The sequence below is a fragment of the Lipophrys pholis genome (genome assembly GCF_963383615.2).
Source record: "Lipophrys pholis genome assembly, chromosome: 10".
Taxonomy (NCBI): Eukaryota; Metazoa; Chordata; class Actinopteri; order Blenniiformes; family Blenniidae; genus Lipophrys; species Lipophrys pholis.
The window spans coordinates 27,236,014-27,297,131 of NC_137640.1; the positions used below are offsets into that span (position 1 = coordinate 27,236,014).

The 61,118-nt window shown below is 41.6% G+C and overlaps 1 protein-coding gene across 2 annotated transcripts; it reads left to right on the forward strand.

Moving 5' to 3' along the window:
* The first annotated feature begins 668 nt into the window (after window positions 1–668).
* Window positions 669–38,170, forward strand: tprg1 (tumor protein p63 regulated 1). 2 transcript variants are annotated; one of them, XM_080473765.1, is made up of 6 exons: window positions 669–813; window positions 898–1,154; window positions 6,543–6,634; window positions 14,308–14,484; window positions 30,986–31,139; window positions 37,480–38,170. In XM_080473765.1, exons 2-6 carry the CDS (start codon window positions 915–917, stop codon window positions 37,672–37,674), a joined length of 858 nt encoding a protein of 285 aa, XP_080329891.1. In that variant the 5' UTR covers window positions 669–813; window positions 898–914; the 3' UTR covers window positions 37,675–38,170. The 2 variants fall into 2 exon arrangements, with proteins under 2 accessions (XP_080329891.1, XP_080329892.1); XM_080473766.1 differs by having other exon boundaries at window positions 14,377–14,484.
* The last annotated feature ends 22,948 nt before the right edge of the window (window positions 38,171–61,118 follow it).

Consider the following 61,118-nt stretch of genomic DNA (forward strand, 5'->3'; position numbering starts at 1 on the left):
CCATTATTACATCAAAGATTAAGCTTATCTTGCAAGTGTAAATAAGAGAGGTTGAAAAAAAAAAGTATAAAAGGACTAAAATATTAGTCCAAACCATGCAAAAGCATGTGGATAATGTACAGGTTTTCTATAGGTGTAACTCTAGGATGGAGGCAGGTTTTCTACAGGTGTAAGTCTGGGATGGAGACAGGTTTCTACAGGTGTAACTCTAGGATGGGGGCAGGTTCTCTACATGTGTAACTCTGGGATGGAGACAGGGTCTCTACAGGTGTAACTCTGGGATGGAGGCAGGTTCTCTATAGGTGTAACTCTGGGATGGAGACAGGTTTCTACAGGTGTAACTCTAGGATGGAGACAGGTTTCTACAGGTGTAACTCTGGGATGGAGACAGGTTTCTACATGTGTAACTCTGGGATGGAGACAGGGTCTCTACAGGTGTAACTCTAGGATGGAGACAGGTTTCTACAGGTGTAACTCTAGGATGGAGACAGGTTTCTACAGGTGTAACTCTAGGATGGAGACAGGGTCTCTACAGGTGTAACTCTAGGATGGAGACAGGTTTCTACAGGTGTAACTCTGGGATGGAGACAGGGTCTCTACAGGTATCCTGCAGGTGTGGATGTGATGTCAGACTGGTTGCTCCGACACGCGACAGCCTCCGCCCTCCCGAACAAATCCTGGACACGGAACAAGGAAGTGCACCTGTCGCTGTTCCCTCTTCGTGTATTTTGCGGCAGCCTCGTTAAAGAGCAGTACGTTTATCCCCCCGGTGTTCTCTGAGAGGAATCTCGGTCCGTGTCGGGCGCAGAGGAGGTGGGTTACCTGAGATTTACTCACCTGTTGCTGAGTGAGGAAGCTTCGTTACTCTCCTCTTCTGAATGTCGTGTTCTCCTCCAGGGGACCTGTGAAGCCGCATGATGGCAGACGCGGAGGAGGAGGAAGCGGCGCCGGGTCAGGAGAAGCAGCAACAGGTGAGCTCCTCCAGCGGAGAACCGCAGGAACCCCCGGACCCACAGCCAGCTGCAAGCCGTCCAGAGGACCCGGAGGAGCGGCCGTCGGAGGGCGGAGGGGCCCGCTGCCCGGGCCTGGGAGTCCCCGTGGAGGTGAACGTGAACGTGGGGCACTTTAGAACGAGGAAGTTCTTCGTGTTGCGGGTAAGAGCTGGACGAGGTTCACTGTTTTAATTGTTTACCCCAGAATAGAATAGAATAGAATAGAATGAAAAATGTAAAATGTTATTTATCCCAGAGGGCTATTCTTTTGAATTTTGTTCCACACAGAATGACATAATAAATACAATAGAAAGTTAAAATATAAGACACAGAATAAAGTTAAATAAGTAATATTGAATATTAATACATACAATACTTGTATAATATGACAGGAGTCATGTTATACATGTATGATGATATTATACAGCTACAACACTTTCACATCGTCTTGCTTGTCCAAAAATTTTGTATTCAAATTAATTTCCCTAAATCCAGGTCTTCCTTGATTTTCCTGCATTTGAATATTGGATCATAGGAGCTGCATTCAGAATCTGCTGTATCTGTGAGCTGGACTGGCTCCGCCCACACATGCCCATCTTGGGAAGAGGAGGAAGTACTTCCTCTGGTGGTGCCATTTGCCAGAGGGAGGGTCAATGAGAGGCCCTGCCTTGATTGAGATTGGCTAAATAAATACATGATAAAAATGGACTAACTTATATAGCGCCTTTTCACTGACAGCAGCCCCAAAGCACTTTACATAGCTCATCACATTCACCCATTCACACACCATTGGAGGCTGCAGCCAATGGGGGTAGAGTCTTGCTCAAGGACACTTCGGCATGTAGGCAGGGAGAGATGGGAATTGAACCTGCAATCTTCCGATTGGAAGACGACTGCTCTCCCAACCAAGTTATGCCGCCAATGACACTGTATAGTGTTTGATTTCTGATTGGCTCGTTGGAGCAACACACTTTATAAAAGTTGAAACAAGCCAGGAAGAGAGATGACAGATTTCTGTTATTTTCTGGGGCGTCATTCCAGGTATGGGGCCGATTATTACTGTTGGAAAACCATGAAAAAGTGAATTTAGCATAATATGAGCCCTTTATTGTTAACAAAGATAAGCATGGAAGAATGGATTTAACAGAAAAACAACAACAAACTTTATTTACATTATAGAGTCTGATATACACGTAAAGGAAGGATCTCCTCTGACTCTGTTGTGCACTTGGGTGTAATGAGTGTTGCTGAAGGTGCTTCTGCTGCTGAACAGGACTTCATGAAGGGGGTGAGAATCATGGTTCAGGACAGACTTCAGTTTAGACTGGATCTTCCTGAGCAAACAACCCAGAAGGAACTGACGTCATTTCTCACTTTAATAGAGCTTTTGGAGTAGTATGAATAACCCACCCGCAGCTCTGTAGCTGTACTGGTCGGGAGCTGGACTGAAAAAAACAATGTCCAGACTATAAAGGCTTGCGACTGTGGTTATGGTGGTGCAACGGTCAGCAGAACAGTCACCCAAACCAAACAGCCAAGACAACCCTGGAGTGATATCAAGTAAAGTAAGACAGTTTTTTAGTGGGCATATTAAAAACAAGACTAAAATGCAGCTGGATACTTACAGAGAGTCACTTCACCTGGTGTTCAATATACAAGGTTCCCACAGGGTCTTAAAAAGTCTTTAAAAGTTTTGAATTTACAAATCTACATTTAATACCTTATAAACATTTTGAAAAGGTATTCAGTTTGATATTGTAGGTCATAAGTGTTGCTGTCGTTATTTTTTCCCCGCTGTGTTGTGTTTTAAAGGTGTCTGGGTAATGTCCAAGCTGTAAAGAAAGTAAGATTACTGTACCTGATTACTGATCCACGTACATTCTGCCCAACATGTACATACATCAGTCACACGCATTGCCTGAGAAAGCAGATTTTGGAAACTTTTTGGGACTTGGCAAGTGCAAATTTTATAATGCCTGGTTGAAGAAAAAAAAAACCCATTCTGGATCTGGTTGACAGCAGTGGAGAGGAATGTAAAGCTCGCTGCACCTTGTACAAGAACCCAATTAAACTTGGAACAATGGGAATCAAGGTGTTGGAGTCACATGAGCAGTCTTCAAACACCTGCATTCAGAACTACAGAGCTGCAGTTTCATGTTTAGATATAAGCCTAAATTATTTATGTTACAAATGTGTATTGTTCCAATCACGCTTTCACTGTCAAAGATGTTTAGTAATGTAACGTGACATTTCTAGCTAAATAAACACTTTTGCTAATCGGTACATTATGTGTTTCCCAAGTTATAGTTCATTGCACTCATGATAATCATAACTTCATGGCTTTTATTCTGAAATTCTCAACACAGACAAATGAAGATACAGGACTATTGACCATCTTGCAGAAAAAAGGTAATATACTTTAATGCTATACAGTTAAACAATGACATGCCTCTGAAAAGTACTTATCTTACCAATTGTTATTTATTAATAACAATCACCTACCATTTGTTTTTGGTCTACATTTTCAAGCAGGCTGGTATAACGTGTCCCCCTGTAACTTTAGCTGTGATTGATTAAACTAGTTCTAACTGACAAGTTTAGTTTTGCATGATCAGAAATATCTATCGAATAAGCCACCTCCTAAAAACAACTGGTTGGTGGTTATGTTAAAACAACTGAGACGTGATTGTGTTGTTAATGTAAATTATTGGTAAGAAAAGTACTCTTCAGAGGTATTGCCATTGTAACTGTTTGGTATTAAAGCATGTTGCTTTTTCCTGCAAGATGGTCTATATTCCTGTATCTTCATTTGTCTGTGTTGAGAATTTCTGAATAAATTCTATGGCGTTATGATGATCAACAAAAGAGGAATTAGGGAAAAAAAGAAAACATCAATATCTAAAGACAATATCCCCTGTGGAAAAGGAAGTGAGTTACAGCAACAACTATTGTTAGCAGCTCAACAGTCAGTTCATCAGAGCTTATAATTCCAGTCAAAAAGGTGGAATTGAGTCTGTCAGTGTGTTAAAATGTTCACTGTTTTGATCTTACTGTATCAGAAAATTGACTGATTGATCCTAAAGATTGAATTAGAGCGTGTTTGAATCTAGAACCCAGAGAGTATTTAGCCTACGTTTGGTCAGTAGGCTGATTGCCAAGCAAAAAGGATAAGGATTAGACATTACCAAGCAGCAATCTGGATACTATTAACTTGGGAAACACGGAACGTACAGAATAGCAAGGCTAATTAAGCTAGAGATGTTACATTACCAAACATCTTTGACAATCAACACATGATGGCAATGATCCACATTTTGTAATATCAATAAGTTAAGCTCATATCTAAACACAGAACTGTAGCTCCAATCTACCCAATGCATGCACGCTCCACAGCAGGGGACAACATGGGCATTAAATTCTGTTCTAAGTAGTTATAAAACGGTCTTACAAAGTCTTAAATTTAACTTGTAGAAACCTGTAGAAGCCTTATACTAGAGTCTCAAAAGAGGTGACAGAAAGGATGAATGAAACGACCCACAAGTGTAGAATTTATTGATTTGATGCAAAGTTCACATCACTGTAAACAGCACTAAGAGTCAAGAGACAAAATATGTTCTTTAGCAAGTGGATATGTTGGAATTGTTAGACCTAACCTTGTTTGAGGTACACAATGAACCTCTTTAAATGTAAATGGAATCAGCAAATGTGGCCAGCTACAGGGTGACCAAGCCTGAGCTGAGTCTCATGCCCAATCATGAGAGTTGCCTGGTTGATTCCTTGGCGCAGCCCACTGGACTGCATGGCAGGGGGCGTCCTCTTCCCTGAGTCAAGCCGAAGCCTGGGTTCCCCTGGGAAGGGGAATTCATGAGCGTGTCATGATGGTCTCTGAGCCCAGCCAGGGTCCTTCCACTTGGTCCATATCCACTGGCTGCTTCTTTCAGCCACTTCAGAGGCTGATTTGATTGACTGTCGCCGAGCCTGACCGTAGATCCCAAGATCTGTCAGCAGCCTATTGGCGGAGGAAACCACAAAACCTCTGCTTCTCACTTCAACACGACAGACTTTTGCGTTCCATCCTCATTGTTGAGCGTCTGCTGCCCGGTCTGTGTCGTGAACTTCTTGCACTCTTCAGCTGAATTCTCCCATGGGACTGTAATCTCTGACGTAAACAGTCTTCAGTGAAGGGGACCAGAGTATCAAGTCCGGCCTGAGGGTGGTGGTTGCTATCTCAGGTGGAAAGACCAGTTGCTGCCCAATATCCACCAACGTCTTCCAATCCCGGGTCATGGCTAGCTGTCCAGATTCTGGTTTGGTGGGTGGATGAATGATGGTGCTGTGATGGACTTGGTTGCTTTCAGGGGCAATGCGTTATTGATAATCTTCTTGCTCTCCATTGCTGCTGCCAGACTCTTAGGAACCTGGTTGGGTCTCCAGGTGTGAGGCTGGCCTTACAACCGGTCAAGATGTGTTTGAAAGATGCTGGAGCTGCTCAGAGAGGACAGGTTGGGCCCTCGTCATACCATTGGTGGAGTTTTTTTTGGAGATGGGAGCACATCATAGGTAGCTCTGATGATGAAGCTGATGGTGCGTGCCTCCATTTCATAGAGCCCCCTCCAGCTGAGTTTTCTCATCCCAAGGCCTTTCCACCTCGTCCATTGTCCCAGCTTGGCAAGTGAGACAGCCCTTTGCACTTCTTTCACCCTCCTCTTGACGGCGTACCTCCTCGACCACCATTTTTTTCATCCTCTCTGACCTCGAGGCCTTACGCCAGGTCAGTTTACTTGCTGTAAGGCCAAAGTCTCCTCTTCCCTGTGGGACATGCCCACCATGTCATTGTGCTTCAGGGCTGATGTAGCATGATGCACCACATCTAATGGTGTCCAGTTCAGTCCGGTTGACATTGGAGGCGCAGCATTCGATGGTCTGGTCTCTGGAGTCCTTCAAACTCATCTGAAGTCTCACTTTAGAGCATGTGTACTCTAAATAGATTATTCTTATCAAATGGGTTAGCTGATATTAAATATATGAACTATATCAGTTGAAGACTCTCAAGTCTGAGGATTAGGCTTTGGATATTGGATGGCAAAGGGAAATAAGTCATACATCCCATGTTGCTATTGCAGCTCAGAACCAGCCTCAGATTACAGTAAGACTGTCAGAAGTCCTTGGTGTGACCTTCTTATCTTTTTAAGTGCTTCAACATGGCATTGAAATATTAAATTATAATGTGCAAGGATAAAATAACACAGCAAAACAGCAATGATCCTTTTTGTGTGCTGAATTTTACACATTGAACCTTTACTTTGTGGTTTTCATTACCTGAGTACCTCAGATTTCTACATGCTTTACTTTATTTCAGTCATTTTCACATTTGCAGGCTTCATGTTTTTGTTTGTTTTGATTCTGTTTGAATTGCAGACAGCGCTGACATTTTACCAGTCCCAGCTGCACATCGCTCTCAAAGATTACCCCTTCAGCCTTCCATGGTTGCGTTGTGATTACCACAATAGAATATTAGAAAGTGACACTCATGCATTTCTGTCTCCTCAGCCTGGCACTCTGAATCAGGCCATCAAAGACGTTCAGGCTCTGGTGAACGAGGAGGTAGATGGCAGCGTTCACAGCATTTGGCTCATGGCAGAGTAAGTTCATGACACTGTGTTCTGTTCCATAGCTTCATGTGCAGCAATATGCTGCATGTGAAAACCTTATTGACAACACTTCACCCTAACTCTAGAACTATGTAGCTACAACAAATATTATTTAACACACATTGAATGGCTCATAATAGTGAAAATGCACTATGGTCTGGTTGTTTGTGTGGGTCTTGCTTCAGCTAATTATTACTTAATTTTATTGATATCTTGATTCAATTGTTGGTTGTGTAGTGTTGGAAATGTTTTTTTCACTGAAACTTTAAACTTTAGCCAAATGTACTCATCCTCACTGACAGATGGGGGCTACGAAGACCTAAAAGTCTGTGCATTTTGTTGATGTTTAAGATTTAGAAACACTCTTTTTGAGCCTCAGCTGAAGACTCAAAGTTTTGGCTGTTTGTAAATACTTTGCTCCACAAGTTGGATTAAAAAAAACCCAACAATATAGAAGAAGAATGGACTGATGTTTATATCTCACTTTTGTTTTCGATTTAGTGACGGTTATAAAATTTGAAAATTATGTAAAAATACTAATATCTGTTCATCTGTAGCACTGAACGTAAGCTTTGGTGTCGCAATAAAGCACTTGAATAAATGATGCTAAGACCTTTGTGGTACAAATTTATTTTCTTTCTCTGTCTTCCAAATTTACACCAGTTGTAATGCCTTGTTTTGTTTTTGGTATATTTAGCAAATACTTTGTGACCTAGACACTCACATTTACCTATTAAGTGGGCATCCAGTGCAGTAGGACTTCATCTGATTGTCCGAATATGTTGACATGCAGAGCATGAATGCAACGTGAAGTGAAACACAATTTATTGAAGAGAAAAAAAAAGCAGTTGGATCAAAAAACTTAAAACATTAACATTGACTGACCTAGTTTAAACTGGGTCAGTTCATCTGTTTTATTTGTATTTATTTATTTTATTTATTCTTTTATGTATCATGGACTAAGTTTAACAGGTCGATAGATTATAAGTTTACTGAGCCGCTGAGGAAATGTAAAAGATTTGCACATCAATAAAGGTGTGACGGTGGCTGCATGTGGCATCTTCTGCTGGGGGTGGCATGAAGCATGAAGCAACTCCTCTGCTGGTTGGGATTGTCAGTTAAAATGTTGATGTAACTCATTGTGAAATAATTGTGAAACAATACTCGAAGTTACCATTAATTCCTGTTTATTCACCCGACTGGAAACTCATTTCTTTACACCAGTAGAAGGTAATGCTTAATCTCTTTTGCACACTCATTAAAGCTGGATGTAGTTTCTTGCAAGGGGCATGTCGCTGTGGTGTTAATAGCATTACGATAAGAGCTTCTGTGTCCTGGTTTACACCTTCGTGTAATGAGCTCGATAATGGTGAGGATGTTTTCATGTTACTTGCCTCTGTCTTGATAGAAACAGACCCGTGTCTCAAGTTGCCTCCCTACACTTGGTGAAATATGTTATTATAACTTTGTTGATAGTTTGGTTACTTTGACTTTACACAATGTCAAAGGAAAATGCCCCATGTGGTATTTGTTTGAATTTTAGATAAAATCAACAGACAAATCTGTAAAATTAAAGTGCAGCAAAAATATGACAAGATTTAATTGTGAATGGGGAATGGCAGACTGTTGGCCTTTTGGAGTCAACCAAGGAATATATTTTAGTGCCAACCTCAACCTCAACCTCAACCTCTACCTCTACCTCTACCTCTACCTCTACCTCTACCTCTACCTCAACCTCATCTCACCCACTTACTCTAGAGTAGACTAGACTTGACTAGAGCAGCAAGCTCCTGCTGTCTTACATAAATACAATAATAACTGTTGAATGTTAAAATACACAATATAACAAAGCTATTGTCTGATATAACATTAACAAAAACTCACAGTATTACACAGCATTTATTATATATCTATTTTGCAGATTTGTGGTGCCTGACATGCAAGAAAAGATACCTGAAATTCTTCTCTGCGCTATTCAAACAGAACATATATTAGATTGCATATCTTTACTTTGAATGAAGTAATAATTTTTTGTATTAGAGTATTAAGATCATCTACTTGGCAATGAGGCAGTTGTAGATTAATTTAAAAGTAATTTGAGTTAAGGAGTATTACTAGATGAGTTTAGACCTACCGATGCGTAGAAACTTTTTTCCCCTATTTATTTATTTATTTGTTTGTTTGTTATTCTCCTCTTGTTTATCCTTTGTCATGTTTCTTCTTTGGATTTTGAATGTTCAAAAAAAAAAAAAAGATTTGCTGAGTAAGTTGTGAACAACGTGAAGGCAGTTTGGCAGGACTGATTGCTGCTGCTTGGTCAGGATTATACCAGCAGCTGAGAGCTCTCAGAAAATATGTCGTCCAACCTGAACATGGATTAAAACCGACGTGTAAAACTAACCTAAAGTTTTCAGAGTGTAATAAGCACAACAAAACTTACAAAACTACTTGCATAATGTTCATATTGTCCTTGGAATTATATCAAATTCAGTGGTTGCTGAAGTGAATTGGTGTTAAATTTAATCATTAAAGTGATTTCCAAATGTAGTTTGTAAATCAGCCGCGGCAAAGCAACAGATGTTGTTATTTGAAGGCCGCAGGCAGCTATCACGCTAACTATGCTTTTATTTATAGACGCTTCACCGTCAAAGTTATGCTGTGATTCAAATGGATTAATTCAATGCAAAGTCACAATATTAATGGAAAACCTGCAAAGCTTCAACATAGAAGCAAAAGCTGTAAAACAGTTTGCTAAAGTAACAATACAAATCCAAAAGTTGCAACACAAATATAAAAATTTCACACATGCAACTCTAATATTAGGACTAGAATATGAATGCTGAAGCAAATCTGAAACATGGCTTCAAAAGTTGTAACAATAATGCAAACATTGCAAAGCTGCAAGATGAACACAAATTGTAAAAAAGACAAAGGCAAGTAGCAACACAAATACAAAAGTCAAAGCAAGAATTGCAAAAGCAGCAACACAAATATGGAACTTGCACACAAATACATAAGTCGCAACATGAATAATAAAGTCAAAATGCAAATCAAAAAGCTGCGACACAAATGCAAACGTCACAACGGGAATGTTGTGAAACAAATGCAGAAAAAATCCCGAAACAAATTCAAAAGCCACAAAGTCACAACACAGATGGAAAACTACTACATAAATATAGAAACCTTCTGGGCCAGTGCAAAGTACTGCTTTAGTGAATTATTAAACCATTATTCAACCATTAATCAAATGTTTTGAAATACTAAAATGACTATCATAATACATTCAGTGTACTTTTTATGCGGAAAAAAAATACACATGCTTATGATATTTATCAAGTCACATACAAATCTGTGATTGTTCAGAGCGGAGTTACGTTGTCACTTCGGAGCTGTGATTCGAGAGTATATGTACATTGAGTTTATAATATCACATGTTTCTCATTCATAATCCATCATAAAACATATGTGCTGGTTTAATTCACCTGCTGCCCTTAGGTAGCGTGTATATTTATATAAAGCAACATATGTTGGTATACAGGTCCCTAATTCCACATCTGTTACAACCATATTGTGCCCTATTTAGCATGGCACACCAATATGTGTGGGTCCATAAAAGTCAGAAGTCCTAGAGTGCTGGTTCAGTTCAGGCAGATGTAGTGATCTAACTGAGAGCAAAGTGAGTGCAGGACATTTACAAGTGCACTTGCAGATGTCAGCTTGTATCACTCCTGCACAAGCTTTCAGGAAACATTTAAAAGGCTGGCCATGTGAGAATGAATAATACATCCCAATTTATGCAGCCCTGTTCAACACACGTTAAAGCCTGTCCTACATTCCCCCTCACTGTTATCACCGCTACAGAAGCTGCTGTAGGACTTTCGTGCAAAAGAAAGGGTGCATTATATTATAATTCTGTGACTCGGCAGCTGAATTTCCCAGAGGGAGGCCGGTGACTAATGTCAGAAAAGCATGAGAAATTCCTCAAATCTGGCTCTGCTGAAGGTTGCCACAAGCTTTAGAAAGAGTAAAGATAACTTCTATGCACGGGTATTATAATGTTAATATACTTGTTGTTTATTGGTGTGGGGCTGCATCTTCCTTCTGTGTTGTCTTCCCAGAATATTTAAGGAATTACAGACAATAGTATCCATGTTTTCTGCCTTGAATGGTAGATAATTATGGTAATAAACAACAAAGAAAAGATTATTTGCCGGCAATGTTTTGAAAATGTTGTCTTTTTACACGTAAACAGCACTGAACACTGAAAATGCTGTAGTTTTCACATAGGGCCACTAGTGGGTGCTGTTTTGTTTTTTTTGTAAATCCCAGGAGAACATGGACTGGATGTGATGACACTCTGAAAGCCGCCATCGTTGTTATCGTCCTTCTACTCGTCGATGTGCAGAAGAAGTATTTGAGTACAGCCGTGGTGCTCATGCACAGTAGCAGTGTTTCTGCCGTCTACACTGAGATGGGGCATGAGCGTTTTCAGAAAGTTGCATTTTCCTCCATTTCCACAGAAATGAGAGTCGGAGCATCATCAATATTTTCCATCTTGGCAGCTGTTTTCAAAAAGCTGCATTTTTAGCGGCGCCAAGCACCGATGTCGGGAAACTTCCGTATTTTCACTTGAAAACATTGTCGTGTAAAACAACAACTATCCTTTTTTTGTTTTCTTTACCAAAGTAACAGCATCCCTGCTGTTGATACTGTTGCAGCATTCTGTCGTTATACAGTGCCACCTAGTGGTCGCAGATGGTATGTACTGGTGTATTTTGATATAGGTTGCTTCTTATCATAAGTGGCATCAGTAGCCAAACAACTCAAAAGTAGCATGACTTATATTCAGGACAATGCAGTAATTTACTGTATTTTCCATAATATAAATCACACCACTTTTTGATTTTGTAGCTGTCCACAAACGTTTGATAATCAATGAGGTGCTGTCCTCTGGCGCAACCTAGTGATATTTAAATCTCACATTTGAAAGGAATGTTCTACCTTTCCATGAAGCAAGACTAATTGCCTGATAAGAAACACAAGTTTACAAGCTATCTTGGCAGCTCTAGCTTCAGCTCTAGATAATATAGATAGTATCTTTTCTTTTTTACGTGCATTTTGAAAAGGAGGCCCTTTTTGTTGCAGGCTAGTTGTTTCCTTTTATTCCTGACTTCAAGCTCAACCAATCAGACGCTGTAACTTTACACCACATAGACAGCATGAATTATTATTTCCCATGGTGACAAAAAAGCCCAAATAACAAGTGTACTTATAAGGTCCTGATCAAACAGTGTGTATTATGTCCAGCAGAGCTATTTCCCTTCACTTGTCAGCCCGCCCACGGGCCGATCATGGATCTCTGAAACACCTCTGTACGGCGCTCGCTGCCCGTGCCCAGTCGAGGTTAAGTCATTTCATTAGCACAGTCAAAGCTCTTCACCCACACCTCTCCCATGATGCCCCGGCTGCTCACTGAACTGTCTTTTCAGGCCTCCAGCTGCCAGCAGCAATCAGGAGGGCTTCACTTGGAGTCAGCCACGTGCAGCCGGCTCAGCGGGCCGTAAGAAAGAGAACCACTCCGAGAGAATCCACGCCACCACGAATTAGCTGTGTGTGTGCAGCAGCGAGGCCGCCTGTGTGTGTGTGTGTGTGTGTGTGTGTGTGTGTGTGTGTGTGTGTGTGTGTGTGTGTGTGTGTGTGTGTGTGTGTGTGTGTGTGTGTGTGTGTGTGTGTGTGTGTGTGTGTGTGTGTGTGTGTGTGTGTGTGTGTGTGTGAAAGTAGGCTGTACTGTTGGTGATTTCAATTAGTGCGACAAAAATGTTTGGACATATTGCGTGGACCTGAATTAAACAACATTTTCCAGTTATCATAAAGGTGTTTGAGCTAATTTGACTTTTCCCTGCTAGAAATTCAGAGCTTTAGAAATGCTTGCATGCATATTGTATGCTCTTAGCCAAGGGCATTTTTTGGGAATTTGTGAAACTTTTACAGTACATAATTGAGCATGTCTATGTGTCTTTTTTGTGTGCATGTTTGTGTATTTTAACTCTGAATCACCTCCTGTGGACGTCCAACATCTGACTGAAATACCCAGAGTGAAAAATCAAAGGTCCAGGTCCCAAAGAAAAACTTATCTGAAGGATTTCTTGTAAAACCTTTTCTGCTTGTGGGAAAATTAAGATGTCCGGAGAGCATTAGGCATTCAATAATGGTTTGATTTAAAGACGTGAAGTTGTTACAAAGTCTAGAGGTCAAATGAGAATAAGAAATAGACCCCATAAAACAGTCTCCCAGCAGCCCCACTATTACTCCTATTTTAATTCTTCCAGTCTGAACATGATATTTAGAAGGTGCCAGCTCTTTGTCTGTGTGCGCGCAGAGCCTTCAACTAAACCTCACTCGCACCGACGTAAAAGAGCTTTTTCCTGGCACTTGCACAATGGTTCATTTTGTGCAATCACTGCACATGGTCTGATCACACAGGGGATTTTTATCCACTTTTTATTTAATATCCAATATCTGGAAGTTTATGAATTTTCTGCACGCTGATCTGGCATGATTGTTAGATAGCTTTGTATTTCTGTGGTATTTGTGTTGTGGTAAAATTGGGGATCGTTGTATCTGCACTTGGCTCAGTTGTTATAAGAAGCCACGTTGGCATGAACACACAGGCACTCCATGTGTTTGGAGTTTGTGTAGTTCTGGGTATCTTCACTGTGTATTATCAATGTTGTACCTGCTGCGATCATGTTTGCGTCGCATTTCCTGAGGTTGGTCACAACTGTGCAGCGCCAACAGTGAAATATAAAATTAGACATACTTACACCCATATGTATTTTACAGTCAAAAGAAATTAATAAAAATCCAATCTAATCCGACACAGAAACCAGGAGAACATGCAAACTCAATGCTGGGAGTCCCTGGAATCAAACCTCCCACTGTGAGATAAAATGTTATCGTCAACTTCTGTATTGTCTTTGAGGGTTTTCATGTCGTAAGTTGACCACCTTCACACGGAGACAGAAGAAATGCAGATAGAATGATCTAACTCATCCTCCATCTTTACATTATGTTTTGTTTGTGTTGTCAGTTGTTTGTTGTTGTTGTTTTTAATTAAAAACATTTTTTTAAACAAGAAGTCACGTTAAAAGGTGGTCACTTTTACAGAAATAACAATATATCCTTTAAAATTATTATAAAGTAACAGAAGTATTTCACAGTGATAAGTTACTCTTTATATTTTCGTAGGGAATTAAAGGTCAAGTCAGCTTTATTTATATAGTACTTTTAAAATGGCTGTGGTTGAAGCCAAAGTGCTTCACATACTAGATTAAGAATATTTACAATAAACGAGTAAGTAATAAAACAGTGAAATACAGTGAAACAAACAATGAAATTGGCAACAATCAAAACAGGCGCAGAGTCTCAAACATGGTTAAAAGCCAGGGAATCAAATTGGGTCTTAAGATTGGTTTTAAAAGTGGACAGTAAAGAGGACTGAACTCAATTAGATTATTAAAAGAAAGCAAATATGCAGAATTTGACGTACGAACAGATCGTCTGTCTTGTGCAGGCAGAACATCCAGTTTATTCACCAGTTGATGTGAAAATGTGACATAAATGTTGCCCTGGTCTGAATCGGCCTCGTTCTCTGCCTCCCTCAGGGTGGATCACTGGAACAATGAAAAGGAGCGCCTCGTGATGATCACTGAGAACTCCCTCCTCATCTTCAGGTACGACTTCATCGTGCTCAAGTGCGACCAGATCCAGAGGATCCAGCTGAACCACGTGGACCGAATATCTTACGGCGTCTTCAGTTTCCCCAAGTCGTCCCTGCTCAAGTAAGTCTACCTCAGGCTTGATGTGGGGTGGGAGGTCATATGATGCTTTCAAAGTGTGGGGAGTCAATCCCTGTTCCAAAAATCCTCAACGTCCCTCCTCATGCTGTTTGTGAGATACGGTGTTGGATGATATTACCCAACAGTGATACTGAGTTTACCGGCGATGAGTTCTCTCTTTATTGTTGTGGGGTTTCACCATCACAGGCCCGCTGTGTGATTCAGACTCTGTCACCTCTCTTAATAAAAACAAAGAAACTCAATGGATTATGTTTATTATTCAGACTTGAGCTCATCAGATAATTTGCTAAAATTCAGATTTTTATTTGTTTGACTTTTTGTGTGTGCGCCGCTGCGCCCACCAATGAAAGTCTTCAGTCCCTCTTGGAGAAATGAGCCACACTTTGAAAACCACCGATACAGAGGACACTCACTTCACTGATACGCTTTGAAATTGCTCTTTGTGGGATTTGGAAGCTTTAAAAATGAGAAAAACGTTAGAGGAGACTTATAAATAATAGCCCCAATTATCTGCACTGTGTGCTAATTTACTTGCACAAAAGCTGCGAGGAGACTTCCCGATTAACCGCCGTGCCCTGCTTCAAAAGCAGCAGCGTCACGTTTTCTGTATGACATGCGCTCGTTTACCCACTTTAATCGAGTGTCATGTGACACAGTGTCGAATGCACAGAAACATGAAGATGTGGTGATAAATGTAGGCAGTGGCGCAGGGAGCAAACAGGGACAGGCGAGCTGGAGCCGGGGCGCCGCAGCGACGAGGGGTTTTCAGGGGTAAGGAGTGCAGAGCTGTCACTTGGAGCTGTCACTTAACTGATTAGTGGCAAAATTAATGTAGTCCTTTCATCGAAACCTTTTAAAGACGGCTCAGGGGATACCAAACCAACTAAAACTAATTTGATGAATAAAACGTAATGTGCTGTGAAGAGCTTAGAGAGCGCGGCCTTTATTGGAGGTTTTATCTCCGCACATTACGCTAAATTATACATAAAACGCTTGTGAAAGCCACGCGGGAGTCCAACAGTAAAGAGACGGTTTCAAGTAAGAAGGACTGGAGCCTCAAACATTTCCTCTGTCTATCTTCATCTTTAGCTCTACCCGCTCTTTTTCCCTTCTTCCTCTCCGTTCTCCCTCAGGAGGTGTCTCCTTTTTTTTTCTTCTTTTTTTTGCGTTGAGGTCGTTCTGTATTATTTTTGGAAGAAGTTGGATTTACAATAAAACTTGCCGCTCGTTCCTGCTGCTTGCTAAAAACTGTCCCTTTCTCCACGGTTCGATCCGTTTCCTCCTTATCGACCTCTTTCATAATTAGCAGCGCGCTTTTGTGCAACTAACTCTTAATGTGAATGGGGGGAAAAACATCCGATTGGTTGCCAGTAAATGATAAAAAAAAAAGTCATTGAAACTTGTTTCAACTTTATGATTGACTGTGGATTATGCTCTGTGAAATTACTAAAGTATGGCTGTGACCTTTGTGAAGTGTGGCTTAGATTTATAAAAGGTACGACATGTAGGAGCTGTTATAAGGTGCTTGAGAGTCACTGTTCAGTCTGTTCCCGCCATCCTTCAATGTTTTCACAGTTTACGTAGTTGTTTCCAACTTCCCTGAAAAGAACAGCAGGAAGTCAAGCTGTTCATGCACACATCTGCTTTTTCCCTTCAAAGATGCTGGAGTGTGAATCACCGCAGCATTCTGTTTCTACAAATACTTTACTGGGGCTACAAGCTGAGCTTGCACCAATAGCTTCTTCTTTTTTCTTTTTCTTGACACTTTTGCCTTTTGGCTTATTTTTTTTAATGTTTTAGGCTAAAGTGTTAAATATTGTTCCCTTAAGTATATTCAAATGTCATCGTGCCATCGCTCCTGGCTCAATTATCAATCATAAGCTTCATGAATGTCTCTGTTCTCTTCAGCTGCATGTTTATCAAATATGAGGGTCAAGGCTTGAAGAGAGAATTTGTTCCTTTATTTTTTTTAAATAAGTTAAAAGGAAATGTCAAAATAGCTGTTACTGGGTTGATTTTTGCTTTTTTAAGGTGTGAAGAAGCAAGTTTCTGCATTTAGCTGCGACAGCAACAATACAGCAGGATGGGAGGATTTTCTCTTGAATGAAAATAAGACACTAATTAGCTGAATCATCCTCATATTGATAAATGTACCAGACTTTTGTCTACATGAAAAGAATAACAGATAAAGTGTTAATGTCAACACACAGCCATATTTAGTTATGCAGAAAAACCACTTTGTAGTCTTGTGCAATAAGATGCTGCTCATATGGTTTTGGTCTTTGTTGTTAACATGTTTGACTTAATTCCAGTTTTATTTATACCGTGACACCTACAACATAGCAAGTCTACGGCACTTTCACATCCAAGATATGCAGAGAGAGAGAAAAGAAAACACCCTGCTATCCCACATGAGCAATCGGGGGCGACAGCAGACAGGAAAAACATGTTTAAAAGAAATAAAGCTGCAGAAGCAGGTTCAGACGGGGTTTTCTTCCTCTCTGGTTGTTGTGAGCCGGTAGTAAGGCAGAAGTGAATGAGAGAAGCTCATTGCATTGAAGGTCCCAGGAGTCTAAACCTCCAGCAGCTTAACTAGAAAGTGGTTCGGGCGTAAACCTGCCAATCCTAAACTGTGAGCCGCTTCTACAAAACAGGAACCTGGTAACAGAAAACTCTTTTAGAAACTGAAGTCTGCCAGCTTGATGATGGAGAACTGCAATATTCCAGGCTGAGAGGGTTAAATGCATGGATTCATTTCTAAAGTGTCACTGTGAGCCAGCATGTCCAAGGTTTTAGTGACGTTGCACAAGTGAAAGACAGCCGTCCTTCAGACCCGTTTAATGTGGGAGTCAGCAGGTCAGAGTAACTCCCAAGTGCACCACAGTGTCGCCGGAAGTCAAAATAGTGCCGGCTATTGTGACTATTTGTTTCGACAGTTTTTCTCAAAATTTTTCTCGACGATATAACTTCGATTTTAGGTCAATTCATGATCAGGAAATTTGTCCTCATCCAGGATTTTACGTCTGTAAGACAAGCTTCTAGTGGCAAGCAGGCTTTTTAACATTTTTAACTTTTATTCACAGAAATCCTAAAAGGCAGTGCTTTGTGGTCTGTTACTAAAGATGAATGTACTTGATCTGACCTGCTCATCAGAGGATACATGTCTTTGAACAATCGAGTTGGTATCGACAAACAAACATGCTGTTGGTTTACATGCTGAGATTAATAGAGCTCTATAAGTTAAAAACTACCAGGGCGTGGTTTGACAGTCAGTTGATGACTTTGTTTGTCATTCTTTAAAACAGGTTCATCATGGCTTTATCATGTCATACCTTTGTCTTTTCACAGCAGCAGGAAGCTGTGCAGATTAAATGCTTATAAATTAGTTTTCCTGAACAGAAAATGGTAAAGTACGCAGTTCCGGAGCAGAATATACAATCATTGTGGCTTTTCCATTTGAAACGCAGTCAACCTCTGTGTGGGTTTTCTCATCAGGACAACCTGTACAAATGTCTCGTAGGAGGTTTTCTCATTTCATAAATTAGAACGGGGAGTTCTGGTGTCAACAGGGAGCACAGATGCAGACAACCGAGTAATACTGTGGTTATTCCAGCAACAGCCGGCGGCAAAATGCTGCATTACATCTGCATTGTCTGTGTGAACCTTTCTGTGGCTCATAATTTGTCAGATTGACCTGAAGGCAACTTGAAAAAAAACTCCTGAGAATTAAAAAAGGAAGAAAGTAAAAGAGAAAAAAGTTTACTCTGACTCAAGGACGACCCGATGACACAGTGTTAGGTGATGGTCAGATCCACTTTGACCAAACAATCGGTCTGTTTTTGTGAATGCAGTTTCTTGGAACAAGACAAACGGCCTTGAAGAAACACCTCCAAATGAGCCTCACAGCTGACCTCTCATCTTAGCGTTCACAAAGTCACATCTGTTATTCTCTCTACCACATTGAGTTCTTTTGCCAATTCTGGCGTCGCCTATGTTGAACTGATTTATTTATTTATTTTTTGACCAGAGGTCAAAGTCACTTTGACTTCAGCACTGTCTGAATGAACGTATATGAAGGCAAACTTGAAATTTTGTGTTTGTATATGTGTGTGTGTGTGTGTGTATATACATGGTAAATATGTATATGTGAGATATATATATATATATATATACACTACCGTTCAAAAGTTTGGGGTCACCCAGACAATTTTGTGTTTTCCATGAAAAGTCACGCTTTTATTTACCACACGACTTGTAGAATTAATAGAAAATATAGTCAAGACATTGACAAGGTTAGAAATAATGAGATTTATTTGAAAGAATAACTTTTTCCTTCAGACTTTGCTTTCGTCAAAGAATCCTCCATTTGCAGCAATTCCAGCATTGCAGACCTTTGGCCTTCTAGCTGTTAATTTGTTGAGGTAATCTGGAGAAATTTCACCCGACACTTCTAGAAGCTCCTCCCACAAGTTGGACTGGCTGGACGGACGCTTCCTGCGTCCCATACGGTCAAGCTGCTCCCACAACAGCTCAATGGGGTTTAGATCTGGTGACGGCGCTGGCCACTCCATGACAGATAGAATACCAGCTGCCTGCTTCTCCTCTAAATACTTCTCCACCCTCTGGAGGTGCTTTGGGTCATTTGGAAATTGGCTCCAATCAAGCGCCGTCCTCAGGGGACGGCATGGCATTGCAAAATGGATTGATAGCCTTGATTATTCAAAATCCCTTTTACCCTGAACAAATGTCCCACCTTACCAGCACCAAAGCAAACCCAGACCATCACCTTACCCCACCTGGCTTGACAGACGGTGTCAGACACTCTTCCAGCATCTTTTCAGTTGTTCTGCGTCTCACTAATGTTCTTCTGTGTGATCCAAACACCTCAAACCTCCATTCGTCCGTCCATAACACTTTTTTCCAATCTTCCTCTGTCCAATGTCTCTGTTCTTTTGCCCATACTAATCTTTTTCTTTTATTGGCCAGTCTCAGATTTGGCTTTTTCTTTGCCACTCTGCCCTGAAGGCCGGCATCCCGGAGTGGCCTCTTCACTGGAGATGTTGACACTGGCGTTTTGCGGGTACTATTTAATGAAGCTGCCAGTTGAGGACCTGTGAAGTTTCTATTTCTCAAACTAGAGACTCTAATGTACTTCTCTTCTTGCTCAGCTGTGCAGCGGGGCCTCCCACTTCTCTTTCTACTCTGGTTAGAGCCTGTTTGTGCTGTTCTCTGAAGGGACTAGGACACGCCGTTGGAGGAAATCTTCAGTTTCTTGGCAATTTCTCGCATGGAATAGCCTTCATTTCTAAGAAGAAGAATAGACTGTCGAGTTTCACATGAAAGTTCTCTTTCTCTGGCCATTTTGAGCGTTGAATCAACCCCACAAATGTGATGCTCCAGATACTCACAACACATTGGACCATTAGAACACTGGAGTGACAGTTGCTGGAAATGGGCCTCTATACACCTTTGTAGATCAAAAACCAAAAACCAGACATTTGCAGCTAGAATAGTCATTTACCACGTTAACAATGTATAGAGTGTATTTCTGATTAGTTTAGAGTTTTCTTCATTGAAAAAAACTGTGCTTTTCTTTCAAAACTAAGGACATTTCTAAGTGACCCCAAACCTTTGAACGGTAGTGTGTATATGAGTCTTCTACTTTAGAAAACATTTTTACTGTTATATTTACATATATAAAACTAACTATTCTTAATACAGAAAGGACCTGATACAGTATGTCTACTTCTTCCTACCCTATTTCAGACATGTTAAGCAGGGGTGTGTGTGTGTGTGTGTGTGTGTGGCTGCAGCTTGACAGTTGTCATCTTACCACTTGATGTCAGTGTGCGCCCTCGGTAGAGGAGATCCAGTCCAGGAGCTGCTTCACCACATTTTGTTGTGTTTGATGTCGTCACGGCCGCTGAGGGCTTGGATGCTGCAATTGTTGCTGCTGAAAATCCTCTGAAAATCAACGCTTTTTCAGGCTTTTTCTACATTCAGTTGTTCAAAGCCTTCCGTCTTTGAGAAGACATCACAAGCCAACAGTCTTTTTGGGGGTAATATTGTCTTCTTCTATGTTGTCTGGCTGTGTAGGATATTAAAAGTTCATAACGCAGAAGAAATAGAATTAAACTGACGGCCCTTTTTTCTGTCTGTCTGACCTCAAGTGTTCCCCCTCGGAACAAGAAGCCTCACGCACCCTCTGGGTGCCCTCCACACCCCGCGAGCCTCCACAAACCCTGGGTGATGCCAGTAGAAACTGTGTAGGGAGTGTCAGTATTTCTAGTCCTGACGATGTTTCCATCGCTCACTCTCCAGGTGAAGAAGACACTCAATATATATTCCGCATCTGTGGGGAAAGATGTGTTTTAAGTGCCTTCTTTCCAAACTGTCTAGACAATCTAATTACCCAGCACATCATCTATTTTCTTTCTTTTTTCTATTCCTGTCTGAAAGAGTTGGGTGTGGAGGTTTAAACAAGTCCCTGAAGACTTTGCTTCAGTAACTGTTGTAAGAAATATATATATTTATGAAAGTTGGAAATAATCCCAGTACTGCTCTATTCTCATCCCATCTGATCAGTTGTGGGATTTTTTAAATTTTCTTTCTTTCTAAAACAAACTTCAAAGGTAGTGATGGCTTCTTTTTTGCTCCCATCCTTTGCTACTTTAATCAGCTTGATCAAGCTAAATTATTCCTCACTTGATCAGTTGTGATGCCGACTCAAGCGAGCTTATTAATTACGCGTTTACAGTTATTCGGAGTGCAGTTTGACTGGTTCTTATAGTTTGAATCTTGAATCCGTCTCGCTCTTCAGTTTGCACCGCCACACCTGTAGAGACCAAAGCAGCGTGCAGGTTCAAACAGCAGAGGGCAGTCAGTGCAAAGCAGCTACTTAAGAGATCATCAGCATAATGTGCTGTGTGAGCGCTCATCAGATGGCGGTTTAGTGCAGGGGTCTGCAAACCTTTCTGACTTTCCACCCAATCGAATTTCACTGGAGCCGCAAAACACATTGAACCTTTGAAATGAGCCTAACACAGCTTGTAAAGTTTTGATAAGTCAACTTAAACTCTCTCTTATGTTGCATTTATGAGTTTTCAATTAGAGTTTAAAGTTTCATGGCATTATCTGCAGTTTTTGGACCTTCTTTTTCAGCCTTGTTTTTAAAACAGCTTTCATCAATTTGGCTATTTTTTATTTTTTTTTTACTAGTTCTGTGTTTTTCCCTTATTTTGAAGCTTTTTCTGTTATAAATCCTAAATATTTTCGGAGTTTTAAAACTGCTTTTTACAGCATTTTTCCCCATTTAGTCAAGTTTAGCTATTTAGCTCCATTTTAATTTAGCCTTTTTTAAGTCTTTTTTTTTAGGCTGGAGCTAAAAATAATCCTGAAATTGACTGTGTGCATGAATAAAAAAAAAACCCAATATAAAACTGTTTATTTAGGAATCATTTTGTGAAAGGTTCAGGGAGCCACTATAGAGGAGCCAAAGAGCGGCAGGTTGCAGACCTCTGCTTTAGTGGAAACCAGTTGTTGAAGCTGTAAAGCTGATGTCTTATTGAGAGTCCGAGTCATTCAGACTTTGGTTCACAGTTTGAACACGTAAAATGAGTAATAGAGTAGAAAAACTGCTGCTTGTGAAACTTGTCAGTTTTGTGAATCAGGTTAGAAAAGATATATCATAAGAAAAGCTGACGTTGGTTGAAGTCTGAGCAAAAATGGTTCAAGGACTCACAACATCCATCCATCTTCTCTCCTGCTTTATCAGGCAGTGGGGGTCTGGAGCCGACTCGTCCTGACAATGAGTGAAGGTGGGCTAGACCCTGGACAGGTCACAGTTCATCACAGCACAAACAGTGAGACAGACAATCCTTCACACTGCGTGTGAGAGGAAGAACATGCAGTCTCCTCACCTCGGACTTCAGCCCGGGGGTCCGGGCAGCAGGGGCCAAAAACATGCTGTTTGTGAGCTTTCAGCGTGAATCCAAGAAAAAACCTCACATCCTACTATTCCCCCCAACACCACCCTGTATTGTCCATTTAACTTTCATTTAACCAGGAAAAGACAACCCAGTGTGATCGAGACCTTTTACCAGGGTGACCTGACCCAGAAACACACATCACATCCGAAGATTTAAAACGTATAAAACTGATTGTGCACAGTTTACAATAGTGGCAGGACAATTTTCTAGTAAAATAAAACCTCAGCGAGACAGAAAACACAGGAATCCCACTGAGAGCGATTTGAAAAGGTTTATGACAATTTTATTACGTTATTCTTGCAAGAAGAGACAAAGTCAGAGTACAACCGCTGCATGATTGTCCAGGAGTTCTGAAGTCAGACAGCGTCTCCTTACTGGCTGAATTGTTTTGAGTCTGCATTGAAGGACACCAGAAGTGCTGACACAGGTCATCCTTAAACACAGACTCCAAATTACACATCATTCTTTGTCAGACAAAACAAGTAGTAACAAATAGTTAAAATGAGAAATTACAGATTATTAGAGGCAAACGATAGAATGCAGATTTTTTTCAAGTCAGATTAGAATGAAGTGCAAAGAGTTTTAGTTCATTCACTGGAAAAAAGTTTAAAAGCAAGAACGCTGATTTGTCGATTCTCGCTCAGTAATAAAGAACAGAAATGATTTAAAGATTTAGTTTCTGTTGGAAGGGTTTTATTCATTTAACAGAATATAAGAGAAAGAAAATGCTAAATGTAATTATTGTGACCAGGCTGGAGTGTTGTTCCTCTTTCAAGCTACCAATTTACCTTTCTGACTGTCCTGCTGACTCACCTGAGTACATTTGATTGGTCCACACAATATTTTTGATTCATTCATTCATTTTAGTTCCTTTCATAAAAGCAAAAAAAAAAACCACTTTTCACAACAGTACACTCTAAATGATCAGATAAACATCTCCATGATTGGAAGCCAACAGCCAGAAGAAAAATATTTCTTATATTGAGCTGCCCCTATCTTGAGAATGATGAAAATAATAAAAGAATATATATATTTTTCAGAAGCCTACACCTTCCACACAGTGATTACCGAACACAAAACGAACTAACAGAGTACTGCGTGTAAAAATGTGATGTCAAATGTGTAATTTTAAAACTACAATTTTCTGGATGTACACAAAGTTGTCAAAAAAGCACGGCAACTAAAATATAGTTCAAAATTCAGGTAACTGAAGATCCATATCTCTGATTAAGACATATTCAGGAGCTTGTTTGAGAAATATCTGTTTGACAGGATTCCTTAGTAACAGTGTGTCAGACATTACTAATCAGCAAAAATACATCCGCCCAAATTGTAGATCTCGCTTCACATGAAAGAATCATGTTCCTGAAACACAAAATATATTGAAAAAATTAAATAAAAGTGTAGCAGTCAGTTATCAGGACAGGCCCACAGCTTACATATGAATTCATCACATTCTTTTTCTGTCCTTTTTGTGAGGATATGTGAATGAAAGTACATATTTCAATGTATTTTATTTCTCCAACAGTAGAAAGTGTATCTTTTAGTGTTTCGGTTCAACGATGAATAATTTCTATGCAACTTTTTTAGCATCGCTTTTTTGAATTTAATTGTATATTTAAGTTACTTCAATCAGTTATTTAATGTCTTGTTATCTTTCTGTATACGTGTTCAGTGCAATGTACATACATTCGCTGCTGTGTTTTCTTTTGTTTTGAATCGTACATATATTGAAACCTTTTGTTGTTTTTTATTTGTTTTTAGTGACGTAGCTAGTATATGATATAATTAATTATTAATGAAATCATTTCAAGAACAGACGGTATGATTTTAAGGTGCTCCAGGTTCTGCCCCCTCTCATAGCAGCACACTCTTTATGCAGCCTCCATCTGAAATGTCTCAGAATTACTTGGACATATGTTGTATTTTCTTATGGAAGAATTAACGTAAAATTTGCTCACACACTTTTTTTTCCTTTTTTTTTTTTTAGGTCAAAATAAGAGTGGGAGACTTTTCACCAGCAAAAGTACTGACTCTCACAGTATTTACACTCAGTAATCCCACATTTATTTTGGGGCTTTTCCGTTCATTTTTTTTGCAATAATTTCCTCCTCTCGTCTTTGTCAATGCTTTGATTTGTTTGTGGCCTGATTGTTAGTAATAGTTTCTTTGCTGATCAGCAAAATACCAACCAAAGTTTAAAAAAAAAACAAAAGTCAACGCTCCGGCTTGTGTCACCGTGCTTACACTGCGCAAATAAGCACAAATGAGTTTTCAAAACACAAAAGCAATGTGCAAAAGCCAAAAGGTCCCTAGATCCATTTAAGTACCTGTTAGTACAGTTTACCACCACTGTGTGCTTTAAAACCTCATCCACACCTTTTTTATTCTGAGCAGCTCTGTGATAACAAAATACATGGATCAGTGAATTACACTGATTATGATCTGTTTATCAAGGCTGCTGTTACCGGGCGGCCTTTACCAGGCAGCACACAGCATTTCGGCATCAAGATCGACGTGTTAGAAGTAAAAAAAAACAGTCAAATGTAAGATATTGGGGTAGTGATGGACAGACGACTGGGTTTATCCTGACCGTGTCCTCGAGAGGGAAGGTCCCAGTGTGCAGTGGTCACCTTCTATTGAAGATGGTCCAAGGAATGAGACGCAGTGAATCATTGCTCTCCGACACTGTGTTGTTTGAAAGTTTGTCCTTGTTCACAATAGCTGTCAGTCATGCACATTGCAAAACAATGAAGTACTAAATGACAACAAAGCGAAGCAAAAACTGTTCTTCTTGTTTGTTTTTTTTCCTGTTGTAGGAGGTGAGAATTACAAATTTTCTGCACTTTTTCTGGCTTCACTTCCAACAAGGTGTCATATTTTCCATCTGTACATGATAAATCCAAAAATCTCCTCAGTTGGGAAAATTCAGATTATTTTTAAGGGTCACTGGACCTGCCATTGTGTTGTAGAAGCCTCTGCGACTTAACATATCAGCTACATTAACACGCTGTACACTGCATACTTTCCAAAACAGCTATGTTTGAAGATGTGGTGCTTTTGAAATGCCTGTGAGATGTTGTTGCACGGTGTTGTAGCTCGACCTGTAGCATAAGCCTCGTTTTAACTCCAAATCCATGCAGGATGAAAAGCACTAACAAGCTCAGAAACAAAGCACACAGATCTTGAGCGAAGTCTGCACGCAGGCCTCCTCCGTGGTCTACAGGATGAATTAATAAACGCCAGTAGATTCATGCTGTTTGGGGCCATGCTGCTGTAAATTCATACACCTTGGGAGCAGCTTTCAGCCTGTGGACTCTGCCTGCTTTTTTTTTTTTTTTTTCCAAGGTGGAAATATCTTTGCCAACAGCCTGCAGCTATGATATCGCAGGTTTTTTGCATCATGGCACCAACAGCAACATGGCTGTATGTTTTAAGGCTTCAGAGGTTGCATAAGCAGCTCCGTCATGAATAATGGAGGAAACTTGTGTGGAGCTGAATTTCTTATGTTCTGCTTTTGTTTCTCTTGTCACCATTCCACCTTTTTTCTTTCTCTCTTTATTATTATTTTTTTAGTCCTTTTCGCACGTTGACCGCAGCCTCGCTGGATGGATACATGTATGGATGGCTGACAAACCTGCAGGCTCTGTTGAGCAATCACAGCAGATTTGCTTGTGCACTCTGAGACAATGTGGGACGCCTGCCATGACAACCGGAGCTCCACGCGATATTTATCTTGCGTGTTGACTTATGAGTCCGAAGTGGCTGAAAGCCCAGGGAGGAATTTTTTCGTCACTTGCCCCTAAGCTGCAAATACAGTGTAACACTCGTATGCGTGTGTGCGTTTTGGATCAACACCGCGGATTAGATGGATCCCCGGTGGGGAGGTCAGTGTAAGTGTGGATGTCCTGTTCTGAGTTCGGGCCTGTTTCTGAAGGTTTTCCTCTGGTCAAAGTCCTGACGCAAGCCTTGGAAGCCTGCACGGTGTCTGTCGGTGGCTGTGTGGAAGAGAAGCACAGTGAAAGTCCAAAACCCAGCTCTTCCACATCAACACAGCGAAGACTTCCAAGGCCTCTGGCTGGAAAACCCAGCCCTGATCTGCCTGTTTGGGCTGGTCCCTCTCTTGGTGATAGCTTACCTGTGGAATTCGTCAAAGCTTTTTTTTTTTTTTTTTTTTTTTTTTATATCCCCATTGATACTCGGGCAATGGCTGCACACTCCTACAAAGGGCACTGTGTACAAACCTAACTCCACCATCCTCTCCCACATCTCCTGAAATATAATCAGTCTTTCAGCCTCGGCTTTGCTTTTGTACCCAGTCTCTCTTTTTCTTTTTTTTCTTTATTAATATCATGCTGTCTTTCCTCCCCCTTCATTTCTTTGTGCACGCTCGCTCTGGAGGAGGCACATTAGGTTCAGCAGCAGCATTGTCATCTGGGAGGTACTTGTGTAAACAAGGCTGGATGATTGCATTATAATGCCGCCCCTCCCTGAGACCTTGACATATCAACAGCTCCACTGCCAGTGTTTAGCCTCAGGTGTTTGATTCTGGTTGTGCAGAAAGGCGTCCTGTTGCACAAGGCGTGCGGTGAAATGAGCACATCGTCGTGGCAGGTCATTAAGGAAATCAGAACGCTGTTGGGAAATTGGCTGCATCCAGATTTACTCATTTTCTTTGTCGAATTTTGTTTGTTTGTTTGGTGCGAACCAGCAGGTTTTCTCCACTGAGATAATAAGCCAGTGCACGATGACATTTTGAACACTTACTCCTGCAGCTGCTGACAGAACCACAAACTGTTCAACTGCCAGAGGGAGATGCACTTTAGAGAGCACTGGTTGCACTATTTTTATTTTTTTTTTTATTAGGAAATTGTGCAAGTTCTATCTTGAAATCCGTTTTTCGCTCTTAGCGTGTTTGCACAGTGTTGAACACTGAATAAACTGAAGGCTTTATATATCCATACCATACAAGCAACAAGTTCTCATGTGCGGGTTTATTGTTATGACATCCTTCATTGTTGGGTTTAAAATGTGCCGGAGGTTAACGACAGCTCAGACTGCGTGTGTCTTAAAAAGCTGTGATAGTTCTGAATTACTGGTATTCATTAGTGTGTTTGAGCATTAATGGATTCTCCAGCTATCGACTATATGTCACAATATTTTTGTACTTGTTGACAAAAAGACGACAGCAGGTTCAAACAATCCACATTTGTTTGTGCTCATCTCTTTTGTTAGTTCGTGAAACAGTTCACTGACACGTTTGTTAAAAAAAACAACATCGCAGTTGTTTCCCAAGTCGTAGGCCAGAGGCAATATCTTTTCATAATGTCTGCCAAATTGGAGTTCTTCAAGTGAAGAGCCAGAAAGAATAAATTCCTTTATTTGTCACGTATAGACAGAGTTATTTCTTCTGTGTTCAGTATATCTGTTCAATTGTATATTTATATTCTTATTGTTGTGAATTTCTACCAATGGGCACAAGAATGATCAGGTTAGATTTTAAAAAGCATTTTTTTTATGGTTTTGAAGTGAACCCTACAGTGATTGGTCCATTTGTTTATGTGCTAATGTTTCCATCTGAACCTTGGTTAACTTCAGACTGGGGGGTCCAGTCCTGGTCCTGCAGGGCCAGCGTACTGCATGGTTTCAATGTCTCCCTTCTTCTGCACACCGGAATCTTATGGTGTTATCATGAAGCTTTAAAACTGAGATCCCAATAAGGAGCCCCCCCATTGCAGCAGGGACCGATCTAAAACCTGCAGGACCAGAACTAAACACCCCTGGTTTAAAGTGTCAATGCTGGGTGTCAATACTGCGATTTGACTTTTCAGTCCATGATTGCACGCAGTGCATTCAGACAAAACATATAGCAGTTTTATTTGCCTTTTTCTGTATGTATATTGCACATGTTGATCTTGCAATAACGGTGAATTAGTGATATGTTGTGCTGCCCTAATTCTAACATGCATTGAGTTGCATTGAGTAAAGCACACAGTGTTGTTGTGGAATATTTGTCCAGCATTTGTTTTAGTCACGTGTGAATGGCAGATCACGTCTCATATGTTTTTCTGATTGTGATGTTTAAGAAGCTTTTGTCTCAATTCTTCAAAATTTGCATAAATGATAAACATGCTGAACATGAACTGGAACTGAAAGTCAACTGACATCAAGCGAAGCTGTGTAAACAACACTGCAACTAAACAGAACTCAATATAATGTAAACAACCCACTGTTGTGGAACCGTCCTGCAAACTGTGTAAAGTTTAGAACGTCTCTTAGAAGAAAAAGAAAAAGCCTGCTGCTTTCACGTCGATCAACCCTTCAAGACGATTCGCTCTGACTTGATTTCTTCCCAACTTGTCCCACAACAAGAGCAGCTCCGATTGGATCTGTTGTCCTCACATTTCCGTCTCGTTTTAATTGGTTGACTGAAGTGTCAGTTATATTTTGTCACAGTCTTCATCTTCATGTCTGACTTTTTATTTAGTTTTTATTACGTTTTTGTCTGTTTAAAAAGGTTCATTGATGAATATTTTTCGTCTTAGCTTTAATCAACGAACCTGGCTCAAATAGATTGAACGCTGAACAATGAATAGTTGCTGTTTAACAGAAAGCCAAAGGTGATGAAAAGATAAGTTCACGTCAGACCAGTTTACATGAAGGTGCTGAATCTGAAGGTTCACTTTGTCAGATTTTGAATAATTTTGCGGTCCTGATCACTGAAGTTTGGCCCCTTTGACCTCCACTTTGGAGGAATGAAAGTTTGAGAACGTCCCCGGGAAGGCTGGCAGCTCGCTGTTACGGTTCCATGTGATTGTTTTTCCCCATTAAAACGCTGTGATTGGAAAACTGTTCTGAAAAGGGGCGACTGATATTTTTCAGTGTGAAAGTAGTGAAGAAGCAGACGAGCTGTGATTTGAACTCTGTGTGACCCCGTTCCTCTGCAGCACGAGCAAAGAGGTGCAATCCCCAGACATACTCCAGTCTTTGAGGCACGAGAGCCGAAGGTTGTTAAACAGAGAACCGTAAAGGTCTCCGCAGAACGAGGATCAGCTCCAACATTGTTTCAGAGGTGGGATCTGTGAGTGTTTGGTTGGTCTGTTTGCTCTCTGTCTTCTGAGGTTTCATTAGACTGAAACAAGATGTGACTCCAGGGCTTTTTTTTTTTTTTTTTTTTTTTATTAAATCCTTCAGTATTTACTTTAAATCAGCTAAAAAAAAAAAAAAAGAGAGAGACAGAAGAAGAAAGAGAATACGATGAACACACATTGGATTACCTCTAATCCCGGTAAACATACGATTGCCTTTACATTCAGTATTTGCCCCAAGGACAGATTAGAGCATTTCTTATATATTCTAACACGGTTCCCAGAGGGACAACCTGTCTGCTTGTCCCCATTTAGACACCTTTATGGTTCACTTAGTGAGTTTCACACCAGGTGGTAGATATACAATATCCGTGTGCGTATTTACAGTAGACTTTCAGGTAACTTTTAGAAAAAGTGGTTCAAACTTTTGGGTGGACAGGTGTTACAAATAAAACTGATTAGAATATATTCTGGTGGTAATTTTATGTCGGTAATTCATTCAAGACGTTTGTCTTAAGTTTAGAATATTCACTTGAAAACGCTGCCGTGTAAACAGGGCCATAGACATATGATGACCAAAAGGTAAAGTTACTGTGACTTCACACAGATTTCTATACAAGTGTGATATCTTAGGAAAATCATTATTTTCTTTAGGAAAAGGTTCACTGTGACTCGGTAAAGAACTGGTTTGATTTTGTTAGGGTCACCTCATGTCAGTCCCCAACTTCTGATTCCTACGACGTTTAGAAGGACCAGCCAAATCCAAAGTTTTCACATTTGTCAAACATTTGCATTTACGTAGAAGTGAAATGATTGCATCTTGACAATGACGTGTTGCAAGAATGTTTTGGGCCAAAACACCCAGCTATGCCGATATGTCGATATTTGAGTGCTTCATGTCAGCTCTCTCTGATCATACAGTACCTATTCTGTTGTGGTTATCTGAATAATGACGCTCTTATTGTTGTGTTTTGTTGTGCTACAAATGTAATTATGTCACTATGAAAGACTCAAACCTGCGGTTTGCATTTTTCTCTCCACTGTTTGGAGCAAACGCTGGTCCGGTCGTTTGTTTACCTTGTTTCTTAAACAGATGGTGGAGGCATGCGACGGTAAGGTGGTAATTAGAGTTTAATTACAGACTTCTGCTGCAGCTGTTGGAAATATCGGCCTAACGTCATTAGCATTACTTTCCTACACAATATGTCAATGTATTAGGACGCTTATTATTAGTAACTCAGGTATTATTAATCTCAGAGGAAATACCTGAACTCATGAGGCAGAAGACAGTACAATGAAGTAAAAAAAAAAGAAAAAGAAAAGAAAACCACCAATGTTTTGGTGGAAGAAGAAGTTGCCGACACTAACACTGAAAGTTGGTTGGTCGTGTGTGTTTTGTGTTTTCAGGAGAGAGGGGGAGGGGCTGCGAGTCTTCTGGGACCGGCTGAGGGAGCCCTCCTTCATCTCCAGGTGGAACCCCTTCGCCACGGACTTCCCCTTCATCACCTTCACCCACCACCCCGTGAGGGACGTCACCGACACCCTCACTGCTCTCTGCGACGTAAGCCAGCATTATTTCCATCATGTTGTCTGCTACTTCCCTCAAAATGCAATCAGTGCATACGTTTTATTTCACTATTATGCAGGTGACAGTGGTCTGTCTTCGTTTATCATGTCTCCAGTATCAGGTGTCGTTATTGTGTTATCCAAACTTATTTTCTTTCTGCAAACATCTTTTGCACTATTATTGTCTAAGATGTTTTGCACGGTCAAATGTCACACTGTTGATTTATTTATTTTTGTACCTCTACACTGCTCACGCCTCGTTCACGCTGCAGGGAAAAGCGTCCCAATTCAGATTTTTCATTCACAGTGACTCATATCCGACATGTTTTGTGGCCGTGTGAAAGCTCCAGTTCAGATTTTTTTCACACCAGACCCAGGCCTCGATCATATGTGGTACTAATTTGGATATTTTTCTGCATGCGACTGCTTCGTCATTGACGTGTGACTGACGTCACGGATAAACGCCGGAGGAAGTGGCTCCACCAAAAAGTTTAAAGCGGTCCTCTCTTTTTTTCCTTCTTCTTCTTCTTCCCCTCCTCATGTTGTCTAGATTTTGTCGACTCGTATTTAACAACCACTTGAAAATGAATCGACACGCTGACCAGCGTTGCCAGATTTGGTGGTATCCCCCAATTGAGCAGCCAGAGTTTCTTACCTTTTAACTTTGTTTATTTCATGTTCATTATTACACGTATAATAGTTTTAAGTTTTTAACCTGATTCCTACACAGGCTGAGATTTGGGCTGGTTTTCATTGAGGTGTGTGAGTTTTACGTTGTTTGGGCTGGAAACAGTGAGTCACATCTGGCAACGCTGGTGCTGACCTGGGCGCCATCCATTTTTACTTCTGTCAGCAGCATCTTCTGCGCTCTGGGGCCCGAAGATCACGTTCACACTGCAGTCTGACAGAGGTCGTGTTTAAAATGTAATGCGAATGATCACGCAAAACAGTCGGATCCCAGCAAAAAAATTGGAATTGAGCATCAAGACCTGCCGTGTGAACGTGGAGCCTCATTAATCTGGTCGTAAGATCGTGGGAGAAGTTCGGACAGCCCAGTAGAAACCACGTTGCAATTGAAAATGCAAACTCCATGCAGTTGCGTTGTTATAAATTTTGGAGTCAAACATTTTACGTGGCCATCGGTCTTTTGTCGGTCGTCACCAGTTTGTCCATTTCTGAGGGATGCAATCTATTGGGGACAGCTTGAATTAGTGACATCCTGCCTCAACCTCCACTTGTATTCAATAACAAACAAATTAGTTAATGCGATGTCATAGTGATCTCTGGTGTATCCAACATCGACTAAAACATGCTTGACACTCTTTAAAATTCAGATTAGGTTTGTTCCTGGTGACTAAGTTCCCTGTCCCGCAGCTTATATGTAACCTTGCTATCATTTTCTAGATGAACATTCTGACAAATGGCACTGCTCTAGTCCTTTTTTTTTTTTTTAAACTGGACTTTACTGAAGCACTGCAACAAGGAAGCAGACTTCCATCCGGTGGCGCTGCAACTTAAATTAATAGTGGGCGGGAACATGACAGTAACACAGCGACTTGTACATGGAAAAAAACACTGACTAATGGAGGCAAGAGTTGAAACGTTTAACCGATCAGTCACATGCTTCCTTTAAGAATATCCGGACATGCTGATGTAGCTAGTAACAGGGGAGTCTTCTGGGCAGAACGTTAAAATCACCGATTAACTTCAAACACATGACTGTGGAAGGAACACACATATACATTTAGAGCCTCAGAGAAGGCCTGGATTTGAACTGTGGATTGAGTCACTGTGATCCATGAGTGCTGACCACTGCACCGCCATACAGTTCAAGAAACTTTGTTTCACTGAGTTTCTGAAGACGGCAGCAGCTGAGTGACCTTCTTTTCTTCGAGGGCAACATACTGATTCAGTGTTATTCTGCTAAACTAGTGTTTTTCCTACTTATTCTCTCAATCCAGGTGGCTGAGTGTAATTCTGGTAAAAGTCACAGAGACGATAATCTTTTGTTACTCACACGAAGAGAGTCATCGATTGGTTGGATAAGTCATCCGAACGATGACATCAGATTACATTACAATTCAGTTTAACAACGAAAAATACTTGCTCACATCTGTGATCCGGGTACCAGAACATCAACACATGTACTGTATATATAAAAATATATATACTACACTGTGAGGATTTAGTATTAGGCTCAGTCGGAATCTGTCAGCTAATTCTGATTAGAGTTTCATGCTCGACATACTCCTGGTGTGAAATGTGTTTGTAAGACTTCCACAGGAATTTCTACATAACCAGCATGTTTATGATCAATTATAGCAACGGAGCGAGCATGCGGGGGGAAAGGGGGGACTGGGTTGCACCCCGCGAGGTTGTGTTTCATGTTGTGTCAAACTGATCCCCTCTGTTTCTGCTGTCACGCTGAATAGGAGACGGCAAAATTATACATATTTCAGTGACTGAGCGCGAACGCTGACAGACACAGGTTTTTATGAAAAGGCCTGGAAACAGGTTGACTAAGAATAAAACACTAAACAGTCCAACTGATTTGATGAGTTTGGTTTGGATCTCAGTTTTTCTCTTTACTTTTGAGATGATGCCAATAATTATCATAAATTAGGCGCAAAAATCTGTTTCTTTAGAAAGAAACACAATTCTTCAAACTGCCAGTATTTGAAGGATTTAAAATTTCCGAAATATATTCTTTATTATCTGTCTTAGTTCTTTTCATCGGTGGAGCCCTTCAAGTTTACCTGCTAGGAATAAAAGGCACTTCTCAGGCTGCTCTTACAGCTCGGGGTGACGAGGTTGCGTCTTACACATATTTTTCTCCAGTACTCATCCCTCCAAGCATCTGCGAGTCATCGGCGCTGTGACTGCCACAATCTGGAGGTAGATGACGCCTTCGCAACAGGTTTGCTCAACAGTTGTGGGCTTCCTTAGAGTTTCTTAATATAATTACAGTCACAGTCAGAGTAGATTGCACCTCTAAATACTGTACACAGTCGTAGAAAGGTGTATGCTGTGCTGTGAAATGGAGCTCAATGGGTAAAAAAATACCCGCCTCAGTCTTTCTTTTAATTAAGATTTCACTTTTTTTCTGTCTTTCAACAACACAATAATAAATGTATGAATTAAAAATTACTTTGTTACATAAACATTTAAAAGCCCATTTGTTGATTTATTCAACAATCCATGCTTCATTTCAATTGAAAAATGTTGTTCTGGTTATTAAATGCTGAGATAGAAATAAATGTAACTTAATTACAAATCCTCAAATTTTTCTAATCAAACTTTTAGAGATAAAGTTAAAAAAAGAGGCTAGAAGAGGTTTTTTTTGCAGTTATGAGCAGTTTTCTACTGCGTACAAAGCAGTACCAAGCACAGTATTCAAATCCGTATTATTCCCAGAGCGTGGATACTGTACTGGCATCCATCAGTGGCAGATCATCACTGTGACGTTGAGGCAAAAGAAAACTGGTCTTAAGTCTGTAGTTAAGCATTTTCTGAAACTATTCCGGTGCATTATGTTGATAATTTCCATGCAGCTGCATAATTAGATGGACAATATTTTTGCACTGTGGGAGTGTTTGCTGTGTTGCACACACTTCTCTGACGTAGGAGAAGGTAGGTTTGACAATGCCGTGCAGCTTTTTTGAACTAATGGAGGAAACCAGAGTATTCGGAGCAAAACCCCGCAGAGGGAGAACATGCAAACATCACATAGAAATCCGGACTCAAGCCAGGGACATTTTCACAGTGAGGAGAGAGTGCTTAACCACTGTCACATGTTGGAACTCGCCGAAGCTCTTCGCAGCTGAATTAGTGAGTCAATCTGAATGAGTTCATTAAATACCTACAGTATTGAACAAGAGCAGGATCTGTACGTTAGTATCCAGAACAGGACAGTCGTATTTTCATTTTTTCATAATGCAGCCTCCTCTGGACTGATGATCATCGCTGTTGTTGTTTTTCCTCATTCTATGTCAACAATTTCTACCCTGTTGAAAAACCGGCTTTCCTGCCGCATGGCCAGTTGGCTCACACACCATCAGTGAACCAGGTGCAACTGGCTTGTGAAAAGAGTGGGAGATGGCATTTAACCCAAAACACCCGTATGGCTTAATAGAAAACAAGTGCAACCCTCTTCCTTTGAACATTGCCACACTTCGCCCTCAACTATCAACGTTTGAATCTGCTCGACCAGACGACACTGCGTTTAAGCTCTGTGCTTCAGACGTTGCCCTTATAGCTTCAGCCGACAGACACGAGAAGTCTCCGGTGCTTTAAGCTGAATCCAAGTGCCTAACAGGTTAAAGTCTGGTTTCCTGTCTGCTGAGACGTCCAGCTGGTAATGTTTGGCTTCTTCACAGCTTTTCTCCTGGTTTACTTGCTTCTTGACGCAGCTGAGGCTGATCGGATTAGATGAGAAGCGTCTCAGCGTAGGTTTGTTCCAGCGGTGTTGACATTCTGTGTCTTTTGACTTCAGAAAATAAATCTGAATATTAGAAATCCAAAATCATAATAATGCATCTTTAAGGGATTAATTATATGTAGAACTGTCCTGCCTCATCATCAAATAGATGCTTTGATATTTGGTGTATTGATTGGTTTGTTTTTATAATCGATTGATTGGTGGATTGATCTGAGACATATAAAGATAAAAACAATTGTTAAACAATATAAACATACTTGTTAAATATTTAGAATCTGTACACATTGATCGTCGACTCATCGTGGTACCTGGCAGTAGGTGGGATATATGAGGCAGCAGGTTAACGTTTCGTATTCACAGTTGTTGTATTCAAGGCAGAAACACGGACAATCAAAGATTTAAACAAGTTTAAAAAGGAGGAAATCGTGATGTTTTGATGACTTGTCAGAGAAACTCCCCAAAAAGAAAATAGTGGTCCAAGGAAGTTAAAGCAGTAAAGTGTTGACATGGTTATTAGGAGGGCAAGTGATGCACATGGTCCCCTGGATCCTCTACCTTACAACTGTGAGGACTTAAAGCAGAGGTGTTCATACCGCAGCCCGACAGATGAGGTGGAAAGTGGTCTGCACGAAACTTCCACTTTGCTGTATTGGACTGATGCGTTTTAAGTTTAGGTGGAGCTTGAACAAGATAGCTCAGGGGTCATCCACCTTTTGAAAGAAGAGCTTTTTCAGGCTACCGATCAACACCGACCACAAACCTGCTCTGATGGGTCACAGCGAGATTCTCACTGAAACAAGGCTTGTCGCAAAAATCCAGGAAAAAGAGCCGAAAAAATGCAGAACAGCAAGTGAGAGCAGAAAATGTACAATTCAGTGAGACACTTCACCTCCGTGAAGCCTCGGTCCCACCCTGCAGTGCGGAGCGGTAAGGCAAAGCACACCCAGACCCTACCCTGTTATGCAGTCCCACCACAGAGAGTACGGTTTAAATGTAGGCGGGGTTATGAACGATGCAGGTATGTGACGTCGTTACGCCAACAGTAATTGTGGGACCAACGCGGAAGTTGCGGCTGTCTGAATAAAGCCGTGAGCCTCGGTTCTCTGTGGCACAGCGTAAACATTCTCATTCTGAGCAGCAGCGTCCAGCTGAATCTGAAGAGGAGCGGCTGAACCTCGTTGGGACACCAGGGGGCAGTGCAGCACGAATAAACCTAGTTAACACAACAACTAATGTGCACAAAGCTGCATATGTAAACAACAACTGGAGGGTTTATTCAGCTGATGAAATATTTAAATATTGCGGCTTGTCCAGAGTGACGATCGTCACTGACCAATCAGCAGACGGCTGCGTTGTTGCTCCTCCTAGTGGAACCCGTTCCGTAGTTCTAGGTACCTCAACGGAGGAGTGATGAAAAAAATCATTAGTGGTCATGGTGCTTTCGGTACCATCCATAACTCTTGTAGGTGGGGCCGCACGGAAACGAAAACGCTCCGTCACAAACAGGCGGGACCGCCGCTTTAGGTGACTGTCGGATCTCCTGCTAACAACTTGGTTCCAGATACCAGTGGAGCAGCAAGGACAACCTACACAAGATTAAGATGGTTTTCCTAATGTTATGGATGATTGTTGTTTCTCAGTATATCTCTACCTACATGTACACAGGCAGACACACACACGTATTGTGAAGAAAAAAAAAAGTCATGAAAATCACAGCTGTCTATTTTTTATTTAATCTTGTTCAGACCAATTCTCAGACTTTCACGATGAAAAAATGAAGGTTTATTCTTTTGAAACATTTATTCTATGTGGTGTTATGTTGTGTGCTGCACAATGACAGGGAAGGGCCGCACAGAGCGCTGTGAAGAAGCTGAACCTCCCGTCTTCCTCTCCACAGATCCATAGCTTTGGGGACCAGCTCAAGGATGCAGCGCAGAAAGGCCACGCCTCACGACCAGTCCCTGGGAAAGCCAACGGCGTCCTGGTCCTGAACCAGCCCATCCACATCGAGGCCTATGTGGGCTCCATGTCCTTCCTTGGAAACCAAAACAAACTGGGATACAGCATGGCCCGAGGAAACCTTGGCTTTTAAACTCCTCGTTCTAGTTTGCGTTGTTGTTCTTCACTGTTTGCTCAGTTTTTAAGTCTTGAATTCCAGCTTGTTTACTTGAAGCTACTTTGAATCCCACAAGCATTGACCAAAATTTATTCCACACTCAGGTTGGTGTTTGTTCGCCGTGTTTCTCAAGATGTTAAACAACTGTGTGATAGCCCCCCCCCCGCTCGATTACCTCTACGTGGTGTGTGAGCACTCAGAAATATCCACATTTCAACACTGCTCTTCTCGGGATGACGGATCCCCGCTGCTCTCAAGGAGCTTTGTATTTGCTCCTCAGTGATATGGTAATTCAACTCTTTCGCAATGGGACGCCTTTCTTCCTCCCCCGTGTGTGTGTCTGTTAAAAGCTCATTCCTGTGCCATTCAGCCCCTTAGAGATTCACTGGAGCATGGGGGAACATTTGTCAGCTTAGTTTTATCATTTGTAGTGTATTTTTACAGTGCAATACAGTGCAGGAATTTCCCCTTTGATTCGCGTGCTGTCTTCCTTGTGTGGTATCATGTGTCTCCCTGTAACAGACATATGAACGCCGCCTTTTTAAAGGTATGAAACATGCTGATTTGCAATGCCATTGCTTCATCATACAAACACCTTTATTTCTTTTAATGCCGGTTTAGTTTTGGCGGATTCGGCAACTGCCTGAATTCACGAGTGATAGGAGGAGGGATTGTGAGATTGGCTAAAAGGCTAACCTCCGCAGCGCTGTCACGTGGCAGCTGCACCAGGATGGAGAGAGGAAGAGGGGATGGCTGAGCTGTCAAGAAGAACAGAACAGTCACTGACCAAAACAAAGAAGGACAACAAATGGGTTTCTTTTGCAGAACGGCAAAGCTTACTCTTAAACGGAGGGATGACAAGAGTTCAGCTATCAAAGTGCTTCACCTCCACAATAACAAGAGGCCGTTAAGGTCTTACAGCTTTTTGATCTGGATCCAATCTGAACAGCCCCCAGTGCAGGTCCAGTGCTGGTCAGGGCTGGCTACAGGACAGACCGGACCAGGGCCGGGCCGTGACGTCAGGCCAGCGTTTCCTCTGTACACGTGAAAACGTGAATCTTGAAACGCCAATTTCCAGCATCGATTCTGCTTTTCTGGTGTGTAGAAAGTCTAAAAGCACAAAGGTTACACCAGTTAATCAGAGGTTTAGCCTTTATTGCTTCATTATAGTTTAACAAGCCATGAAATGGGTTTTTATTTCCATTATGCAGCTTTGATTTGGATTTCAATCGTTCTGGAAGTGTTCTTAAGGCCCCGTTTACGCCACAGTGTTTTCAAGGAAAAGCGTAAAAAAACCTCTGTTGCCTTCTGGGGGTCCGTCTCCACGACAACGGCACTCGGGAGACCATGAAAACTCAACTTTCTGAAAACGCCTCAGAAAGTGGAACTTTTTGAAAAACGCTCCGACTGTGGCCTGTAAACTTTTGCCTGCTGCCAATCAACCGAATTCTAGTTTTCTTTTAGCGAGTGGAGGCCATCAAATTGAAAATGAACAAACATGATCATCAGAGAATTCCAGATGAGTCTCCCTCTTATCCTGGTTTAACACTTTGCCCCAAACGGTTTGTAATTACTGTGAGGATGATAACGTCAAGTGCTGTCATTTTGTTGTTTTTCATCCAAGTGGAAAATACCAGCGAATACAAAACTAATCCTGCAGTATTTAGTCTCACTTTCATCAGGAAACAAGGTGAAGTAGTGAAAGTCACAGGAATACGCGCAGGTGTAATTCTGCGAGGGAAAGTATCGCTAGGTTCAGCACCTTCGGTATCGTGTATCATCACCTCGGGGTTTGAAGGGGTTAACGTGTTTCCTCCCCAGAGTGAGGACGTGTCTCTTATCCTGGATCAAGCGCAGCTCTGGCCTGCAGCGAAGCGCCTCATCCATATTTCTGCTCTTCAAGTTGTAAAAGACGTTCAGAAAACAGGATTAACTACCAGATAAAGCAACGCTCGTAAAGCTTCCCACCTTAGACCCTTCCAAGTTTACACACTCGGCCATCCCAACAATCTGCTCGCTGAGCGCCGGCGGGTTATTTTGTTTGGTTTCCATGGATCACATTTGAGGCTGTAATTATGACATATTTTAATTGACATGACTTTATGTTATCTGTGGGTGAAGGGCCAGTCACGTCACAAGCTATTTGTAAAAAAAAATGAAGGACTTCCCAATGTGACGTTTGTGAAAATAGTGTTTACTGGCGGAGCTCACATGTCGGGTCATGTTGTAAATTGACCTTTTCCTTTTGTTCTTTTTTTCAATCTTTATTGAAGAAACATTCTGAGAGCATGGCTTTCTAACATGTAAATATGACGCGACTTGTACTTCATGCCAGGATATAGGATAAATACTGTGCAGATGTACGTGTCAGAGATGTTAGGGACTGTGGGTGTGTTTCTGTGTAAGAGCCATCTTTGTCCTCAGATGATTTTCTCTTCTTTCTTTTTTTTTAATGCATTACAGATCATTATGTTCTGCCCTCAAGGTGCAACAACTGAATGAGTGCGCTGATGTTTTCTCAAGATGTTACGAACACTGTGTTCTCACTGCTGAAGGAGCACTCGAGAGGACTGCAAAGAAAAAACCCAACTAAAACCTGCGAAATGATCACAACAGGAAATAACCACCAACAAGAGACACAAAGTTATTAAAAAAGGAAAAATCCATTTAAAACAAAATGTTTAAAAACAAACTAAACAAGAAGAACAATGAAGAAACATCAACATTTCATAGTTATCACAAAAGGTATCAAAAAGTCGACTAAAGTCACCCCAAAGTGTGAGTCAAGCAGTTTGCATCCTGGACGGGAGAGCAAAGAGGAATTCTGCACCCAAAAGATAATAGAGGAGCAAAACAACAACAAAGTCGCCACAGGATGACGTCTAAACAACCACAGAAACACACAAGCCGTCATCAAAGAAATGTCAAACTGTCACTACGGGATGAAAAATGATCAAAAAGATAGAAAATGGGCATCAATGGATGGGAAAAAAAACACAATTTCACCACCGGGCAACAAAAACTACATCTTAAATAATCCAAACTGCTAAAATGTGGCAAAGAGTGAACACAAACCACAATGAGAACAATAACAGACAAACAACCTCGTGATGAAACAAAAATCAGAGACACAAAATGTAATGAATGAAATGAATTTAATTACAAAATAAAACCCATTAGACAGCAAAGTCACCAAGTTGACTCAAAATGACCACAGAGTGAACAACTTTAAACAATCCTCCACCAAAGTCCATCAGAAAAATATAAAAAGAAACATAATTGTACCACAAATGTTATTTGTTTTCAAATACATAAGTTCAGACGAAAAAAGGCCCAAAACTGAGAACTAGTCTGAATGAGTTTAAAACACTTTTTAAATCACAACAACAACTAAAAGTACCATCATTTTGCAGTCTGTATTTATAATTAATTCTGGGGGTAAAATGACCAAACAGTTCAAGATGAATAGCATAAAAATGTGTCTGAATGGAATTTAGAGGTTATAAACGTCACTGTCCCTCAATGTGATGAGTTATTTCTAATTCTGCTAAACATGCACACAGTTTGTCTACTGGCATTTATTTTATCCATACTGCAAATACACATGTCACAGTTTAAGATGGAAGCGTCACGAAGGTGCGCTACCTGGGAGTAAGACGGGATTCTGAAGCAGCGAAAAGCACATCAGGGTTTGTCACTGAAACAGCAAGAAATGTGGACGATGCCATTGGGAAGAGGGAGGCTGGAGCTCCGGTGACAGGTTCAAATCCCCCGGCTGACAGGTTGCCACTGTGGGTCCCTCAGAATGACCTTTGACCTTCCACTGCTTCCTGGGCTGTGCCCTGCAGCATCCCTCTGCTCCGAGCATGAGCAGTTAAGGTGATGGCCTCAATACGGAGAAATAATCCACCCAGTAGGATCAATAAGAGTAACTGACCATGAGCAAAATCACACCGATGGGAAAGAAAGTGCCACTGATGAATCCAAAGAGCATTTTTTTTTTTTTTTTTACAAACATCGTTTCGCCATGTTGTCATTTATTGTGTTTTGGTCGCCGTTTCCACATGGATGCTCCAAACACATAAGTGGGAATCGCACGATTTATTATTTTTACTTAGAAATGGAACAGTTTCAGAACGTCCTTTGGTCTCACAACAGGACAGTAAAGGTTCTGAAATGTAGCTGTGGATATTGTTAATGGCACCTGTGTTTGATGTTTAGTGATTCATGACTCCAGAACAGCAACTTTTAGTCCCGTTTGTGTCGCCATTTTACCTGCTGCCAAGCAGCGCCGTGAGTCTTCGTCGAAGAGAAGCACACAAACCCACAAGATAAATGACTTTCAAAGCTAATGATTGCATTCCTTTCTGGAAAGGTAAGCTGGCGCCTCGGGCTAGATAATATGGCTTGCGCTTCTCTTCAATTATTTTCCACCAGCGGAACATCAAACTAATCAAATGACACAAGTGTGCGTCTGAAAGGGGATTGGATCTGGTATGATGGCGTGTTGAGTTTCTGCAGGTCCTCCGCTAGAAATACAACTAAAAGAATCTGGAAGTTTCCCGTCCTGTGGAGAGTTGCTTGGTCTTCTTCCAGATTCTGAAGCAGGATTGGGGGAATGAGCTGAATATTTAGTGGAATGAGCTGAATAAAACCGGTCCTGTTGGTTTGAAGTGGTCTCGCCGGAGGTCAAGGCCACCGGGCCGCGGCGGAAGTCTCCATGTCTGGTTCGACGGGTCCAAGTGGTTGTTTTGCTTGATTTTGATGCAAGGCGATCGGCGCACTGCCCCGGAGTGGAATGTGATCAGCAAAGTGAGAGGTTTAAAAACTGCCCATCAGCGCCTGTGACCCTGGATGGCCCCGGCTAACAACCAGAGCTGCCTGGGATGCTTGGGGCGAGTAACATAAGACAAATTCTGCGAGACACTCTTGCAATCCTGGTGTGGCACGCAGTCCTCGCATTTCTCTGAAATACCTTCAAAGCCCTCACAGATATGCCAGCTTGGATAGCCGGCTTCTTTTCACGGGTCATGCAACCTCAAGTCACCATTTTCACTTCCCTGACATGTGCGCCGCTTGTTTGTTTGGTAAACATGTTACACCTGCCAGAGGAATGGCGGTTGCTAACGGGCCAAGTCCAGCAGCACTTATTCTGCTCTGCCCCCCCCCCCCCCCCCCCCTCCCCCCCCAACCCCCGTTTCCTCTCACCTCTGGTTTTTCCATCTGCTGCCCTGGCAGCAGTGAATACAGTAAGTGTGAAGGAGTGAAGGTGCGAGGCCGAGTGTGTGTGCGTGTGCAGGACTGTGTCTACGTAGACGGCGGGTGGTTGTGTGGATGGCGCTCCTGGAATGGAGCTGGAGACGCTGTTTTTATTCTTCCCTCCCCCAGCTGTCACTGTTGTGTCTGGAGCGAGTTCGCTCAACTCAGGGTTATGGGACACTTGGAGAACTGTCAAATCCACAAACCTTCCCAGCGATGCAGAATGTCGCGGCCCCGGACACACCCAGTCATGATCAACAGAAGCAGAGAGGGACATTGACTCTCCCAACCTACGTCGCCTCATCTCCACGTTCTTTTTACGAGTTCAAACGTACGTCTTTCCTAATTTTCTCTGATGAAAGCAGCGCAGCAGAAATCACAATATTTTAAAAGTAAGTGACCTCATAGTGCCTTACAGCAAATACTCGAGTAATAACACAAAATCAAATCATGTCTTTTTTTTTTTTATAAATTTACATATTTCAAAAGAACTTTAAAGCAAAACATCAACTGTTTTCCTTTCAATGTTGATTTGAACAAAAACTTTGACTTCATTAACCACCAATATTTAAGATGCGTTTTGAAGGTAATTCATCACGTCGCTCTAAAGGAAGCATCAGCGACAAATGTTCCATTGATAATGTTTAATCTTAAACATGGGAAAACAAAAAAAAGTCTTGGTGAAACATTTGCCGACAATATCTTCACTCCAACCTTTAAAATAAAAAAACAACAGATTGTTGGAGCTCTTTACGGAGCTTGCAGGTCAGACATAGTTTACGAGGAGTTACATATATTTTCTATTTATTTTAATAACTCATTTTGATCATCAGCAGGCTTGTCTTAAGGAGTGGAAATACCAAACAGCTTGTGTAGTTTAACAACGAGGTGTGTGTCGATTACAAGCATTGATTTGCCATTTGATTATTGTTTTGAATCAATAAAGGTTTTAATAAATCTTTCACGTCTTCCTGCTAAATGAACCTTCTCTTGCGTTTCACCGCTGCATTAAATCCTGCCATCGGAAGTAATTGTTATTTGTCACTTTTTATTTGTCTTATAAATGTGGAAAGGTCAAAAAGTGGACTTTTATTTTGAAGTCCAGTGGTTACAGAAGCAGAATTGACGCAGAGCGTTGGAAGGTGATGTGCAGCTCAGAGCTGCAGGTTAGAACAAACCTTCAACAATGTGTGAAACCAACTGGAAATTGTGATTAAAGGCGTTTTTCAAATCCTGCATGTAAAAGTCAAGAGATACAATCAGACTTGATTGGAATTCTTTTCGTTTTTTGTTTCCAAATCTGAACCAATCAGCCGTGTAACATCTATAGTAGCACCGACAAATCACGCTGGTTTCAATTGAAATCAGTATATTTTCCTAAATCAAATCATTTTGATGCCTAAATCAACCGAACAGTGACCTCCAGTTGTCTCCAACTTTAATAGAGCTTGTTGATACGGCCTGTGGAGCCAATAGGGGGTGGAGGCGGGTCCTAATACGACATATCTATGGTATCTGACAATGGCGTCTCGATTGGGATTTAGTTTTTTTCTTTCTTTGTACTTGTGTTCTCGTGAAATGTCATCAATCACATCCCAGGTTTACATCTGGCTCACAGGCAGATCAAGTAACCGACTGGCCTCGCTCTGAAGTTTCACCGAGAGGGCTCTCAAAGCTTCATACCAACTGCACTCAGAGAGTGTCCATCCACTCACATGGTCATCATAGAATAATACTAATGACAATAAAGTTGATTCATTTGACACAAAAAAAGCTAATATTTTCCAGATTTCTATTATTTTTTATTTTTTAAAACATTGCGACAGTGCAAGAAAGAATATAAAGAAGTTTAAATATGCTTTTACTGAAAATGGCAAAGTCCTCTTTCAAGAGATTTCTGATTCTGGTATTTGCTGGGGCATGAATGGAAACTGTGTCATGTGACACGTGGTCGGGTTTTAACAAATGCTCCAGCTTTGGGTCCAGAGTATCAATCAGTGAGCGAGTGCATCTTCTGAAGCGCGTTGACAGTAAGTTTGCTATTGAAAACTGATGAGACTCTTGAAAGTATCTGCATTCGGGGCGAATAATGATTTTAGAAACACATGCAGTGAGTTCAGTCTGTCATTATGAGCCTCACTGCCGTGTGGCTGTATGATTACGTTTTGAAATGTCAAGTGAAAGCGTGCTGACTGAGCTCCACTTCCATGTCCGTACACGCAAAATCACCACACTGGCACCCACACAGCGCAGCTGGAGAACGCGGGCACGCTCGCCGGGGTCCATGCCGACCGCGTTCCCCGCCGCCTGTCGCACGTCTGACGAGATGTGAGGCTGTGTTACCATGTCAGTCACCCGGCCTCTGGTTTTAGGGTGGCCCGCCCCGTTAGACGGTGAGCAGGCGGCCGGCGGCGGGGGCACTAAAGCCCTGATGACAAGCTGCTGGACAGGCTGCAGAACACACACACACACACACACACACACACACACACACACACACACACACACACACACACACACACACACACACACACACACACACACACACACACGCACGCAAATATTCGTATTAAACTCCTTCACATACTTGCACATCATAACTGGCCGCAATCCGAGGCTCATGATAGTTTTTTACTGCTGCAATGGAAAACACTGATTTATTATTAAGTTGACCACAACATTATTTCCTACTGTTTATTATTAACTTTTCACCTGCGAGCCAACACGAGGAAGCTTCAACACACCTTCATCAACAAACTCCCCCGAGGACATGAACACTGCGTCTCTCAAGTCAAACAAACAAAAGCTATTCCACACTTTTTATTTCCTGTATTGCCGCGTCAGCAGAGACACTGTTGTTTGTAAATCTGACCTTGTGCCGCGGCCCCCAGCACATTCGCCAGGGATTAACGAGCTATCAGGTGAGCTTGTGTTGGACAGTTTTAGACTTTTCAACTCTGCCAAATCCTGTTGTGGGCATTAAATGTTTGCGAGGTTGCTGTGTGGTCAAATTATATTTTAAAATCAAGCAAGTTTCCCAGTGATCCTAGCTGTGCATTGCCCTTCACTTAATGATAATAATAATAAACATCTAAATCACACTTCAACACTACGGTTGCAAAGTGGCTTTAGTAAACATTACCAGACATTACTAAAGGATCTCAGGCAGCAAACACCCATTAGGAAAAGTACAGACTTTGTGTGAAAATACTGTCGAGTGAGCTGCTATTTGAAGTAATAAAAGGAGTGAGTGGTGAATTAAAGAAAACTTTGAAGGTGCAATCTGTATTTTACCAGTTCAAAACAATTTTTTGTACGTTGCAGTGATTCCAGCTGAACTCAAGAGGCCGACCCTATCAACTAAAATTACAGCTCTCAGAATTAAACTGGCACATTAGAGCAGGGGTGTTAAACATAAGGCCCTTCAACAGGCTCAAATGGGTTATAGTGATAGTATCAGCAATACTCCATCAACATTATTTCTATTCTCTTACTTACGCATTTTGAAATTGCTGAATCATCAGTCTGATAGTGAGTCAAAGACATAATAAATGTACTGAGACTGTCACAATAAGGAAGATTATGTCTTTAATAGACAGCAAAATGATCTGCTTAGTTTTGTTCCTTCAGGTGAGCATGTTCTGTAGAATCCAAATGTATTATGAAAAACGTCAACTACTGTCACGTGAAGTATTTGCCTGAAATTGCAGCAGCAGTAGATTATGGGTTCATAGGGCAGCACCAGCTGCCGTCGCCCATCAAGGTGTAAAGTGATCACTGCAGGAGCAGGTACTTATTATTCCGAGGACATTTTAAGTTCTATGATGAAGCTTTGGCCAGACTGTCATAAGAAACAAGTAAAACAATGATAAATATTTCAATAATTTGAACTGTAAGAGCCAAGTGTGCCACTCGAACACAACAACCTAGATTTGTCTTTTATTCTCCAGCATTGTTCGCTCAGCCGTCACATGGCGACTCAGAAATACAAAACTGCTCCAGTGAGAAAACACACCTCTCATGAGCCACATGTCAAAATAGTGTTATTATCCTCTAAGAATGTTAACCACACTGGTCTGAGCTGGCGGCCATCGCCGCCTCCAGGGCCTGTTTCTCCAGCGAGTGCTGCAGTTTATGAGGGAGGTTAAGATGTCAGTCTAAAGACAGCCCTCCTCTGGCTGTCCCTCAGCCTGACCCCCGGCACAGGAGGGAAGAATGCGATGGCTTGACACTAAATGGGTGCCCCGGCTCACCCTTCCCTTCTGACCCACCTCCAGCCCTGCAGCAGTCTGCGTCCCCAGCCACCTCCTCGCAGTGTGCAGCTATGCCCTTGATATGGCTGGCATGTTGTAGGCAGATGTCCCGGTGGCGGGAGATAAATTTGAGAGCAAGGAGATGTCAGGCTGGCGACAGCTGTGGGCTACAGTTTCACCAGATGTCCGCCGTTGCTAACCTTCACTAGACATGAACCGGCCACCCCCTGGACGAACTTTACACGCACAGTAAATATTTTCTCAACACCGAGCTCTTCGGAGGCGCAAACCAGAATTCGTTTGTCACGGCTCACATGGCCGGAGCGTCCGGGGGCCATGATTTATAAGATCTGCAGGCACGTACCGATGAGATGTAAGCCCGTGTTTTACTGAAGGAGGATCACAGCTGGAGCTGCGATCGACTCCCGGTGGGCCTACGTGCCCTCAGCGCTCATTGGACCGGCCGAGACATGCAATTCCCACCTGCCGGTGGCACTGTGACGCCTCCTCATGGCGAGAGCTGCAGTGGTCTGACAAACCATACAAATGTGGTAAAAACATGGAAAACTGATGCAACGTAAACGCACAACAAAACAAGTTAAAACAGCAATAATCCAGATGAGAATAACAGTTTTAGTTTAGTTCTTGATTATCACTCCAGGTGATCTTTTCCTACGAGGGTAAACTCTCTTCAAGTTCTTTTATCAGCATCGGCAGTTCAAGTTGCTGCAAAAAAAACTGGATGACGACAAAAGTTGGATTCTTACAAGTTGTGTACAACAGAAATAATCACGACTTTCTGAACACTAAATAAAGTCAGTAGAGAGTTAAATTGACTCCTACCTCCACACCTCCACCCTTTATTGTGTGGTTTTCCAAAATAAAAGTGGGGCATTAGTGGAGAATGAGACAGACTCCAACTGCGTCTCATCCAAGCAGCCAGCAGACCTGACATAAATACTTTTATTTTAAACATTCAATTCAAATAAACATGGATTTCATCTTCACTTCTTTTATTTAATTTAACCTATTAAACCATTCACCAAAACAAGATTCCATTTTTTTACTTATTAAACACATATTTGATACTTTGTTTTAGTTAAAGATTGAAATAAATAATAATAATTAAGAAAAAACGGCACTCTGTGTCCTCGGATTCGTCACTCCGGTGCCCAAAGGAATAAATAATTAGATGGTTAATCTCACGCAATATGGAAGTTTTTCTTTGTGTTCTCGTGCGACAAACGTCCCAACATAATTTCACCTTTTCCCACATGTATTTTAGTGACTCACAATGAATTTCATGCGTCATGCGTCTCAAAGACGCTGTAATTTAAAATGTTCTCATGTCGTTTTGGGAAACGCCATCTTTAAAAACATAAAGGTATCCCCAAATAAATGTGTTCATTATACAATTTGATATATACAATTTTCATTAATATCTTCTGTATTGCATCATTATCACCATTTCCTCTAATTGCACTGCTTTTACCAGTAATTGCTCTCCAGAAATTAATGCAATTACAGTTGCTTAAATTGTTGCTTTTACGCTGCTTGAATAGGATGAATCGAAATCAAACCTGCACAATGATTGGCAGTTTGTGCAACAAAAATACATTACAAACACATGTGGGAAGTTTCATGGTGAAAATCAATATCACTCTATTAAGAATGACTTTTGTCATAATAATAAATATCAAGTGAATAAACATTCAAATTAGTTATTGTTAAAAGAAAAAACAAACAAATCCTGAACATGTTTGTAAGAGGCAGGGCACTATAGACGCAGGGCGGATGGGTATCTGAAATGTTCCTGTGCAGCACTGCAGACAGGGCTGATGGCAGGAATGTCAGTGTTTGGACAGAGTTTACATTCCAGCAGCGATCAGTCTGCCATGAGACACAAAGTGCCACCGCCGACACGACTGTGGCATCAACCACCCCCCCCCCCCCCCGCCCACCAATACCCCCCGGTGTGCACGGCTCTCACTCTCACCAGCAGACACTCCTCCACCCCACCTCCACCCTCTCACCTCAGTGTGATTCAAACCGAGTGCGAACTGACTTCAGCTACGTTTCCTTCCTGGCATCGCTGAAATCTGCTCGACCGCTTCGGAAATTGTTTTGATAAGTGGGATAGTGTGTTGTTTTGAAAGGCCTCGCCTGCTGAAAGACAAGCTTCTTTTCTGTGTGTGATCAGCGAGTGTGAGTCACTCCGACAGGGGCTGGAGAGGGTGTGATGATGCCTCTGTGTGTGAGTGTGTGTGTGTGTGAGTGTGTGTGTGTGTGTGTGTGTGAGTGTGTGTGTGTGTGTGTGTGTGTGTGTGTGTGTGTGTGTGTGTGTGTGTGTGTGTGTGTGTGTGTGTGTGTGTGTGTGTGTGTTTGGGCATTGCTTTCACAGAATCACCTTACAGTAAATTTGGCACCTGAACAATGTGTCCGACTTCACCCCACAGTTAATCTCTTCCCATCCTCCTCTGCACTGTAAAAATAAAATAAAGAATACATTTTTTTTAAAAAAGCTTGGTGCTCACATATTGAGTTTGGTGATTCAACTAAGTTCCTCAAGTTGACTCGATCAACTGACCCCCCCCCCCCCCCCCCCCCCCCACCCCCCCCCCCCCCACCCCACCCCCACCCGCCTCTTCCATAGACTGGTGGTCGCAGGAGCCCACTCCACCTGCTGGAGCTTGAGGGTGGAGGTTCACAGTGACCTCCAGTGGACTCATTATTATAAAAGAAGCAACGTAGGGAGGCAGGAAATAAGCTGGTGTGTCATTTGACATTTTGAATCGTGACTCATTAAATCATGTAAAAGTTCCCAACAGTCTGTGAGTATATTATTTTAAACAACTTTCTTTTGTATTTATCTTGTTTGTGCTGAAACACAACAATTTAGGACGCAGGGCGGGCGCCACGTAGAATATGACGCCCTTTGGACATGCCGTGTCCAGAGGGGCTGCATGGTGTGTGTGGTTAGAGGGCAGGTTTTGTTTCAGGATTAAACCAAGTTTGGGACTTTCACCAACACACTCCAGTTCAAGACCTCGGTGAAACCAGAAGCTGCAAGTTTTAGATTGTTGCAGAAATAAAGAGACAGTTTTGTTAGTGTAGTTAACCAGAGCTTGAAACACACTTGTCCACTTAACCAGGCACTTTTGATGCCTGAACCGATCTGATCAATAAAAACAATGACAAAAGATGCTGATGTCCAAGTTTCTAAGTGTATCTAAATGTATTCACATTTTGTATTCTACATAGATAGATGAATGGATGAATGGATGAATGGATGAATGGATGAATGGATGAATGGATGAATGGATGAATGGATGAATAGATGGCTGGATGGATGGATCAACCAATCAGAATTTTTTTTATAAAAAAACTTTCAGGGTTCAGACTTGCCAAGCAGTAGGGATGTACCAATACCACTTTTTTAAAGGATGAGTACAAGTAGGAGCGCTAACATCAGCTACCAATGCCGAGTACTGATACGAATGCTTGTTAAATGCCATAAAGCCCAATTCATACTCCATACACAAAAGATAAGTGAAGGTTATACGTCACTGCAAACCACTTCCGCACAACCTCCATGTCGAAGCTCCACGCAGCGCCAACAGCCCAATAGACAATGATGAGGAAAAGTATTTCTACAGTCTAAGGTACGCGGTACGTATGGCGTCTGCCGCCGCACTGCGCTATGCGTACTCTTGGCGGTAGACCGAGGGACCGAGCTCGCTGTGCGCCACCACAAGCCCCAGCTGTTACTGAGTGTATCAGTCGTTCTTTAATCATATTTAGCATGTAGCATCACTGGTGTGTGAGCTCAGACACTCTTTAGCATGTAGCATGTAGCATGTAGCATGACTCGGTTATAAGTTGACTAATTAAACTAATGAGCGACATCGTTCTCACTCTGCTGGAACAAATCTCTCTGGTGATAAAGTTGCTGGTGTCGTACGAACTGTTTCATCCCTTCGATATTTTCATAATTTTCCTTTTCTTTTTCTTTTTTCAACTTTACCAAGGAGCTTCCACGTCTTCATTTCTGCAGGTAAGAACGGTGATCTCCATTACAGAGCCATGTCCACAGCAGCCGACCAGAAGGTGAAGGTATTTCAAATTTATTATTTATTGGTGTTCGTTATTTATTTATTTGTTTATTTAACAGAGAAAAGTCCTGCTTTTCTATATTTTGTTTCTAAATTTGCTCACGAAACTGCAATTGCATTTCTTTATAGACCAAATATTTTTGGTTGGTGAAATGTGAACTTATATATTTAAGGCAGTTATATTATACTCCACCTATATTATAGTTTGTTAATACTGCATGGGTTTATATTAATAGATTATAGTACATTAATCTTTATTGTCATTGTTAAAGCAAACAAAAATGCAGTTTGGCATCCAAACCAGAAGAGCAAATGCAACTTCTTAAAGTTCATATTCAAGTGAATAACTGTGTTTTAAGTTACTACATTATCTCCTGGTTATTGAAATAGCATTAAAAAAAAATGTATTTCGAAAACAACTGCAACTGCAGCTAATAATGTAATTATACTTTAAATAAGACTGGATTTCATCAAAATAAGTGATGATTCTTTTCAGTTTTTGTGCAGTTTTCTTATCAAAATGTCATAGTCATTCCATTCATTCATTGAAGATGAAAATATCTTCACTAATTAAATACACCACTGACATATAACTATGTAATTGGCTTTATTACATTTAAAATGAACACAATTATTATGTTAATGACAGGTATGACATTATTGTCCATTACCATATTATCTGGTGTGGTTATTGTAAAGTACTCTGTATGCAGAGATCAGCAATTGTCATCTGAAGTCTAATTCTAATCAACATGCATGCATTTAAGATTTTGGGGAGTAATTTCAATTGTTATATATTTCAAAATATGCTTCAGTTGACCTCACTCAAATCAGTAATTTATTTCAAAAAGATCCTCACATGCTGCAGAATATGTACACCAGGGCCACATGTGGAGTTGCAGACGACCAGTTGCCCATGTTTACCGTGTGATACGGATCTTCTTCACAGCATGAAGCAGATATTGTTTTACAGTGTTTATTTGTGCGCGCATGCGTGCGTGTGCACCCACAGATTTGTCACAGATTGCCAGTCCACAGCATTAACTGCTCTGCCTCAACAACCTGTTCCTCCAGAAATCAGAAGTACAATGTGTTGGTGTTGTTTGTTTTTGGAATGAAATCACACACACACATGCGCCCAGAGAACAATACACTATAAAGGTCAGTGATGGGAGTACCAAGACACTCGCATGTACAGACGAACAAGTTGGATTGCTATTATCGGCGACTGTCAACTATAAAACAGGAGAATACGGACTGGGAGTAACGACACTCTGGAGGCAAACATTGTTGTTATTGTTCATCTACTCACACATGTGCAAAAGAACTATTTACTATGCCCGTTGTGAGCATGTGCGGCGCGTTTCAGAAAAGTGGCCTTTCCCCATTCACACCAGGATGCAGTCGGAGCGTTTTCGAAAAGTTCCCAACTGAACTCAACTTTATTTATAGAGCACGTTGAAGACAACCACAGCTGAAACAAGGTGTTTGCATAAATTGACTTAAAAACCTGATAGCCTAGCATGAAGTGAGAACAGGACGCAACAATAAAAACAATAAAATTAATAACAATAACACGGGAGCAAAGACCCAAGCTATGGAAGCACATTGCATTCGCCTGAATTGACTGTTTTAATGAATTAATGACGTAATTATCTCATAATTACAAGAAAAAAAATCCAAATTTTTTGGAGTTATTTTTCAGAATTTCTGAAATAATGGTTTTCTGAAAAATTTTTAAATTGGTTGTTTTGGTGAATTTATGAGATCCAATAATTTTCAAAAAAATTTCCTAATAAATTTTTTATCACAATTAGAAGATAATTTTGTCATTAATTCAGAATTAAAAGATGCGATTTTTATTTTTCATGTGAATGCAATATGCTTCCGTCCTACTGGGTCAAAAATCAATGAATAAAAATGGGTTTTAAGATTAGTTTTAAAATGGACAATAATGCCTGATGCACTTGTTCCATAATTTAGTAGCAGGAAGAGAAAAAGCTCAGTTCCCCCTCAGCTTCCATTTGGACGTCGGCACCTCCAGGACCAGCTGACCTGAGGCCCCAAGCAGGAGCTCCAGGGTGAAGCAGCTCAGAGAGGTAACGCTGGGTGAGACCATTCAAACATTTAAAAACAAATGAAAGAATCTTAAAATTACCTCAAAAGTCCACGGACAGCCAGTGGAGGGGAACCAGAACAGGAGTTACTGTGTGTGTTCCACCCTGGAAGCAGTTTTTTTGTTTTTATTCAAAGCTGCAATTCAGTGGCTCCAAGCGCCACTGTTGTGTAAACTGACGCCCAAAACACAAGGAAAGTTTTCCATTTTTGCTTGAAAACATTGTCATGTAAACGGGGCCTGACGGTTCATACCGGTGAGTCTGCGCTCAACGAGATGGGACGTAATCTCATCCAGGTAAAACCGACTCTAGGGGGAGCTTGAGGGTGGAAACACACTCCACACTTTGACCCGATGCTCTATGTAGGTTTATGGTGAAGCCCCTCATCCTCGCTGATCATCTTCACCACGGCGCCGCCGTCGGCGAGCATCGTGACAACGTTGGATCGGCGCCGTCAGAGGTGAACAGTGAGGAGAGGAGACGACGGAGCTGGCTGCCCTGTGATCAGTGTCCAGATGAAGGCGTTGCTGTCTAACCTAACCTGGATGAGAGCTGTTGGTTGGAAAGTTGAGAGTCCAGTTGCGGGGTTATGTGCTGATGTACAGGTCACAGCTTGGATGGTCTAAAAGTGTTAAATGACGACGTCACGGTTTGCCACGGCTGCAGTACATTCAGAGTGTAACTCAGCTGCTGGTGTCAACGGGTTCAAACCCTCTGTGTCCTCTGTACGAGGACAGGACTGCTGTTTCCGAATAGCTCCTTTAAAAAGCTGAGGATTCGGGCTGATAATCTTTACTTTGCAGACAATCGGAAAGTGTGATGAAAGTCCAAAGATCCTGGAGATATTTGCAATCAATCATGTAATAATTACTTGAAAACCTGAAACAAATTATAGTTCGTGTTAACAGAGAAGTGGGCTGGTGTAAACTCAGGTGAACTGTCTCCCCTGCATTTCAGAACACAACTTTCTCATAAAGAAGCTTTCCAAAGCTTTCCAACTTGTAATTATTCGTGCCAGAGGATCTAAGCTTAGTGTTTTTACAGTGTATAGACACAGGCCACCTGAGGGTGTGTGTGTGTGTGTGTGTGTGTGTGTGTGTGTGTGTGTGTGTGTGTGTGTGTGTGTGTGTGTGTGTGTGTGTGTGTGTGCATAGTCACTTGGCCATGTCGGGCTGGGGTGGGGCTGAAAAGAAGCAATCTGGCGTCTGTAGATTGCACGGAAAAGCTGACTGATGACATATTCATCACATTTTCCACCCTTCCAATACCCCCCCGCCCCCCAAGTCAGACAAAAACGAGGAGAATAATGGATTCTGCACACCCAACTATGCCCATCATGCATCACTAGAAACAGCACCCGAACGTGCATCTGTTTAAAGTTCCAATAAGAAGTGTTTGCTCAAAGAATTAGAGTTGGGAGGTTTGTCATCAGGGGTTGGTTTTCTTAAACTCTTGCTAAGTGAGAGTTTGGGGGGGGGTTCTTGGGGGTCTTTAGGATATCTGTCAGGACTGCGTTGCACTCCAGGTAGTTCACGTGTGGAATGAAGAAGCCTGGACTGAAGAGAGGGAGGAGGGAGGAGGGAGGAGGGAGGAGAGCGAGGCGGAGTGCAGGAGCTGAACGGGATCCAGGGGGCCCTGGGGCTCAGCAAACCTGTCCCGCAGCCTTCTCAGCCAACCCGCTGGAGTCTTACGAAGTGATTTGTTTTTCAGACCTGTTATTTTCCTGCTTGGTTAACACACACTGCTTGTGTTACAAAGCAAAAAACAAACACGGATCATAACAACAGTGTAGTTTGTAGTTTGTGAGGGCATAGCAACACTTCTCACATGTCTCTGGCAAAATGAGATGAATGCTTTTACTCTTTCACTTTTTGGTTTATTTGATGGGACAACAGCAAGTTGAACCTTAAAGTTTGTTGCTGTAGCTATCTGTGGTCTTTCTCTGTCTTGGGTGTGTTTTGCTTTGTTTTGCATCTTGAATTGACTGATAAGAGCAGCATTTGATTTCTGCTCATTCTGGCTTTATTTTGGCTTAAAATGAACATTTATGGTAGATGCTTTTATTCGTCCTAGCTCTCTTTGGGTTTTGCATATGCTCACGCCAATATATTCTAAAAGAAACACAAATTAATAAAGCATCTAAAAAAATGTTTAAAAAGGAGTTCCATCCCTCGTACAATCGAATAAACCAGTGTTCCAGAAATAACCGGGGGCTGTCAACATTGCACAGCTGCTTGATTTCCAAAGAAATGATTCATATTTCAGTGCAACCACAGATGCATGACACCTGACTGAGTAAGGTTGAATGTTGTGTAAGAGCAGAAAGTTAAAAAGAATCTTTTTCATCACACCATTTTGCAATAATATTCCTGAACAATGTGTTCTGGTAATCATATAAATATGACACATGACACATTGGAAGCGATCAAGATGTGATGATACCGTGTACATGCCAGATTAAAATTGGACCACGTTGCTGTTGGAAGGCCCCGTTGACACACCGCATCCAGGGCCTCAGCTATGCTTGGATCTTGGATTCCTGGAAGTCCCCCTCTTTAAGCATGCGAAGAAGTATCTGCGATGTGAGCGGGTTCTCCTCTGCAGCATCTTAACAGTGACACCTACAGAGCAGGGAAGGCGGCGGGCCGCTACTGAATTGGTACTTGGGGGGGAAAAACACAGGGGGCGTATTTTCAGTGGACAATGGGTTGCAGTGTCAGCATTTTAGGTTCTGATGTTTGGAGCTTTTTCTCTTAGATTGTATCAGAATACTTCAGGGGGAAACATGAATTGTTTTCATCCCTGACCCGACACATCCAGTTTAAAGACGGCTGACTGGTCTGTGGCTCGTCCTGTGAAACTTACCTTCCTTCACTTCATCCATCTGTTCTTCTAAATGTTGCATCACCTTATTAAGACTTAGTAAGATTACCACAACTGCACAGAAACACAGTGTCGTATGTTCACTATGACGCCTCATTGTTACTGAATGAAATGATGAAATGAAGTGTCAAAACGATTGCAATGATTAATCACACCGTACACTGGCAAAACTGTTTTATATGTGCAGTCATCACACTATATATTTGCATGAACAATTTTGCTGAAAGGCAATCCTCAAGCTTATGTTACATTCATCTAACTCCCATTCCAGCTTTGTACGAGTCAGGATCACAAAGGGCTGAATCGGGTAACACAGGGTCCGACAGGCTGCTCATGGATCACAGGGTCAACGTATAACAACACAAAGACAGACTCACGTCTACAAACCATTTCACATTCAGCAAATCATCATTCAGCATGTATTTTGATTGTGGGAGGAGGTAGGATTACGACGGAAAAGAAACCCCTCTGAGGCACAGAGAAAACATGTCGACATGTTTATCACCAACAATGTTCACCGAGGTGACCGACTTGCTTTTTATATGTATTGTCTGTATCTAAAAATGTTTGCACATCGGCATACAAACTGTAAACTGAGCTGTGGAGTCGTGAAATGATCAAGAAATAATCTGTGTTCAAAGACAAAAAAAACCTGTGATATTGACATATTGTCTTTGTAAAATCGTCTTTATGTATATAAAATTGTTCTCACATTCTCTCCCATTCATTTAATATCACCAGTGCTACACCACACACCCCGGGGGGGGGGGGGGGGTTCAGTTTAGTTTTTTATTTCCCAGAGCTGTGCAAAAGCTTGTGGACATAAAGGGTTAACATACATGTGAAGGTGTGTGAAGTCGAGGCTGAGCCAGGTGTCTCTCAGACAGTCCGCCAAGTGATTCATACTCAGCTTTCAGAATGTGATGTGAAGCTGGAGGTCGGCACAGACACCGTCAGCGGCCCAAACCACCCTCACCAGCGTGCAGATTCGTCCTCCTGGATCAACATCTGTCTCCCGAACACATCGCGGCGCGGATCACCCGCTGTGAGAGGGCTTTTTGCAGCACCGGCATGATCTGGCAGCCGATTGAGACATCATTTACGGCTATAGTAAGAGTAAGACGAGAAGAGCAGGACCAACTCTCAGGGCTTTACCATCTCGCAGAGGCTCACGCAGCCGAGCCTTGACACCTTCAGAGATGTACAATCATGGGCCTTCCAACCAATGTAAATTGAGGTGTGACGTTATCTTGTTGGAACCTGGTCTACCTGACACTGCTAACATACCCCGAGTCCCACGGCCCCCTGCTCCGCCGGATCGGCTTTCAGATGTGGTCATCACACTGTAAATTCTGTAAGCCTATCAATTAGCAAAGAGGATTACTTCTCTTAAGCTTGACCTCATGACGGCAAAAACAAGAACAAGAGAGCAATTTTTTTCAAATGAAGGTCATTGTCACCATTTTATTAATTCTGCTTCACGACGGGAATTTAACTGTGAAATTAGCACAACCGAGAAGCTCAATTGTTGTCACGAATCAAAGCCTGTGTGAATGTAAAATGTGTTTCCTACACAGAAAAAAAAATAAAACGAGAGAAGATAATTCATCCTAGATGTCCCAGTTTTGTGGTGCGCGGGGGATTTTTTTCCTGACATCATGATGAAAGCGTTGCACAGCATGTTGGACATGTAATTGTTTGACGGCCTCGGCATGCCACAGATGAACTAAATCCATCTACTCATCAGAGACTCGAAGAAATGTCTCTGAAATATCCACTTTCATCCAAGCGTCCCAGCACATCGACAGCGCGTTTTATTTTTAAAGCGTATCCGGTGACAAAGGACACTTTAGCCCCTCGCTTAGATTACATGCGGACGGGTGTAAGCATCATTATGTTCTACGCATACATGCTTTTTAATAGGTTGAGGGGCAGACCAATCACACTTGTCAACCTGTTGCCAAGATACCGGCCGTGTGGTTGCTAAACACCGGTCCACAACTTTTACATCATGGACTATATTTCTGAAAGTTAGAATATGAAAGTATATTGTGTTACCTCAGAGAAGTGCTGAAGCAGGTCGCAGCAGCACCTGCTCTTTCAGTGTAAAGTATCATCAGCGCCCAGCCCCTCCCGCCTGCTCCCGACGGCGGGCAATTTCCTCTCTTCATGCAAGCTCTCAATTGAGGGGATGATCACCATCTTAACTTAATAAAGCATATGCCAAGAAATGATTAGTAAGTAAGGGTTTGTTTACTAGCAGTGAACATTTCAAGGAGTGGTGATAATGTCTCGATTAATACCGAAGCGCATTTATTTATCTGCCACTTCTATTTTGATGGTTATATATGTACAAATGTGCTAATTACTGCCGCGGCCAGTGTTCCTGCTCGTTTCCCCATTGTGAACGAGAAATTATTAGCGTGGCGCTATGCTAACACGGAGCCATGAGTGATGCTGACTTTCATCAAAAGGCAGCAAAGACAGGTTTAGTGTTGGATTAGCTGTGATTGATGGTTTGTGGTTCACTGGCTGGCTGTGCCTCAGATCTGGGACTGGTTGGGGGAAAGCTTTGATTGTGTTTACCAAAAGTTCTCGGCTCTCAGTCGGTGGAGGGATTCGGTCCCCTGGGAAGAAAAACAAAGTGATCCAGTCATGCTCGTCTGAACTGAAGCAGGTTTTAATCCACAAGTTTCATGTTTTTGTTTAGGCACCAATCCCCTGTGGCCTGCTGGGTATTCACGTCTATAAACTGTACATAGAGATCTGCTTAACGGAGTCTTGTATCCACAGCTTGTGTCTGACATCAGAGAATAACTCATTTTGGTATTATAAAAGTCTGCATGTAACTATATATATCAAAAGCATTTAAAGTGCTTGTGCAGTTACGTAGAAACAGTCAAAACTTCTGTCACCAGTCTGCTGGATATATTAGAGGTTTTTAAAGTTTGAGAGGATTATGGTTCTTAAAGCAATACATAAAATAAGATTAAAGCATTCACCTCTTATGCAGTATTTTTGATCTGATCTGATCTACATGGACAAAATTACTTTAGCTGACAAGTTCAGATTTTTCTCGCCATCATCAACATATGACATTCTAAGGCTTATTGTTCAGAAGGACAAAATTAAAAAAGGAAAATTATATATTTTTATATATATATATATATATATATATATATATATATATATATATATATATATATATATATATATATATATATATATATATATATATTAGCAGAGAAAATAAAAAAAAAATAGCAGAGAAATACCTCTCAGCACAATAACAGTGGCCAAAGACTGGGTCAATTCTGTCAACTGTGTGAAATAAAGATGCAATGCAATTGTTTCTTTGTGCCTCAGATATCTGATTTATTTCCCTTCATTGCATACTTTTCAAAATCGATTTAAATGGATAACGTGTTATTTTGCTCCTCTCTCAGATATGTTCCTCGATGTGGACCCTTGGTAGTTTAGCGTCCGTGTGTTTACATGTGACATGAAGCGTGCACCGATTCATACCCACAGATCTTTAGTAAATCAGGCTCCTAGAGGGCAGTTTGTATTTCACTCCAGCTTCACAATAACAACTCATCTTCTCACAAAGCTCCAACAGACAAATCTGGTTCCAACTGAAGGTAGTTGTACTGGAAAGGTTATCCAACTCTGGCGCTCAGCCTTTTTGTTGCCACAGGCAAGGTTGATTTTCCCAACGCGACAACAAGTGATCCCAGGTGTAAAAGTCACAGTCACAAAGGACACATGAAAAAAAAAGTTGAATCACATCGTGGGAACGGACCAATAATTGTCTGGGACTGTCAGAATATTACTACGAATAATGAGTGAGTGAATCAACGGAAATACAAGTTTTACTGGTCACATGGGAAAGCTCACGGCAGTTCCCAGCTGTTAGCCTTTGCCGCCGTTTCTGAAGAACAGGACTGGTTGTGTGGGACTAAAAATATGCCATGCTTCTGGAAGTAAATTTAACAATGAAGTTTAAATCAATTTTGTTGATTCTACACTCACAGTGGATTTGCGTTCTTCATCACTTGCCGACGTCTTGAACGTCCCCGTACGTATTGTCAGTTAAAAAGGCGGCCTCCCTATAGAGATGACATGAACAATGCCAAGTTGCTGGGCAGTTTAGTACATAGGCTGTAAATTATCACCTCTCAGACACTGCATCGGACACTGGTAGTTTTGACTCATCTGGATTTCCCCTGCATTAGTCACCAACTGGAATATACACACAGACGCACACAAGTATGCCCACATAACCCCCGCACTGTGTGAGAGTGATTGGCCACACTGTGGTGTATGTGACGGACACTGAAAACACGGTCCTCTGTAGTGAAGCAAACATCCGGGATACTTCATCAGCTGCTCCAACAACTGCTCTTCGGCATCCCATACGTAAACTTTTGACATTAATAAGGCCGTGTCAATGGGGGCCACGTAATGCCTTCAGGACAATGAATGCGCCGAAATGAATTAAGCATTCATCAGTTTCTGTAGCCTCACGGGCTGCTTTCCATCTATGGTTTTGACTCCAGATACAATTGCAGAATAAAGTGGGCTTAACGCTCCCTAACCAGAGCCTTGCAAGAATAATAACCACGCTCAACATATGTGCCTGCCTACTGCTGACAGTACCCGAGATGTCACTGACGTAGCCGCCAACTCATAAACACACACATGATTCTCAAATGAAGTAATCGGGGGTTCAGTGACTGCTTCCCAACGCCCGGGCCTTAGAGTAATTAATGATGTAAGGGTTTCAGATGTCGTTG

Excerpts from the sequence above, each read along its gene's own strand:
- tprg1 (XM_080473765.1), top strand. The coding sequence starts at position 915 with ATGATGGCAGACGCGGAGGAGGAGGAAGCGGCGCCGGGTCAGGAGAAG. Across the intron at positions 1,155-6,542 it reads GGAAGTTCTTCGTGTTGCGG|CCTGGCACTCTGAATCAGGC; the intron begins GTAAGAGCTGGA and ends CTGTCTCCTCAG. Across the intron at positions 14,485-30,985 it reads CCCAAGTCGTCCCTGCTCAA|GAGAGAGGGGGAGGGGCTGC; the intron begins GTAAGTCTACCT and ends TTGTGTTTTCAG.